At 42.6% G+C, this 70,344-nt stretch overlaps 5 protein-coding genes and 1 pseudogene across 9 annotated transcripts in view; 4 read left to right on the top strand and 2 right to left on the bottom strand.

Moving 5' to 3' along the window:
- Positions 1-9,233: 9,233 nt before the first annotated feature.
- LOC101353063 (transmembrane domain-containing protein TMIGD3) lies at positions 9,234-26,704 on the top strand. The gene is given in 7 exon segments (XM_023734932.1): positions 9,234-9,931; positions 18,298-18,326; positions 18,329-18,403; positions 19,973-20,320; positions 22,807-22,873; positions 23,591-23,694; positions 25,809-26,704. Coding segments are annotated over 7 exon segments (1,044 nt in total). The 5' UTR covers positions 9,234-9,581; the 3' UTR covers positions 25,880-26,704.
- Positions 11,619-12,723, top strand: LOC111821252 (adenosine receptor A3-like). Its single transcript, XM_023734931.1, has one exon. It carries the CDS (start codon positions 11,641-11,643, stop codon positions 12,343-12,345), a length of 705 nt encoding a protein of 234 aa, XP_023590699.1. The 5' UTR covers positions 11,619-11,640; the 3' UTR covers positions 12,346-12,723.
- Positions 26,705-31,241: 4,537 nt separating the features above from the next.
- On the bottom strand, positions 31,242-38,281 carry CUNH1orf162 (chromosome unknown C1orf162 homolog). 3 transcript variants are annotated; one of them, XM_023734829.1, is made up of 7 exons: positions 38,162-38,281; positions 35,367-35,492; positions 34,378-34,425; positions 33,492-33,561; positions 32,719-32,819; positions 32,162-32,211; positions 31,242-31,921 (listed from the first exon to the last, which is right to left on the bottom strand). In XM_023734829.1, exons 3-7 carry the CDS (start codon positions 34,412-34,414, stop codon positions 31,781-31,783), a joined length of 399 nt encoding a protein of 132 aa, XP_023590597.1. In that variant the 5' UTR covers positions 34,415-34,425; positions 35,367-35,492; positions 38,162-38,281; the 3' UTR covers positions 31,242-31,780. The 3 variants fall into 3 exon arrangements, with proteins under 3 accessions (XP_023590597.1, XP_023590598.1, XP_012412108.1); XM_023734830.1 differs by lacking the exon at positions 38,162-38,281 and having other exon boundaries at positions 35,367-35,534; XM_012556654.2 differs by lacking the exons at positions 35,367-35,492; positions 38,162-38,281 and having other exon boundaries at positions 34,378-34,569.
- A 3,674-nt stretch (positions 38,282-41,955) lies between these two features.
- Positions 41,956-44,034, top strand: LOC101342767 (TATA-binding protein-associated factor 2N pseudogene; annotated as a pseudogene).
- Positions 44,035-52,084: 8,050 nt separating this feature from the next.
- Positions 52,085-65,054, bottom strand: ATP5PB (ATP synthase peripheral stalk-membrane subunit b). Its single transcript, XM_004380410.2, has 7 exons — positions 64,920-65,054; positions 64,605-64,641; positions 61,820-61,965; positions 60,011-60,174; positions 59,328-59,453; positions 53,534-53,713; positions 52,085-52,328 (listed from the first exon to the last, which is right to left on the bottom strand). Exons 1-7 carry the CDS (start codon positions 64,957-64,959, stop codon positions 52,251-52,253), a joined length of 771 nt encoding a protein of 256 aa, XP_004380467.1. The 5' UTR covers positions 64,960-65,054; the 3' UTR covers positions 52,085-52,250.
- Positions 65,055-65,140: 86 nt separating this feature from the next.
- WDR77 (WD repeat domain 77) overlaps positions 65,141-70,344 on the top strand; it is a 19,308-nt gene continuing 14,104 nt past the window's right edge. For all 3 annotated transcript variants that reach the window (XM_004380411.2, XM_023734934.1, XM_023734933.1), the window contains exons 1-4: positions 65,141-65,420; positions 65,675-65,860; positions 66,848-66,989; positions 67,495-67,544. In XM_004380411.2, coding sequence (XP_004380468.1) covers positions 65,306-65,420; positions 65,675-65,860; positions 66,848-66,989; positions 67,495-67,544 — 493 coding nt within the window. In that variant the 5' untranslated portion in view covers positions 65,141-65,305. The remainder of the gene's footprint in view (positions 65,421-65,674; positions 65,861-66,847; positions 66,990-67,494; positions 67,545-70,344) is intronic.

Below are 70,344 nucleotides of genomic sequence, written 5' to 3' on the forward strand. Positions count from 1 at the left end.
CATTCTTGCAAGGTGAGGAGAAGACAGACATGGCAACAATGCATTATACATTCTACTAGAATTGATTGTAAGTCTCCTAGGCGCCAGTTACTATTTTAGGCTCTCGGTGCTTTGAGGAGGAGGGGAGTGGGAGAGGAGATACAAAGATGCATAAGGCATAATTTCTTCACTCAGGGAGTTTAATACTAGCTAGTCTGGGAAGCAGCCATGTAAATAAATAACTACAAAATAGTGCAATAAGCGCTCAAGTAGAAGAATGTGTAAGCTGATGTGGGAGTACAGAGGATGAAGCTATTAACTCAGCCTGAGAGTAACTTCAGTCCTCTGTGGAAGGAGGTGGGGTGTACATAAATAAAAATAAATTCTACCAGGGGGAATCATAATATTATGCTCTAGACAGCACCATTCCTAAGGGAGTGTTTACTAGATATTGCTGGGTATCGATGCCCCACATGTTGTACTGAAAGCTTTCCCTGAACGATTCCCTTAAACTCAGGGGACATTGTCAGTTTCATCGTTTCTTTCTTCTTTTTTCCTTTTGCCCAAACTGATACTCCAAGATATGATTGTGGGCCGCCTATGGGGGAAAAATCCTCATCCCCAAATCATAAGAGAATTGACAGGACTCCCTGTATAATAGACTGGAATCGTCAAGCTGCAGACATACCTTCGAGATGAATGCTAATGCTCCTTCTAATGTTATTCTAGGAGTCCTTGGGTGGCGCATACGTTTAAGCACTCGACTACTAGCAGAAAGGTTAGTGGTTCAAGCCCACCCAGAGGCACCTCAGAAGACAGGCCTGATGACCTGCTTCCAAAAGGACTCAGCCTTGAAAACCCTATGGAGCACAGTTCTATTCTGCACACATGGGGTCGCCGTAAGTCGGAATAGACTGGATGGCAACAAACAGCAATAATAACAACAATGCTGTTCTATGGATTTGTTATTTATACCTTGCCTACTTTCAAAAAAGATTTGAAGCAACCCATAACAAAAGAGCAGGGCGTGATAAAATGATTAAAACACCGAGAGCTGAGGGATGATATGGGGGCATATAGAAGTCCTGGATAACTGAAGCAAAACATGATTACTGGGACTGAACACCAGCCCTGAGCCTCCCGGCTGCCCACACAAAATGCATTACAGAGCTACCACTAACCCGTTCAACAAAGCAGACAAGTTTTATTAAGTAAAGCAACCTCTTTTGGAGCACTGAACTCTTCAGGGCAATTTATCCCATGGAATTTATTTAAGGGACACAGCAGCGGCACATAGTGCCTTCAATCATGGTGAAAGACTGAAACATACTTCATATGACAGTTTTCTATATTAACCTTTAATAAAAAACAGAGGGAACAAGGTTATCTGGGACAACATTATTGTTATCTACCTTATTGTCCCAGATAACCTTATTATTTAGCGGAGAACTAAAGTAATATAGTTTCACAAAGTCTTTCTCTGCTCTTCAGTTAGATTCAGGAGTAGCAGGTAGAGAAGGTGGAGGAAGGGGTGACAGGCAGGTCTCTACCACCCGCAGTGCTGTTCTTAGCTGAGTTTTGAGAGGAGCTGGAGAGCAGGCAATTGACACAAAATGCACTGCCCTATGAAGCAAGTCTTACTCATTAGGATACCAAAGAATTTCTGCCCAGAATGACAATTTGGGTCTTGGTAGGGCTTTGAAGCCAAGACAGACTTGGGTTTAGGCCCCAGCTCTGCCATTTATTAGCTGTGATGCTCAGAGTAAGTCACTGAATTCTCATCAAGCCTTAGTTTCCTCATCTGTGAAATGACTCTAATAATACTTACTTGCAAGGTTGCTGTAAGAATTGTAAATAATGTATGTGGCAAAGTCCTGGCACATGTTAATTGGCATTTTATCAATGGCAGCTCTTATAATAATTACGAAAATTCCTTTTGGAGAAGGAGGGGAAGACACTCTTTGTAGAGAAGGATAGGAAGACACACATGTCATCAAAATGAGGACAAGGGGGAGGGTTTAGTTATCTTTTGCTATAGCAGGAGAGTTTGCATCCAATTCATTAGAGAGTTTTATCCCATTTGTTGGGTAGAAGATTTAAAAAAAAGGGGGCCAGGATATGGTCCTGTTGTAAGCATTAGGACTGGAAGTTGCTCTGTCTAGATTTCATTTCTCCACCTTCTGAGGTTTAGCTAAAGGACGTGGGAGATCTACATTGGGATCCGCAGTTGGTCCATGTCAAATCAGTGGGTGAAGCCCGATCGTTGTGAGGATTGGGAAGAAACAGCAATACCTAACAGTGGTGGGGGACACCGAGCACTAGTGATTAGAAGCCTCGGGCTATGATAAAGAGGAGGCTGGGTTATGAAGAAATTCAAAGGCGTTTAGAGAAATCATGGGCCCCCCAAAACATGAAGATCCTCAGCAAAGGCCAGGAAAACTCACGAGTGGGCCCTTGTGCCCACAGAAGTGCGGGGATAGGTCAGGAGCCTGGCAGGTGCCAAGGAAAGGCCCAGTTATGTACATTTGGTAGTAAGCAGCCATCCCAGTGAGGCTCTCATACTGGCAAACCCCTACCCTGGTACTTCTGTGTCCTTACCTTAAGTGAGGAGACCAGGGACTGGGTTCACGTCCTGGCACTGCCTTTTACCCGTTGTACCATCTCACTCAACCTCTTTACCTCAGTTTCCTCCTTTGTGAATGAACTTAATAATGTCTGCCTTGTGGGGTGATTGTGTTAATTTAATGAGTGAAGTGTGTGAGGAGCTTTGCACACTATAAGGCAAAACACAATATTGTTTTCATTGGAACACTCAAAGGTTTGAGAGGAGAAGGTGCTTCTACTCAAACTTCTTGAGTCAAGAGGATTGCATTTGGTATCGCTCAGGAACATTCTATGGAATTGATTAGGCTGTTGGCTATTTATCTTTCTCTGCTTTGCCCTTAATTCTTACTTCTTTTATTTTCTGTGCCACTTGAGGTCACTGGCTGTGTTAAGTTCCTTGGGCTGCTGTAACAAAGAGCCACAAACCATGTGATGTAAAACAACAGAAACTATTGCCTCGCAGTTCTGGAGGCTAGAAATCTGAAATTAAGGTGTGAGCAGGGCTCTAGGGGAAGATCTGGAGCCGTGGTGGCACAGTGGTTAGGAGCTACAGTGAGCTGCGACTGCTAACCAAAAGGTCAGCAGTTCAAATTGGCCAGCCACTCCTTGGTAAACCCTATGGGACAGTTCTACTCTGTCCTATAGGGTCTCTATGAGTCAGAAGTGACTTGGGAAGATCTACCCTGGCCTCTTCCTAGCTTCTTGTGATTTCCAGCAATCTTGGGTGTTCCTTGGCTTGTCGGTGTATCACTTGAGTCTCTGCCTCTGTTGTCACATGGCCATTTCCCCTCTTTGTCTCTCTTTCGCTGTGTCTCTTCTTTAGAATAACACCAGTCATATTGGATCAGGGCCCAGGCTATGTGCCTTCATACTAACTTAACTGATAACATCTTCAGAGAGTCTATTTCCAAACAAGGTCATCTTCATAGGTACCTGGGTTTAGACTTCAACGTATCTTTTTGAGGGACACAATTCAACTCATAACATTGGCTAAGCCATGCTCCAGGGGTGTATCATGAAGTTAGGATTCATTTTCTCTCTCAGGAGCAACCTGGGTCCTGAGTGGCAGTGGAAATGTGCTGCCATCTGGTGGCCAGTGCTGGGACACAGGAATAACCCTTTCAGACGTTTGAAACTGATGCTGTGAGGCTTCTCCCAACCCAAAACTCAGGCAGTTTAAAGACTTCCTCACTTTTTGGTGCCTAGAACCTGGAACAAATTTAGAGTCAGCTGAGTCCTTCTCTAGATGCTCCACTTGGCCCTGGAGACTTCCAACACACTTAGAGTGGGTGGAGGTCGGGTGTGTAGGGTGTGGGCACCCTGAACAGTTCCCTTTCTGTGGGGCAGGATGTCCTGTTAGTTAGAACTAAGGAACCTTGACCTCCCTTTCCAGGCCTCTCCGAAGCCCTGCACTAGCTCCACGCGGCGCTCATCCCCAAGAGCACGAATCACCATGCACTTAGACTAGAAGCCTTGGGAGTCACTAGCTCCTTGGCCACAGCTGGAGTAGCCCCTGATCTGTTCCTAGAGGAAGCATAGCCAAAGTGCCTAGCCTCGGGGTGAGGGCAGAGGCCACAGCCCCTGCCATCCCTGACCCTCTTCCCTCTCGCCTGAGAAGCAGAGAGAGGCGGGGCTGGTGGAGGGGAGCATAAGAGTGAGTGGGGTTACTATCATCTGTACTGTGGGTTTGCAAGCATAATGCTCTGTAAAAACATAAGGCTTTGGGGAAGTGGCAATGAGGCCAAGAGGAAGTGAGCAAACTCATTTTGTGCAACTCTGCAGGCAGGAGTGAAGTTGGTGAGAGAGAGTCCTGGGCAGAACACACCAGCTCCTGTCAGTTGTTGTTGTTAGGTGCCCTCGAGTCAATTTCAACTCACAGTGACCCCATGTGACAGAGGAGATCTGCCCCATAGGGTTTTCTAGACTGTTATCTTTACAGGAGCAGATCGCCAGGTGTTTTCTCCCATGGAGCCGCTTGGTGGGTTCAAAGCTCCCTTTCCCTGGGCTCCTGCTAACTGCATCTTGCTTTGATTGTGTTGGCTGCTGGGGATCTTCTAGGGTTTTCTGACAAGCTGCAAAGATACCAGTGAACCATCTCTCTGGCCAGCCTCTTAGGATGTTAAACTGTGTCCTAGAAAGAAATTCTGTAGAAAGAATCTGCCCAAAGGGCAAGGTTGCAGACTTGTGGTTGAGCTGGGCCCAGTTGCATCAGACCCAGTTGCGCTAGGCCAGGGTCTGGGACAGGCGAGGTCTTTCCCCAGGACTCCAGGTGTTTTTCCTGCTATTCAGACCAGTGCTTCCTCCCAGATCCTTCCCTCCTCCATGGAGTTCAGTTTGTTTTAGGAGACCCTTCTTTTAGATGGGAAAATTCCCTGAACCACGTTTCACTTGTAATTTATTTTATGATTTAAAAAAAATTTCTGCACCCTGGTCTGATGGATGGTTCTTTCTGTCCTAGGGCCCTCCTGGGAGCACCAGTCACACCAGTGGCCTGTCCTTGCAGTCGTCTCTCTGCTTCCTCCATTTCTTCAAAACTCAGAGCAGGCTCTGAGCCTACATTATACTTGTGTTCTGTCCCCATAGTCTTGGCTGCAACTTTCTTTTCCAGATCTGAGGTCAGAAACTCCTACCGATAACATAGCAACATCAACCCCAGGGGCTTCTTGTACTTGTGAAAGTGTCCCATGATCACATGCTCATTCACTCAAACCTTGTAGCCTGGTGGCTCAGAACCTGGGCTTCTGAAGCCAGGAGCCTGGATTTGAATGCCAGCTCTGCCACTTGCTAGCTGTGCAACCTTGGGCAGTTTACTTAACTCTTCTGAGCTTCAGCTTTCTCACCAGTGATGGTAGCATCTTTTTCATCAGATAGCATGAGAGGGTGCAGAATGAGATCATGCATGTAAAATAGTTAACCATGGGAGCTGGTGTAATGGAAAGTGCTTAGTAGGTCCTAGCTGATTTATTGCTCTTGTTGTATATCCAGGGCCAAATTTATGCCAGCTGGTTCACTGGGACACTTTCCTATTCATTCATTTATCAAAAATGTATTGAGTGCCTACTACGTGTCAGGCATTGTGGGAAGGGTTAGGAATGCAGAAATAAAAAGTCATGGTCTCTACCCTCCACGAGGTTAGAGGAGAGCGTCTATAAACACAGTACAGTGGGGTCTAGGAGGGGAAGCTGTGTGGGAAGTCTGCAAGGTCCTGTTTGAGAACAGTGTTGGAGGAAAAGTGAGCCATAGTGGACAAGGAGAAAGGCCTTCCAAACCAGGGAGGCAGAATGTGCAAATGGAAGAGGAAGCCAAAGCGAATGCCTCTTTGGGGAGCCACAAGCTGCTCAGCAAAGTTGGAGCATAATTCCTGTGGGGAAACCAGGAGACTGCAAAGCCTGGGAGATCTCATTGCAGAGGGTCTGGTAAACCATTCCAAGGAGTCTGGACTTGAACCTGCGGACAACATGGGGGACTTCAGAGGTTTCTAAGCAGGGGAGTGGCGTGCTCAGGTTTGAGTTTGAGCACGACCATTCTGGCCCTCGAGACAGCGAGAGACTCACGCTAGGAGGCCGAGATGGTCATTCTGCGAGAGGTGAAGAGGTGGCGGAACCCAGAGTGACTGAGGGCTGCGCAGGTGGGGGCGTGGGTCACCGAGGTGACCATCACCCTGGCCGATCTGTCCTCTTTCCAAGATTACCTTTTGGTTTCCATTTACAGCGAAAACGACACTCAGAGCCAGTCGTAGGCCAAAATGTCAAGCGATTGCGAAGCTTTCCCTCTTAACTCTCAAATAACCCCTCCTGAGCAGTGAGGGATGCTGCCTACTCAGAAAAGGAGGGAAGGGCTTCCCTTGTTCACAGAAAAGAAGACCTCAAGGCATGGGCAGAAGAGGATTCTGGAGAGAGTGGCCTCAAGTGTATCCCTTTTCCAGTGGGTCATTCCCTCACGGATTATCCTATCCCTATATCCAAAAACTACTGTTGCTAACCGAAAGGTCGGCAGTTCAAATACACCAGCTGCTCCTTGGAAACCCTATTAGGCAGTTCTGCTCTGTTCTATAGGGTCACTGTGGGTGGGAATGGACTCCAGGCAACAGGTTTGGTTTTTGGTTATCTCCACCACACTGCTCTCAGACTTGTGCTTGACCACAAACCTCTTTCTTTGTTTTCCCTAACTCACCTCAGACAGCTGCTTCCAAAAGAGCCCCCTTGTGTACTAGAGGAGAACCAAAGGGTCAAGAATTTGAAAATACAAACTAGTCAGGTTTCCAAATACAAGTGTCAAATCTGTCTCTAACCAAGTCAATACCTTTCCCGTGGGCTGGAAACACATCGCAGGCACTTTTCCTGGCCTCTGCCCCCTTTTCCTTTCTTCAGCTCTCAGTTCCTAGTCACCCTTGGATCACTGTCTTTTTCTTTCCAAGTGTAGGAGCTGCTCAGTGGCCTGACCAGCTCTCTCAAACAAAGAGCAAATGTCTGTGCTCCTGGTCTGCCACAAGACCACTCTGTCCCCCTCAACCTCCACAGATTAGGCTGCGATGGTGCAACTGGGGCTGCCAAACCCTCCAGGAAACCACACCTAAGCTTTACAATCGCCACGACATCCACGCAAGGCGGCTTGCCCACATGCAGGAGGGTCTTTCTCTCACATGAGGTTACTCGGTGCCACTGGTTGTCTGGAAAAGGTGTAGGTGGGGGGAAAAGGTGAATTTTTTCTATCGAGTCACCAAGATTATAAGGACTGCTTTATAGTGGAAAGGCTTTTTTTTTTTTTTCAGTAGCATGCAGCCTTTTGGAAATCAGACTCTGTAAATTCCTCCTCCAAAGCATGGATAAAGAAAGCAGTTGCAGTAGAAACATTTGTGAGAGCCTGCGTTGGAGGCTGCAAACCTTCAGAAGTTCCAGCAGTGCATGGATGCAGGCTGCAGCTAACACACCTGAAAAACACAAGAGCAGTGGACGCGCAGTGGGAGAGGACTGCCGCCTACAATTGGGACAATCCCTAAGGGAGAAATGGCAAGTCCAGCAGGGTTGGTCAGACTTGGACTAACTTGGGATATATCAGGGGGATCCGTGGATGATGTAGAAGCAGAACAACTAAAGAAGAGGACCGAGACAGGACCTGTGCCAAGGCAACTTTTTAGTACCCTATAGAGAAGTGGTTGCTAGTAAACACCAGAACAACACTGTTGTTATCCTTGAATTTTATTTTTGACTGTACATATGTTGATGCTTAAGGAAAATATTATAAACCCCTTAACCCACAGTGTGGGCTTAGGTTCCAACTATTCCTTCTTGCCATCTCTGTAACATGTCTGGTTAAAATAAACCTTTGGGAAAATGCCGAGAAGCACTTGAACTAGATGGCCCCCAAATAACAATTGCATTCAAGTGGGTGGTGCCCAGAAGGTGCTGACCAGGGAGTGCTGTTCCTAGAGCAGCGGTCTGATTCCCCAACAGAGGCCATGGTTCCTGTAGGTGAAGGGGATATGCCACGTGATTATGTGCATTTGTTACCTTTTCCCTCCTTTCTGCATGACTGGTCATCCAGTTGTCCTGTTGCTCTTCAAACAGATTTGACATATGCTGGCTAGAGCCCTGGTGGCACAGTGGTTAAGAGCTATGGCTGCTAACCAAAATGTCAGCAGTTCAAATCCATCAGCCACTCCTTGGAAACCCTATGGGGCAGTTCTACTCTGTCCTATAGGGTCACTCTGAGTTGGAATCAACTCGACGGCAACGGGTTTTTGGTTTAGTTTTTGGGCCAGAAGAACAAACAAATCAATCTTAGAAGAAATACAACCAGAATGCTTCTTAGAAGCAAGGATGGGAAGACTCCGGCTTGCTCACTTTGGATATGTCATCAGTAAAGATAATTGCTAGAAAAAGGCATCATGGTTGGTAAAGTGTCAATGAAAATGAGGGAAACCCTCCATGAGATGGATTGACAGAGTGGCTGAAACAATGGACCCAGACATAGCAATGATCATGAACATGGTGCAGGACTGGGCAATGTTTTGTTCTGTTATACAAAAGATCGCCATGAGTCTGAGCAGACTCAACAGCAACTTAATAACTAGTGTGAGACTTTGTTGGGCACATGGGCTGGGAATGGGAGCTAGAAGGTCAGCAGATGTGATGCTTGTGGGAAGCGGGGAGGTTTTTGCTGTTCTGAGCAGGGACCCCTAGCTTGTCCCTTTGGCAGAGGATCTTTGGTGCACTGGCTGGGTATCAGCTGTCCTCAGCAAAGAGTCTACTCGTGCTGTCCAATTTTCAGGAGTTACTGGTATGCTAAGGAGGAATAACTTCTGGCTTAGATTAGGGGTCTGCAACCCAAGTCCCTTTCTTGTTCCTCCTCTTCTCGCATTTGCATCCTTCTCACGGAATCTTTCTGCTAAGCTAGCACAAAATCAGAATATTCTGTAGTCAGTACTTTCAGCTCCTTTCTCATCCAGTGCTATACTTTCATCTGGTTCCTGAATGGAAGATCTCATGATAAACCTCCTCCCCCATGCCACTCACACCACCCCCTCCTCTGCTCTTTCCATCCTCTTGTTGAGCTTTCCTGCCTGGCTCTGAACTTCCTCTTAGCCCATCTCACTTCCTGAAACACCCCTGAAGAGGGGGGCTTATCTTGATGGAGACTGAGAAGCCCTCCGAGGCAGCATAGGCAGAGGCCTTTAGTGTGTCTGTCTGGGGAGCTAAGAACAGCGGCGCTTTCAGATTCAACCTACACAGAACTGTCCTCCAGGCTTCCAGGAACCCAGGGATGTGTGGCCCCCAGCAGGGCTGGAAGTGATTGCCCTGTGCTGGGCACTGTCTAAGGAGAGGGGAGATCTCCAAAAGAGCACCCCACCGGAGAAGACAAGGAATGGATGAGCTGTGAGTTTTAGACAGTTGCTGCACTTGACCTCTAGGAAGATGTCTGACAAGAGATAGGTTCACTGGGCCACACGGATTCTGCTGGCACAACTGTCACCTGGGAGGCTCCTCTGGGAAAGCAAGATGTCTGTCAACAGCACGGCCCTGACGTTGCCCAGCATCACCTACATCACCGCAGAAATTCTCATCGGGCTCTGTGCCATAGTAGGCAACATGCTGGTCATCTGGGTGGTCAAGCTGAACCCCAGCCTGCAGACCACCACCTTCTATTTCATTGTTTCCTTAGCCCTGGCTGACATTGCTGTTGGGGTGCTGGTCATGCCTTTGGCCATTGTCATCAGCCTGGACATCATGATCCATTTCTATAGCTGCCTTTTCATGACCTGCCTGCTGCTGATCTTCACCCATGCCTCCATCATGTCCTTGCTGGCCATTGCTGTGGATCGATACCTACGAGTCAAGCTCACTGTCAGGTAACCTGTTCGAAGAGGGGTGCAGTAGGGGCAGTGATAAAAGTTCCTGGGAAATGGGGCTACAAAGTTCAGATGGCATACTTTTTGAGTGAAAAAGAACCTGAATTGGCCCCCGAGCTTGAAAAGGGGCAATATATATATATTTCCACTATCTGGTCTGTGAGGAGTTTAAGAATGTGAGCCAAGGCTCAGAAACTTGCAACAGAGGAATGCTCTAATCCATCTCCATTGATTAATGGGTGTCTGCTTGATTCCTTAGGGTAGCTAAAGATGATGACAGCTTAATGCATTTTTAATTAGTAAAATGTTCTCGAGTTTTAAAAATGATGGAAACCTTCTAGATAAGCCGGCAGATAAGAAGATAAGAAGTAATAGGCTGATGGTTTTGTTGTTTCACAAATGTAGGCGATTGTTTTAACTTTGCTTCCTATTCTGTGCCCACCCCCATCTTGAGAAAGGGCTCTTTAGAATGAATATATATATACATATATATGTATGTATATATATATATATAATGTGGGTATTTCTTCTTCTGTTCCTTTTTCTTCTCTCTTATTTCCCAAAATAGTTGTCTGTTGCGAAAGTAGTACCAACCTTTGTGTGAGCAAGTGAAGAGAACAGACTGCCCAGTGGAGAAATCCATTTCCCCAGGTGTCCTGAACTTGTCAGTCTTACGGAAAGACCATGATGAGGGAACTACAAACAAGCTTTAGATACAAACAAGTCTGGGTTCAAATCTCAGAATCTTGAGATCCGACGGGCAAGTTATTTAAGTTTCTCTGCCTCAGTTTCCTCATCACAGTTAAGATGCTTTGAACTCAGACTTATTTGATTTCAATTTTAGCTCCACCACTTCTAGCTTGTACAAGTTACTTAACTTGTCTGTATTTCATATTTTTTCACCTCTAAAATGGAGATGATAGTTGCACCTTCCTCATAGAATTAAATGAGTTAACACATGCAAAGCTCTTAGAAAAATGCCTCCCACATAGTGTATGCTCAATAAGTGACAGCTATAACTACTGTTGTTTTCATCATTATCATCAATAAAATGAAGATTAGCATAAAAATATCTCCAGTTTGTTGTGAGATTTAATTGAGATAAAGTCTACAAAGTACTTAGTAGAAACTCGAAAATATTAGTTTCCTTCTTGAAGTCTGTAGAGGATCTTGTCAGGAAGGACCGTTTAAGGAGAAATGGTGACTCACTGGGTGAGCCTTTCAAGGTCCTTGACACACTTTAACACAACCTTTGCATCTCCACTGACTCATTTAACAGCACTTGGAGCAGGAGCAGGCACAGGTAGAGGAAAAGTGTGGGAGAAGCATCTTATAGTTTATGAGCATCAGCACAACAGTCAAACAAAACAATGTATAGCACAGCAGGCAACTATGATTTGAGAAGACCATTTCTCACCAGGTAGACAATTCAGGAGACTTAGATAAATCTTACCTCCCAGGAATCAAAGAATTCTTGGGCTGGAAATGGAGCTACGAGTTGGTTTTGCAAGCACCTGACTCAAGGTAACATATTCCTAATCCATTCTAGATAGGACTTCTTTAGAAAAGTCCCCAGAGAAGTTGGCTGGGTTTTTTTCTAATCATTGTGTTTTCATCTTGTCTTCATATTGAGTAGAGTTTAGCTGTAGTCACCATAGAATATCAATGCGCTTCTCTCGGAACAGCAGATTGGGTAATTAAGAAAGTGCATGCTTATCTCACAATCTCGCTCTTTTACTAGTTCCGTTTCCCTCAGTCCTTTAGCAATTCCTGCCATGAACTCATTGGCTCTTTTCCCTTCAAACAGATACAGGAGGGTCACCACTCAAAGAAGAATATGGTTGGCACTGGGCCTTTGCTGGCTGGTGTCATTCCTGGTGGGATTGACACCCATGTTTGGCTGGAACATGAAAATGACCCCAGGGTACAACAGAAATGTCACCTACTTTCCATGCCAATTCCGTTCCGTTATGAAGATGGACTACATGGTCTACCTCAGCTTCTTCACCTGGATTTTGATCCCCCTGATTGTCATGTGTGCTATCTACCTTGACATCTTCTGTGTCATCAGGAACAAACTTAATCAGAAGTTTTCTAGTTCCAAAGAGATGAGCACATTTTATGGACGGGAATTTAAGACAGCTAGGTCCCTGTTTCTGGTTCTCTTCTTGTTTGCTTTGTCCTGGCTGCCTTTATCCATTGTCAACTGTATTACCTACTTTGGTGGTGAGGTACCACAAATTCTGCTACACTTGGGCATCCTGCTGTCCCATGCTAACTCTATGATGAACCCTATCATCTATGCTTGTAAAATAAAGAAGTTCAAGGAGACCTACCTCTTGATCTTCAAAGCCTGTGTGATTTGCCGGTCCTCTGATTCCTTGGACACAAGCAGTGAGCAGACTTCTGAGTAGTTATCCATGGAAGATTACCTTCGTATTCAGATTGACCTTCAGATTCAACAAACACTTGAGGGCCTATTCATCTGGGCCAGGGGATTTTACATTCCTTGATTCCTTCCACTGAGATGGGGAGCATTTGGCTGGTTGCCCCTAATGGTACCTCCCCTACCCTCTTCCTCTAATGCAATTTTCTAGAGGCCTGACTTGAAGACAGTGCACTATTGTTGCTACTGCTTACTGTGTTCTTCCTTCCCGTACAGAAGGAGAAGTCATGGAGTGTGAAGGATGCCTCCTTGACTTACCTGCTGGCTGGACATGTAGTCAGTTCCACTCCATTGCAGCTTCTGGGAACCCTGCTCTCAGCAGATGTCCAGGAGATGTTGGGAGCTCAGTGTAAGGAGGACTTAAACTGATAAATCACCTGTGAATGTATTTGAGTGAATAAAAAATTATAGCTAACTGTTGCGTGTAGCTGTTTGCTGGGCGTCAGGACCACTCGGGGCTTGGAGACCCAGCTGGCTGCTCCTGGCACTCAGCCTGCTCACTACCTAGAGCCACGTTGGGTGTTCATCTGTGTGAATTATGGGCTTCTTGTCCTTCCCCAGAACACCATGCCCCTTATTCCTGAGCTGACCAGAACATTTGCCAACTTTATGAGCCATTCATCTATTGTTAGAGAAAGAATGATCCTGTCTCTGGAGCTGAGTCCTAATCATTTGTCCTGGTGATTCATTTTAATGGGAGCAGTGGGGGTAGGGCAAAAAGGGACAATGGCTCACTATTATTTACTGAGTACTTTCAATGCACTTAGCACTTTGCATGCATTATCTCTTTTTGTCCTGACCATCTGGGAGGTAGGAGCCACTATTATTCTCATCTCCATTTTGTAAGAGAAAAAACTAAGCACGGAGAAGTTAAGTAACTTTTTCATAGTCACATAATTAATAAGTAGTAGAACCAGGATTTTGGAGCCCTGGTGGCCCAGTGGTTAACTCTTGGCTGCTAACCAAAAGATCGGCAGTCAAACCAGGATTTAAACAAACCTTTGCCTTATGTGAGAACCCTCGCTTGTTGCCATCTGTTCTCAGACATGAAAAGGAACGTGTAACTTCTCCAGAGTCCAAATTATCAAGCTCACGTTATGTATAATTAGCAGCTAGATTGGTATAAACTATAGTTGGTACACTTGAGCTGCCGGTTTTTTGCCTTAGCTATACTCTTAGGAGGGACCAGTCCCTGGAGAAGGACATCATGCTTGATAAAGTAGAGGGTCAGCATAAAAGAGGAAGACACTCAATGAGGTGGACTGACACAGTGGCTACAACAATGGGCTCAAGCATAACAACGATTGTGAGGATGGCGCAGGACGGGACAATGTTTCATTCTGTTGTACGTAGGGTTGCTATGAGTCGGAGCTGACTCGACGGCACCTAACAACAACAACAATACTATCTAAGTAATCAGGATACCAGACAGTTACAGAGTGCCAGTCACATCATTCGAGTGTCCAGTGTGGTTCTGGAGATTCAAGGTGACATCTCTGGTTTGGTCTACCCAAATTTGCAATTGTGGATTTTTACTCCCAGGACAAAATATTAACTTGGCAAGACCAACAAGATGGAGATTTCAATTAAACAGTGTTAAAGAGGATAAGTGTATTTGAAAATGTTTTTCATTTAATTCTTAGCCATTTCTGCAAGTTTTTCCTAACTCCAGTAACTTAGGCCAAAGCCCGATAATCATATTTAGCTTGTTAAAATTTTTTTTCAGCAAAGGGTCTTTATTCCTCTTCCTGGTGGCCCCAGGAAGAATCAACACTATCTGGGAAGTTTAAAAACTTTGAATCTACTTTCTTACTAATGCCAAACAGGGTTCATCACCCGCTCCTCCGCCTCCCACCCCTAGTAATAATATTCTTAAGAACAGAGGATTTGAACACAACTCCTCCGTCCCTCCTGGTACCTGGAAGTGGGAAATTAGTCTTGACAATTTTTCCCTTAACATTTTAGATGATTTATTTGTTATTTTTTTTAACATTTCTGTTGGGGTAGCAGGAAACCCTGGTGGCGTAGTGGTTAAGAACATGGCTGCTAACCAAAAGGTTGGCAGTTTGCAACTACTAGGCCCTCCTTGGAAACCCTATGGGGCAGTTCTACTCTGTCCTATAGGGTCACTAGGAGTCAGAATCGACTCAAGGGCAACGAGTTTTTGGTTTATTGGTGCAGCAGCATTTTAAAATTTTATTATAATTTTTAAAATTTACTTTATTAATATATTTTTATTAAATAAAATAAATCTTTATTTAAAATTTATTAATATATTTTTAAATACAAGCCAATTAATTTTTTTTTCTTAATGGTGTTTCCTTGTTTGACTCAAACATTTTTCCCAACAATTTTTTCTTAAGTTAAAATGCCCCCACAGGAGGACACACTGGGTTTATTTTGGGACTTTGGGTGACCCTGGCACACTGCTCAGCCCTAGCAGCAACATTTCCCCAGTTGGAGAATTAAGGGGAAGTGCTCTTCAGCCCTCAGGCTCAGGATAACCTTCCCACAAAACCTCTTCATTTACTAACAACCAGGTTGCCTTAGCGATGTTTAGAACCTGCCCTTTCTGGAAACTTGATATAAAGTGATCACTTCCTTCAGAACAAAGCAGCAGTCTTTCCTGAGGGAAGAGACATTATTGGTGCCATTAGACAAGCAATAGCGTCTGAGTTTCAGAAAAACATCTTTCCCTTTCCCTTCTCCCTCTCTCTCTTTTCCTTCTTTATTGCCACTGTTTAGCAAATCCACTGACGGTTTGCAGGAAGATTTTTTTTTTTCCTTTTCTGTCAGCTGGGAGTTTCAGCTGGGAGATAGTGTATTTTACTCGCCCAGAAGCAGCCCGAAAAGTGAAAATGTATTTCTAGTTGGAATCAAAAAAGATGAAGCAAGAATCACTGGTGAGGAGCTTGGCTAGAAGTGGTGAGATCCCCCGCTGGTTTCAGGTTTAGAGATTAGTGTCACCGGAATCTCTCCACAAGCCTCTCTCCTGCCAACGCCCTTTCAGCTCAACAGTAAAGGGGTAACAGTTTGACTTTTATTCCAAAGGAATAAGGTGAGAGACCACCCAGACAAAACCCAGATTTGCTTTCTCCTCCTCCACAAAATTAACTGGAACAAAAGTATATGTTGAGTTTATTCACTGTTTTTTTTTTCCATCAAGTCAACTAAATGCCCGCTCGTTTTCTAGAGAAACTGTCCTTACACATACTACAGCTGGTTATGATGGGAATAGAGGACTTGAGCAGCATCTTGTCCCAACTACTCAAAAGAGAGTGGTGTGTGTGAGTGAAGTCTTTGTAAACTCTACAGTATGCTACAGTTTTACAGTATTATTACTATCGAGGAGCTCTGGTGGTGCAGTCCTTAAGAGCTCGGCTGCTAACCAGAAAGTGGGCAGTTTGAATCTACCACCTGCTCCTTGGAACCCCCATGGGGCAGTTCTACTCTATCCTATAGGGTCGCTATGAATCGGAATCCACTGGACGGCAATGGGTTTGGTTTTGGATATTGCTGTTGAGGAAGCAGCATAGTGTGATACAGTGGCTTTGCTGTGTGAAGTTGGGCAAGTTACTTAAATTGTCCTCATTTATAAAACATGACTAATAATACCGGGTCAAAGTTGTTTCTGTTTGTTTTTTTACTTTTTATTGTGGAGAATTTCAAACATACAAAAGTGGAGAGACTAGAATAATGAACCTTCATATATCTGTCATCCTGCTTTAATAATTATCAACTTCTGGCCAATCTTGTTTCATTTAGACTGCCATCCCCTTGCCCTACCCTGATTATTTGGAATTCTGGATATCAAATTATTCCGTATGTAAACATTTCAGTATTTATTTCTAAAAATATTTTAAAATTACATTTAGTTTTTTGTCATTACCCATTTACCTTCTTATTTATGCATCTAAATAGAGTGAAAAGTAACTGTACCCTTAGGAGGGAGCAACAGAACCAATAACATCAAGTACTAGTCAAGGTGCTAATAGATACAACCATTTATTCTCTGTAACTCTGGGCCTTTCATTTGCTTAAAAAAAAAAAAAAATTGCCATTAAGTCATTTGCTTTAGAATGCTACTTTTTCATGTCTTGTGCTTTTCTACTGGCATGTATCTGCGCACAGTCCATTTCTCTTTCTGCTGGTATTTTCTTTGGTTTCATGGGTGCCATCTCCAAGCAATTCTAAAGTGTGTTTGTTTTGCACGCTTCATTCTCAGAGATGAGTGCTTTAAAAAACTATAACCATACATCTATACTAATTATCTACTGATATGAAACAAATTGCCCCAAAACTTAGAGGCTTAAAACAATAATCGTTTATTATCTTGTGTGGTTCCTCTGGGTCAGAAATTTAGGAGCATCTTGGTTTGATGGTTCTTGCTTTGGGTTTCTTCTGAGGTAGCTGGATCTGCAGTCATCTGAAGGCTTGCTTGGGGCTGGAGGGTCTACTCTCAATATGGCTCTCTCATATGTCTGGCAAGCTGATGTTGACAACTTGGTTCTTTTTCCGCAATGGGCCTCTCCACCGGTCTGCTTGGGAGTCCTTACAACATGGCAGCTGACTTCTCCAAGAGGGAGCAATGCAAGAGACTGAAATGAAAATTGGAGGTCTTTTATGGCCTAGCTTCAGAAGTCATATACCATCAATTCTGCCATATTTTATTGGTCACACAGGGCAGCCCTGATTCAGTTTGGGACGGGACTATGCAAAGTGCATGAATACTAGGATCCATCTTTGAGGCTGGGTATCACAATACCATTATCACATCTGAAAAAAAGTACAATAATTTTCGAATATTTTTAATATTATCAGTGCTCAAATTTTCCCAATTACTTCTTGAATCAGAATTCAAATAAGTTCCATATTTTGCAATTTGTCAATCTCTCTCTTAAGTCCCCAAATCTATAGGTTTCTCTTTCTTTCTTTCTTTTTCATTGTAATTTATTTGTCGAACTCTTAGAGGTTTTTGATGAGGATTAAATGAGGTAATATTGTTAAAACGCTGACCACGATGTAGGCTTGCCATCAGGCTGGCTGCTGGCTCATATGCTGACTTTGTATGAATTAGAGGAAGGCACCCCTTCCTGTAGCAAGGATATTATTGCACAACCTGGACAATTCACTTCTGGCTCCTAGTGTAAAGTACTAGCTCTGGAGTGTGAGGGGTAGTTCCATAATTCAAACTTAAAATCAGTGGTCAGAGCATGTGAGTCCCATAAAGTGTCAGGAGAAGCTGCTGTGCTTGGACACATCTCCCTGATTTGGCCTAGCTCTGTCCTAGAAAGCTTTCAGGAAGTCTGGAGACCATAGACCTGGCTGCTGACACCCATACCTGCCCACTCACATGTTCCAGATGCGAGACACATATTCTACCAGTGGTGTGCATGCTTCATCCCTTGACTCCCACTCCCCAGGTGAGGCTTCAGTGTCCACTTAGGAGTCAGTTAGTTAGGAACCTCCTTACTGAGCGTCCTCTCAGCTGAATAGGAATTGAGCCTGCACAAGTGGTAGATGGACAAGGGGAGTGGCCTCTGGTAATACCTGGGCCAGCGGTGGGACAGAGCACAGATGCACACACAAATGTGCACCAGTGATGGTGTGTGTACATGTGCTCTTCTGAGTGTGTGCAAGGCCTTGTGTGCTGGTGTGGATTTATACAGGAGGGAGATCTCCACTGCTGTTTTGGGCTTCACCAGGAAGTCCGGTATTGTCTCAGTTGCCCCATTCTATTATATAAGTAAGTTTATGTCCACAAATGGCCCCCCAGATTAGGTACCTTGTGCAGTACACAACCTAGGTAACTGTATGTGGCAGTCCTGCTTGCATTCACTGGTTGTTCCATCCTTTCACTGGTCTCTCCAAACAGGATAAAACCATCTTAAGCTCAAACGAATCTATTTCCCTTAAACAGATTCAGGATTCCTGAGATCCCTGAGTACATTCAACTTTCCTGTTGAAGGTTTGCTTCCTTCCGATCATGGTGCTCTTCATTCTACTTTCCTTGGCCATCTTTTCAGGTAAGAGTTGGGTAGGAGCATCTCTAGCCCTCCAATCTATGGTCTTCTTGATGTTGTTCGTTGCCATTGAGTGGATTCCAACTCCTAATGACCCCATGTGTGCAGACTAGAACCGTCCTCCATAGGGTTTTCAAGGCTGTGACTTTCTGGAAGCAGATCACCAGGCCTGTCTTCCAAGGCACCTCTGGGTGGGTTTGAACCACCAACATTTCAGCTAGCAGTTGCACCATCCAGGGACTCATGGTCTTCCTAGAGACCTTGAATTTCCTTCTCCTCTCCTACCTTGAATCTCTGCTTGTTAGCTCTAACTAACAAAGAGAAGATAAAAGGAGGTGAAAATAGATCTTGTCCATGTTAGTTCTTGGTCTTAGTTCTGGTAAGAGGGTGTGTAGGGAATTTGAAACCCTTGGTTAAATTAAGGGCTTCGTATTCTCTCTTTCAGTTTAGCTAAGTTCCCCTTCCCGTCCCCCTTCTCCCTCAAAAATGCCTGTGCAGATATGTGAGCACAGGTCTTACCCCTTTCTGTCCCTACCTGGTCCCAAAGATGAGACTCAGAAGACTGAGCTTAGGGCCCGCTCTGCCGCCTCCAGCTCTGTGACCTTTGAGAGTTACTGCACCCTTCTGCATCAGTTCCTGTGCCTGTAAACTGAGGATTACATCATCTTCCTTGTGGGGTGGTTAGGAGAATAACATGACATCAAGGATGTGAGCCTGCTTGATAGCATGGTCCCAGCCACTCTGAGGCACAGTTAAGGCAGCATTTGAAGGGTCCCCAGGACACATCTGGAAGACCGAGAGGTGGATGGGCTCTCCTGAGTCAGACATTTCCCCAGCCACAGTCAAGCTGGACATGGTGTGCATGATTTCCTTATTATGCAATATACTGTGATGTTAGAAGTGCCCCACACTGGTCTGGTACAGAGGAAATATGGTGTTTCTAGCCTCTAAAGACAGAAACTAACTTCCTTTGTTGTCAGCCCTGTGGAGCCAGCAGAAGGAAATAATCTTCAACCCTTCTCCTTTCTTTTTGAGGTGCCGTGGCGGGGTGGGGGATAGAGGCAGAGGATCTACTTAAAAGTAAACCTCAGGCTTTTCAAGTGTCCCTGCCAAGCAATGGTGAGAGGCCTTCTACATTCTTGAAGTGAAGGGACCCATTCTTTACCCACACTTAGGCTAGGGAAGAAGTCCCTGGGAGGAGCAAATGGTTAACATCCTCGGCTGCTAACTGAAAGGCTGGAGGTTCGAGTCCACACAGAGGTGCCTCAGAAGAAAGGCCTGGTGATCTACTTCTGAAAGATCAGCCACTGAAAACCCTATGGAGCACAGTACTACTCTGACACACATGGGGTTGCCATGAATTGGAGTCGACTTAACAGCAACTGTTTTTTGTTTGTTTTGTTTTTTAGTTTAGGGAAAGGGACCAACCCAAAACAGACAAAACTTTGTTTCCAGTGTTTTTATTAATTACCCCCCAGGAGGGCAGGAGCTACAATGTGCTTGAAAGAATGATGATGAGTGTGTGTGTGTGTGTGTGTGTGTGTGAGTGTGCATGTGTATGTATTTTCACAGATGCCATGGTCATGGATGAAAAGGTCAAGGAGAGCTTTGTGCTGGACACAGCTTCTGCCATTTGCAACTATGATGCTCACTATAAGGACTACCCCAAATACTGGTGTCGAGGCTATTTCCGGGACTACTGCAACATCATCGCCTTCACACCCAACAGCACCGGCCGTGTGGCCCTGAGGGACACGGGAAACCAGCTCATTGTCACCGTGTCCTGCCTGACCAAGGAGGACACGGGCTGGTACTGGTGTGGCATCCAGCGGGACTTTGCCAGGGATGACATGGATTTTACAGAGTTGGTTGTGACTGACAACAGAGGAGCTCTCACCGATGATTTTTCATCTGAGAAAGGTAAGGAGACTTTCAGGAGTCTAGTTGAGGGCAGCCCACAGTAGTGGATGCTTGTTGGTGGGATAAATATTCACCGAAGCAAGTGAACACCAACTCAGGCCCTCTGAAGGTTCTCTGGGGGGAAACCTAGATCTCTCCCTGCCTCCACGACAGGGTGATTGTTGATGGTGCTGGAGATTAACTTGGAGTTTGGGGAAGAGAAATGTATCTGGGCCCTGGGGAGCTCCTGGAAATTTCTTCCCCTCATGGTGGTCTGGTTCCTGGAACTTGGAAGATGCTCACGGGATCAAACAGATGTGCAATTTCTCTATTGATGAAAAAATGAGCTAAGGTCAGAGAAGGTTTTGAGTTTGCTCTTAAATCTCTGTGCTCTGTGGTTTAGTGTTAGCTTTGAAGCTCTAGAATCTTAAAGATTAGTTTCTTGAGAGGTGGCTGATGCTGCCAAAAGTGACCCAGGCACCTGAAGGAGCACTCTCAAAAATTGTCCATTTAGAACCTCAACTACCACAGCCTCCACCAGAATGAGTCCAGCACAACTAGATGGTGCCCAGCTACCACTACCCACCGACTGCTCTGACAGGGATCACAACTGAGGGTCCTGGACAGAGCTGGAGAAAAATATAGAACAAAATTCTAACTCACAAAAAAAAAAAAAAAAAAAAAAACAAGACTTACTGGCCTGACAGAGACCGGAGAAATCCCAAAAGTATGGCCCCCGGACACACTTTTAACTCAGTACTAAAGTCACTCCTGAGGTTCACTCTTCAGCCAAAGATTAGACAGGCCCATAAAACCAAATGAGATTAATGGGACACACCAGCCCAGGGGCAAGGACAAGAAGGCAGGAGGGGACAGGAAAGCTGGTAATAGGAAACCCAAGGTTGAGAAGGGGACAGTGTTGACATGTCATGGAGTTGGCAACCAATGTCACAAAACAATATGTGTATTCATTTTTTAATGAGAAACTAATTTGCTCTGTAAACCTTCATCTAAAGTACAATAAAAAATAAATAAATAAAGTAAGCATACCAATGTAATACAGGTCAAATAAATATGTTACCAGAGCCATATGGTACACCTTAAAACAAACAAAAACTTAGGAAGTAATTTGAGACTCCTTGTGACATGCATTAAAATATCTAAAATGAAACAAAACAGTCTGTTTAAATAGTTTAATAATTTACGGTGAGGAATATCGTTGTCTAACTGGTCCATGCCCTCTTACTTTTAAGGAGTGCAGTTTACACTAGGAGGCCCTGGGAGGGTGTGGGTAGAACTGGAGCCTATAGGGAGGAATCTGTCCAAGCCAATCAATTGCAATTCTCGGTCAGGGCTGCAGATGCTCACCACATTTCTTCTTTTGAATGCTGAAAAACCTCTTTTTACACCAGAAAACCTCTGCTCTCAGGCAGAGAGCTTCTGGAAGGCACTAGCCTTTTTCTCTTTTTCTCCTATAGATTCTTATTGTTTCCATTTCTAGAAGGGATGTCTTTCTATCACAGTCTAGAGGACAATGCCGGTAGAGCAGACCTAGGAACACAAACCAGAAGAACTTAAGGGAGGTGGTAGGAAGCCTTTGTTCATGTTAGAAAGAGAGCCTTGCTCACACCGGACCCACTGGTAACTCATTCATCCAGCAAGCATTCCTACTGGATGGGCAGTGTCCTTCACACCTAGTGTTTCTACTCTGGTGTGGTTCTGTGTTTACTTAACTGTCTAGCTTGTCCTGAGTTTTAGGTTCCTGATAAGAGAAGTCCCACCTCAATGCCCTCTGTAGTCCAAATGAAGCACAGACTCCTCCTGGGTCTTATCAGAGGAGCAGTGTGGGTGGCCTTGGTGGGACTTCTCCCATTGGGTTTGGGTGGTTGTGAGAAGGATGTGGCAATTACTTCACTTATTGATTGTCCTTAAGGATAGGGACTGGCCCTCTGGTGCCTCTGGTGTTCCTTCCCATGCCCCCCAGCCTGGAACGCTCTGACCGCAGACTACTTCTAGTCCATACAGTGCCTTGGAGTCCTCCAGGTGCGTGGAGTCCAGTGCCAGGGTGCATGGCTTGGCAAGCAGAATATGGGATGGATTGCCACAGCTACTTGTCCCCTCTCCACGTCCCTGGGTAGTGCAAACAGTTAATGGGCTCAACTGCTAACTGAAAGGATGGAGGTTCGAGTCCAGCCAGAGGCACCTCAAAAGAAAGGCCTGGTGATCTACTTCTGAAAAATCAGCCATTGGAAACCCTATGGAACACAGCTCTACTCTGACACACATGGGGTCACCAGGGGTCAGAACCAACTTGATGGCAACTGGTTGTGCCCTAAGCAGGGCACAATTATACAACTGGACTTGGTGCCTCTGCTCTGCCCGGAAGTCAATCAAGGCACCCACTCTCTGGGGATTGAAACAGGGACAGGTAGAGACGCAGCTGGAAGGCAAAGGAAGGGCTTAGGTGTGGGTCTTGCTTGATTCTCAACAAATCCTTTCTGATTCAGACCTTCTAGGCAACAAGAACAGAAGCTGCAGGGCTTCAAAAGTTGTCCAGAAGGCAGATCGCTCCAGGTGAGCTGTGACCTTAGGAGACAAATGGACGCGGACTGTCGTGGGGGTAGGAGAGGGAGGCAACAACAACGTGACATGACAACTGATTTGCACCTGCTACTTTTCAGCTATGTATCGTTTCTCCACCTGAACTATTTATCCTCAGTGTGGTCATTTGGTTTTCCTCGAAGAAGTATGGTTTAGGGCTCTTGGTTGTAAGCATCAAAAATGCCCTCTAATTAAAATGGAAAGGAGTTCATCTTAAGGAGAAAGCAGTGTCTTATGAAATGCACGGGCAGAGATGTGGCCACCCTCAGAAATTGTCGGGAGTGTCATCAGGAATTTATCTCTGTCTCTAATTTGCTACTGTTACATGTGTTTGTTTCCTTTTCTCTCCAGACGGCCTTTTTTTTCTTGTCATGGGAGAAGATATTCATTTGTAAGATATGAGTTTATATCTCCCCCCTTCAAGAAACTCACCAGTCTGAGACTGGATTCTCCTACTCCCAGGCCCAAATTAGTTCCTAAGGAAGGGGGCTTGTTGGCCCAGCTCGATCAGGGGCTCACCCCAGGTCCAATCAAGTGTGGCCTGGGCCCAGGGTCACTCAGCAGGAATGTAGTTGCCAGGAGCTACTGTAACTGGGTGGAGAGAACAGATCCAGAACAGGGACTCTTGAGCAGAGAACAAAAAGGTGGCTTCTTCTAAGAGACGTGAAATTTGTCTGTGATTCCTCCCAGGATGTCCATTCTCATCATCTGCACACTGATCACGGCCTTGGGGATCATCTCTATAGTCAGTCATTATTTGACCAAAAGAAGGAGAAGTCAAAGGAATAGAAGGGGTAAGTAGCAGTTTGGGGTCAGGAATTAGAGAAAACTAAAGGCGATAGGAGCAGCTTTCAAACAAGTGAGTGTCTCCCCCCCCACTCCCCACCTAGTGCCTGGTCCCTTGGAGACCAAAGCAGCCAGTCCATGGGCTGGGGAACATATCTGCTTTAATGGTGACAAAGGCATCCTGAGTGATGACAGAAGGGCACTGTAGTCTTCTTCAGTGAAGATGTGTGTAGAGCAGGGAGGAAGGAGGCCCTGAGACAGCTATACCTGATATCTGGAGGGCCACAGGCCTCTCCAGCACACAAACTTTGAGACGCAGCCTTACTCTTTGACTGAAGGAAACTTTGTACATCTGAAATCAACTAGGAGCCAAGGTCCCCTGAGAGAGGTCAGAAGTAGAGGAGGACAGGCCCAAGGACCTCGGTCCTAGTCTTGAGCCAAGGAGAGGCCCTTCAGCTTTGTGTCTCCTTTTGCCCTTGGGCGATTACAGGTAAAGTCCTAACTAGAAGCTCGAAAAACAGCCAAGCTTCTTCTGTGATTCCCACACCCTTGGTAAGTTTCCTCCTGGGTGATTTTGTCCTGAGCCTTGTGGCCCACAGCTGCCCCGTTCCTATTTAGAGAATAGGTACTCTGTTCAGAGGAGCTGTGTGAATTTGTCTCCTTTTCCCTTTGGGACAGCATCAGAGACACAGGGGCTGGTCTCTCTGTCCAGCAGATCTTCTAGGCCACCATGTGGTGATTCTGATAACTTCCGAAGTAGACACAGAGTGGGAAGAAGGTCAGACACGGACCTCTGTTGGGTCTGTAGATTTTGTTTCTTTTTGTTTTTTCTTTCTTCCTCTTCTTCTTTTTTTAAAAATATGCTCAGAAATCACAAAAACACATTGGGGCAATGAAGAGACTGTAGGCATAACTACAAAACAGTTTGATTCCAATCTCTCTGGAGATAAAATGTAGAAAAACAATGTTTCAGAGAAAGAGCAAAACAAATAACACCTGTTGGGGAAGTACAGAAGAATTTGAAATCTAAAGCCTTGATTGTGAGGTCTGGTATTTCCAAGTGATGCTTTGGCCCTATTGGCCAGAGCAGGAGCCCTAAGAAAGTATTGGCTCCCACAGCATTCCCTGCCTTTTGCCCTTTAGATCCTTTGGAACTGTGGAAGATGTGGACATACCAACCCCTTTCTCAGTTTTGCCCAAGACAGCTCCCTATGGGACACAATTATAGTCTAGATTTTTGCAAAGACCATTGTCACTTCTTTAAGGCGTGGCCTTGGACAACTTTTTACTTCTTGGGGCCTATTTTCTTCTCTATAAATTGAGGACCCCATTCTCATACTCCCCATGAATTTTCATTCATTCATTTATTTATTCAATCAACAAACAAGGCCATGCTAGATGCTGGGGATATAAAGATGAGCAAAAGAAACAACATCTGCCTTCATGGAACTTCTCATGTAGTATGGGAGAAAGATAGACTATTGCATACATACACACACACGTAAAACTGTCAACTAGAATAAGTACTTTGAAGGAGAGACACGTGGTGCCATGAAAGTTGAGGCAATGGAACCCAACTGTATTCCTTCTTAGCAAGGAGTTGTACAACCTGTTTTAGCCATGGCCTGCTTCCTCGCACTCAGGCAATTGAAACATGGCAGCCCAAATCAAGAATTTGGTCCCTTCTAGCTTTGACATACTTGGGTTCTGAAAGAGTACAATTGCATTTATATCACAAAAGCTTGGTGAGAGGTGAATGCAAGCCCTGACCCAAACCAAACCCGCTGCTGGTGAGTCAATTCCGACTCATAGCGACCCTATAGGACAGAGTAGAACTGCCCCACAGGGCTTCCAAGGAGCAGCTGGTGAATTCGAACTGCTGACCTTTTGGTTAGCAGCTCAGCTCTTAACCGCTGTGCCACCAGGGCTCCAGTGCAAGGCCAGTGTACCCAATTTTCCTTTTGACTGATCAGTAATGACATCTGATTTCAGCCCTAAAAACAAACTTTGGTGTTTAGTTCCCACGAAGCCCTGGTGACAGAGTATGCAACTTTTGCTGCAGAAACACTAAGCAGAGGTAGTAGATTTCAACTCAATTGTCCGTTTCTATTCCTCAACAAAGTAGACAACCCTTTGAAGCTCTTCTCAAGTGTCCTGACTCCAAAGGAAATGGCTCATCCTGAACAGATGTGACTGAAGATTTCTTTTATTTCATTTATAAATAAAGTGATGCTACCGTTGGATCACCGTGGCAACTGGTCCACATCTCTGGAACTGATTCTGACCTCGCAGGCATTCTGAAGGTTCTATGCAACCTTGCTGGCAATCATTTGCAGTTAGGTAACAAGAACCGTGTTAGCCAGAACAGCTATAATGGCTACAATCAGGTAGCATCTCAAGATCTTAGTTCTCATGCATTTAATTAGCCAGAAGTGAGAAGAGGTGTAGAATCTGGGTCAGGGGACAAGAGATCGCTTGTACTTTATTTGTTAGCCAATAAATTCCTGACCAGTATTGAATGAACTCCAGGGTATGACTGACTTCTCCTGGCATATCATGGGAAAAGTATTTCTGGAAAAAGTTTCTTTAAAAGTGTAATATTCCAACTCAGTTGTGAATAGGTATCAAGTGCTGTCCTAACCAAAGAAATGAAGATAGATCAAAACAATGGTTCTCAGGCTCTCTTGGTGAAAAGACCATGGACCGTTAATCATGTCCTTTATGGGTAAATGCCACCAGACTGAATAGAGGCTGATTTTGATCAATGAGGAGGAGTGATAACGTAAATGAGATATTCATACAAATCTGGAAACAGAAATCAAAACAGAGATATTTGCAGCCTTTGGGTGCAAGTGAGGTTCTATCATCATTAATGTCATTAATGACCATAGCTCTTAGCCTCCACCTACATGTCTGCACCCTCTCTCCCCATATGGTGTTTCTCCTGCTGTTCCTGGGAGTCCAAGAGTGTTACCACTACTGCCTCTACTCCCTTCATAAGAACCCTGCTCTTCTCGGTGCCATGGTCTCTTCTAATGGGGTGCTGGCCAGCCTCAGCCCTCAGAACACTCAAGGAGCCCTGTGGTCTGAAGCAGGGCTGGCACAGGTAGATTGGCTGTGGACACAATTCTGCATGTGCGCTGCACACTTACCTCCAGTCTCACAAAGCGTTTCATGAACACAGTTCCTTCAGCTTCCACTGTAACCCTCTCTCCACAGGTAGGGAACTCAATGCTACTCAGCAGCCTGATGGGAAGGGATATGGGTGTGGACACCATTCGTTTCCTCCCATCCTTCATGTTTCCACATTGCCCCCTCTTAGAGTCGCAGATCAAACAACATTAAAGCTGCTCTCATTCCCAAAGCCACAAATCAACTCCCAACCCCTCCCCCGTGGACATATAATGAACGCACATAAAGGGGTCGCTAGCTGACCAGTTCTGCCAGTAGAAATCCAACAGAGGCTGTGTTAGGACATCCTACTACACAAGGCAAGATGGCAGACATCAATCTTACACAACGGATGAAGACATCTATAGATGTCTTAGAAGATTTACACTCACCCTATCTGGATAACTATTTCTCCTGAGTATCCTACAGGTTTGTTCTGATTCCATGATCCAGGATTTAAGAGCCTGTTTTCTCCTCTTAATGTGCAAAGATCTTTTGAATCCATGGTCAGTTTTTGTTCGCATTATCCTCCAGCAAGGCTGGTTGCACACCAGTTCTCATGATAGGGAAATAAAAAGCCAGACTTTGTCTAGGGCTGTGCTGTTAAAAATGGGAAGCTTCAAGAACATGGAGGGAAGAGCAATTAATTTGATGTTCCGTTTACAAGTGGATTACCGTAGGACAGTGCTTAATCTTGCTCTTGCAGCTATGTTTATAAGGCACTGGCTCTGAACTGGAAAGCCGATGTAGCTTCTAGGTTCAGGGCTGGCAGAATTGTTTGAAGTCAGGCCAGAGGCTGGGAACCTGGGAAGACCTCCCTGTGTGCTTCCTATAGTTAGCTAATGGGAGAAGACCATGCCTTGGTCTCTGCTGCCCCCGTAGGGCTGGCTGCTCTATAGGACAGACCATTTCTCTAAGCAGTCGTTTCTCTTAGACCCTTTCATGCCCGCAGAAGTCCTACTGCTTTATCAAACCCTGAGTCCACAGTCTTCTCCCTCAAAAGCTAACAGCCAGGAGCAGCTGCTCTCTCTCCAGAATGACCAATCTCTTTTGATCATGTCACCTGACTTTACCTTCCTGGTCTCACTGCCACTACTTGTTGTATGCCGTTGAGTCAATTCCGACTCATAGCGACCCTAAAGGACAGAGTAAAACTGCCCCATAGGGTTTCCAAGGCTGTAATCTTTATGGAAGCAGATAGCCACATCTTTCTTCTGTGGAGCAGCTGGTGGGTTTGAACCACAGACCTCTCAGTTAGCAGCCAAGGGCTTAACCACCGTGCCACCAGGGCTCCTACTTATTGCTACTTATCTATAAAATAAGAATAATAATAATTGTAACTCATAGTGTTTTGTGAGGATTTACTGCAGTAATACATGCCAAGCACTTAGAAAAGCACCTAGGTTATAATAAACCTCAGTTAGTGCTATGTGGCATTGTGGTGTGGCACCAAGATGCAAGGAATTTGAAGTCAGAGGACTCGATTTAAGTTTCAGTTCTGCCACTTGCTAGCTGAGTGACATTGGGTAAGTTATCTCATCTCCTTGAACTTCAGTTTCCTTGTATTAATTTTGTAAATTATTATTTAATGTATTTTTAAAGGAGATTTGTGGAGCCTGCTTCCCTCCCACTTCATTCCTTGTGGTCGGAGCTCCATTAGGATTGCTCTCCTCAATGGCTCCCCATGGGAGGTGGAGTTATCTGTCAGCTATGTGGGTCTGGGAGGAGGAACTGGACATGCATACTCTGCCACTTCCTCTTCCTTTTTTTCTTGATTGGGTGTGAGCAGTTTTCAAAGAGCGTATGATCTTTTCCGCAACTCCTGGGTGCAGGCTGAGCTACTGAATTGGATGTGGGTGGTGCTGGGGCTTTCCCTGGTCCGACTCTGTCAATTGTGGAGTTCAATATTCTGAAGCCCACTTCTCTGCAGCTACACTATACACCATATTCTCCAGTGTCGACTACATTAGTAATAAAGATGATATTTTGGTCTCTACCTGCTGAGCCCTTTGTCTTGTTTCTCCGTTGATTCAGAAGTCAGATGGGGAAGAGGAGCCCCCTTGAAGAGCCTCACCGTGGTAAATGAACAACTTCAAAAGATATCAAAAGGGTTTTTAAGGAAGAGCATGCCTCCTTCCCATCCCTGTCCCTCAGTTACCAAGTTCTTCTCCCCGGGGCAAGCACTATGACCAGCTTGCTCGTATTTTCTTCCAGAGAGATAATAAATATACAGAAGTGTGTGGATATATACTCTACGTGATTGAAGCAAATTCAAAACTCTGTTCATCAGCTTGCACTTGCACTTCTCATTCAACAGTATACCTTGGAGATCTTTCCTTATTAGAACAGAGAGAGCTGCCTCATTCTTTCTAACAACTGCATTGTACTCTGTTCACCAGTGCCCTCTCATGAGTGTTGAGGGTTTTTTCAGTCTTTCACTGTTGCAGAGAGTAGAGCCTAATGGATAAGTGCAAACTCTGGAGCCAGCCTACCTGAGTTTGAGCAGTGCAAATTTGGGCAAGTTACTGAACCTGTTTGTGCCTCCATTTCCATGTCTATAAAACGCAAATAATAATAATTGTAACCTCATAGTGTTCTGTGGGGATTTAATGCAGCAATATGTACCAAGCACTTAGAATAATGCCTAGATTATAATAAGCTGCAGTAAGTGCTAGCCAGTTTGATTCATGCTGGAATTAAAATTACAGTTGATTTTCCACATCTTAAGTAGGATAAATTCTTAGAAATAGACTTTAAAATGTTGTTAGTGATTGCCAAATTGCTTTCCACGGTAGTTGTATCAGCTTACTCTCTCACCAGAAGTGTATGTGTGTCTTGGCTCCCCACAATCTGGCCCACATAGTATGTTGGCAAATGTTTTGAACTTTGCTAATCTTATTGATATTGATGAAAAAATATTATCTAATTGTGGTTCGAATTGGTATTTCTCTTATTAGAAGTGATTTTGGGTATCTTTTTATATGTTTGGAGCCCTGGTGGCACAGTGGTTAAGCGTTTGACTGCTAACCAAAAGGCTGGCAGTTCAAATCCACCAGCCATTCCTTGGAAATCCTATGAGGCAGTTCTACTCTGTGCTGTAGGGTTGCTATGAGTTGAAATCGACTTGATGGCAATGGTTTTTTTTGAGTTTTTCATATGTTTAAGAGCCATTTGTATTTCCTTTTCTATTAATTGCTCGACTTTATAATTTGTCCTTTTTTCCTACTGGCAGTTGATTTTTTTTTCCTATTGATTTATGGGGGCTCTTTATATATTAAGAGAGTTAGCCCTTTTTCCATGAGATGTTTTGCAAACGTTTTCGAAGCTTATAATTTGTCTTTTGATTTTTTAAATGGTATTTTATAAGTCAAGTTAATCTTTTCTGGAGTCTGGGCTTTGTGTCATACATTCAAAGGCCTGATCCACTCTGAGATTATTTTTTAAATTCTCCCATTTTTACAAAAGTACTTGTTTGTTTTTTACTTTGATATAAAAAGTAATATATAGGGATTTTATTTTATTTTTATCTACCTGGCTACCTGTTTTTCACAATATCATTTATTGAATAAACCATTTCCCCCCAAATGATGTGATATGCCATCTTCAACATACTCTAAATTTCCTTATGCATTTTGGTCTATTTTTTAAAAATTCTATTCCATTGATGTATTTATTCATGTACTATTACTATATAGTTTTAATTAGTCATACCCAATAAAACAGTACTTTTAGTTAGCTGTCAGGGCTAGCTGTCCCATATGATTTCTTTTTTTTTTTTAAGAATTTGCCTGGATTTTCTTTCTCGTTTATTGTTTACATAACAACTTCAGACTAAGTTTATCTAGTTAAAAATAATCTTATTGGGATTGTCTATGGGGATTTTTTGGGATTAACATTTAAATTAATCTTAGTTCCCACATAATGTTGTTATGCGTATCTCTTATGCTGTAGCAAGGAGGTGGAAATGTACATTTGAACAGTGCTTTATGCAATACCAACCAGTTGCTGTTGAGTCAGCACTGACTCACGGCTGACCCCTGTGTGTCATTAGGATTACATACCTCAAAGAGTAGAACTGTACTCCATAGGGCTTCAGTGGCTGATTTTTTTGGAACTAGATAGCCAGTCTTTTTCTCTGAGGCACCTGCGGGTGAACTCAACCCTCCAACCTTTTGGTTAGCAGCCAAGCACGTTAACCATTCATACCACCCCGGGAATAGGAACCTCATATTTATATAGAACTCTGGGATGTATAGAGTGCTTATGCATACAGTGTCTCATTTAAGCCTCACACTAACTTTAAGATAAAAGTGTTATTAGCTCTGTTTTCAAGGTGAAGGTAATGAGGCTTATAAAGTTTAACAAACTTGCCCAAATTAATGCAGCCAGTTAGTGGCCGAGTTTGAAACCTGTACCCTAATCGATCCTGAGCTTGTTCTAGGGCACCATCACCTGTCTATTATGATAGTCTTTTATGATTTCTGGAGAAGACAGACAAATGAAGAAGAAGGAGCCAACATTGCAGAAGGTTTGGTGAGATCCTTGAACTCGTTATTTGAGATCCTTGATAGACGGCTCGCTTGGCTGGCTCCTCAAAGTAGATCAGTAACTCGAGTGAATACTCTGTGCACTGAGCTCTGTACCACACACCTGGAAGGATACAAGGGAGGCAGTCTTGGCCCTCAAGTGTTCAACAGGCTGTAGGTCCAAGTGGGAGGGCCAGTAATCTTTTCTCCGGCCTGGAAAAACATTGACCACTGGTCTTCCAAATTGCTGAATGTAATACCACCAGATCATACCCAGACAACCATGACTGCAGTTCCACTCAGGTTGTGGTCTAAAATTTTTAATAAGGGAAAGCAACATACAGAGATGGCACTGAGATGAGAGGAACTGGATGCCTGCCTCACTGGAAAGGCAGGGCTAGTTTGTCACTTTAATTTGAGCATAGACAATGGGGTCCGAGTCTGCAGAGTGGTTTTCAGTCAAGTGATTGCTCTTTGCTTCTGAGGTTTTGAAAGTCATGCTGGCATGGGTAAGTGACTCTCCTGGGATGTCCAATAGCTGCATAGGAAGAAAAGGGAGGAATGAGTGAGTTGAGTTTGGAGCAAGGTCTTGAGATCCACTTTAGAAGCAACCTGAGATTTGGAAAGCTCTGGTCTAGAGGGTCAGAGGAAACCCAAAGAGTCACTTGCCCAGGGTCCAGAAAGCAATGCCACTACCGTAATCAATAATTTGAAGCACAGAGGGAAATTCCAATGGCAGCAGGCCTCCAGTATCCTGGAAACAGCGTGGTCACCTTACCTTAGCTGGAGAATCTGAGTGAGGATCCAGGGCCTGGGGACTGGAGTGACCTGCCACAGGGCCAGGAAGAAGAGTCTTATCAGTGGGGTCTGGAGGGATCAGAAGCCTGTCCCCTCAATCTTGGGTGCAAGGGGTGGGGCAGGGAGGAGGTGTTTGAGGTGGGAAAGGTAGAGGGTGAGGTGAAGGGATTCGAGGTCTCGGTCTGAAGAGAAGGTGGGCTAAGCAGGTTTTATAGTGCCCACTCCCCATCCCTGCCTCTTATTCATGCATAGCCAAAACCAGTTGCCATTGCATTAACTCAGTTCCAACTCATGGTGACCCCAAGTGTGTCAGAGTAGAACTGTGCTCCATAGGGTTTTCAATGGCTGATTTTTCATAAGTAAATCACCAGGCCTTTCTTCTGAGGCACCCTCTGGGTGGACTTGAACTTCCAACCTTTTGGTTAGCAGCCAAGTATGTTAACTATTTGCACCACCCAGGGACTCCTATTCACTCATAGTTAACTGCTTTTAACGGCAGAGAAAGAAAGTCTGTCCCATCTCTTGGAGACCACTTACACTTTTTGTAGCTCTTTATGATGAGGAAGACAAAGGCCATTAGCAGCAGTGTCAGTAGAACCCCAGCAAAAAAGGCCAAAATCAAATGAAGAAGCTCTTTGCTGTTTTGGGAAAGAAAGGGAGCAGATGAACTGCTGAGCTTTTTGAAGGCCTTTCCTAAAGGCCAGAGTGGAACTTCTCCCACCTGTGGGTAAACCCCTGAAATGGCTTTTACTCTGACTAGTTGACTTTCACGCCCACTCACGGTTTTCAACATTTTGTTTTCGAGTTCTGGATCCATTTGAGAATTCAGTGAAAGCTGTGGACTCTCTTCTCCCCCAAAATATTCATAGTTACACACACATAGCACATTTAGGGGAATCATGGATCTCCTAAAGCTCTAACCAAACCTATTGCTATTGAGTCAGTTTCAACTCATTGCAACCCTGTGTGTTACAGAGTAGAACTGCTCCACAGGGTTTTCTTGGCTGTAATCTTTACTGAAGCAGATCACCAGGCCTTTCTTCCATGGAGCCTCTGGGTGGGTACGAACTGCTAACTTTTAGGTTTGTGGTTGAGTGCAAACCACTTGTGTAACCCAGGCACTTCCTAAAGCTCAGGGAACCGCAAGTTAAGAACCACAACCCTAAGGTCAAAAACCTAATTTAGTTCTTTTACTATTTCTAGTCTATTCTCCATATACCTCCCACCCCAAGTTCCCAAGCGAAAGTTCTCAACACAAAATCAAATGCCATGTGGTACAAGATGAAATGGATGGGAGAGTGCTCATTTACTTGGGGCTGGCATCAGGGAAAGGTGGAGAGCTAGTCACTGGGGCTGTGGTGGAGGGGGTGTCTTGGTGGCCTGCAAGAGAACATGAAAGGCATCAGTGTGTCTGCCACTTCTCATGGAATACTTCCAGTCTAACTGCCCCCAGATGCCTCATCCTACCCAAGCAAACAGTGACGATTAAGGATGGGGCTGCCACTCTAAATAAGGGAGAATACTATTTCTTAGCTCCTGGATCCTTTAAAATAAAAATTTGCACTGGGACTTAAAAAAAGAAATCAGCTACACAAATGAAAACAGTAAGAGCCTAGTGTTTGGTAGCCATATGTCCTTTTGATAAACATAAACACTTCATGTCTCTCCCTCCTCAAAGATTTTTATGGGAACCCTCAAGAGATATGCCCACTCTGACCTAAGCAGAGAATCACAAGCTTGGGTGTAGAGAACCAAATGTCAAATCTAGAACTAGTGGTTCCCAAAGTCAATTTGACCATAGAAATTGCTGCCTTTTTGCTGTTTGCTTGCTTGTTGGCAGGGCAGCTATTAAATTGCCTGGCCAAAGGCAGCCATGGTGAGTTTTCCAAATGCCTACACCACAACCAGGGCGGCAGCAAGGGGAATGAATTTGATTCTCCTAACCTGTTCATCTGGCATACTATCAAGCACTGAAGGAGTCCTTTACTCAAGCTTGGAGGTCCAAGTGTTTCTCTTTGGCTCCTCTTTTCACTCCTCCTCGCATTAGATTCTACATCATAGTAAAATCTAATTCTCCAACTTCAGAAATGCACTAGCTAGTGTTGCCCCATTACAGCCCTTTCACATCATTTCTGGTTATTCTAGTTCATTTCAAGTCAGCAGTGAGGCAGGTAGTGGTTCCTCTCACGAACTCACCATGGTTGGGTTCAGATTTGGGGAAACTTTGTCCCATGCTGTCTTCCCCTGAGAATAAAAAAGATATCTCTTAGAAAACTCGGTCTGGGGACCATGGTTTCAAGGGACATCTAGGTCAATCGGTATAACAAAGTTTATTAAGAAAATGTTCTGCATCCCACTTTTGTGAGTGGCGTCTGGGGTCTTAAAAGCTAGCAAGTGGCCATCTAAGATGCATCAATTGGTCCCAACCCACCTGGAGTAAAGGAGAATGAAGAACACCAAAGACACAAGGAAAGTATTAGCCCAAGAGACAGAAAGGGCCACATAAACCAGAGACTTGATCAGCCTGAGACCAGAAGAACTAGATGGTGCCCAGCTACCACCAATGACCACCCTGACAGGGAACACAACAGAGAGTCCATGACAGAGCAGGAGAAAAGTGAGGTGCAGAACTAAAATTCTAGTAAAAAGACCAGACTTAACGGTTTGATTGATACTGGAGGGATCCCGGAAGACACGGCCCCCCGACTCTCTGTTAGCCCAAAACTAAAACCATTCCAAGGCCAACTCTTCAGACAAAGATTAGACTGGCCTATGGGACATAAAATGATACTCGTGAAGACTGTGCTTCTTAGCTCAAGTAGTACATGAGACGAAATGAGCAGCTTCTGTCCAGAGGCTAGATGAGAAGGCAGAGAGGGTCAGGAGCTGGTTGAATGGACACGGGAAATCCAGGGTGGAAAGGAGGAGTGTGTGGTCACAGTATAGGGATAGCAACTAGGGTCACATAACAATGTATATATAAATTTTTGTATGAGAGACTAACTTGAATTGTAAACTTTCACTTAAAGCACAAACAGTAAAAAAAAAAAAAAAAAGAGAGAAAAAGAAAACTTGGAAAAGAGAGGCATGCAAGGCCAAATCTGAGACTGTGATATTAGTATAAGAAGAGTAACAATTAGTGTTCTAAGGAGGCCAGCGGTCACAGACTTTACAGGCATTGTTACCGCCACTTAGCAGATGGTCGTCAGCTTCGCAGTTTCAAAAATTTGAACTTGTACAGCACCACGAATGGATCGATCTGTCTAGAACTGATTCCCACCAACCAGACTCACGGGAGATTAGTGTATAAACTGGAATGACATAAGAAACATATTATAACCAGTGTATTCTAGCTATCAAAACACCTATAGGAAAGCCAAATAATAGCCATAATTTTGCTTGGTAAGCATTGAATTAAGTACGTACAAGAAGAGACAAATGGATGATTTTATTGTTAGTTGCTGTCCAGTTAATTCCAACTCATTGGGACACCATATGTTATAGACTATAACTGTTCCGTAGGGTTTTCTTGCCTGTAATCTTAATAGAAGCAGGACTCCAGGCCTTTTCTTCCATGGTACCCTGGGTGGGTTTGAACCTCCAACATTTAGGTTAGCAGTCGAGCACAGACCATTTGCACCACCTAGCAGAGGCATTGCTAGAGGGTGCAGTGTTTCAGCAGAAATTTTTTATTTTTTATAAAAATATCTTTGTAGTTACTTACAACAACAAAAAATTTTTGTAAGCGCAGCTTACATGTATTAATATATCTACAAGGTTAAAACTCTATGCTAATTTACTTTTTGAATCTTTTAATTCACTCTTGTCAGAGGTGTCATTATCACCCAATTACAATGATGCTTTGAATCACGTGATTTCGTCTGCACAAGCTACAAGCATGCACTGTTGCTTTTGTTGCTGCTAATGTTTTTATAGTCACTGATTTTGTCAGATTTTCTGGTGTTTTAGCTACAATATTTGGTAATATTTGGTAATTAGCATGGAGGTGACATCGTGACTTACTGCACTGAGTGACGCCAACCCTAGTGACACCACTGCCACCTAGGGACTTTGAATGGATGGTTTTAATATTGAGTGTCTCACCTCCCTCTTCCCTGGCAGTGCTGGGCATACTTTGACAAACTTCCTCCAAGCTCCATCAGATGCCCCTTTTCTATTCATGTTTTGTCTTTTCAAGTATGCCAATATCCTTGTTCAGGCTATGGTTTTATTGATTTTGCTAAGCCTTCTATATTTCTCCTTTTGATTTTTTCTTGGTACCAAAAGTATAAAGAAGCAGATAAGTATAATCATCCAAACTCCCACTATCCATTGTTAACATTTTGGTAAATTTCCTTTTAGTTGTATTTTCATTCTTTTTTTTTTTTAACCTACTTGAGGTTATATCCTCCTTTTTTTTAAGTAAACTTTTTGTTATAAGCATTCTTCTATGCCACTAAAAGCTTTTGATAAACATTGTTAATGGTGATAGATCTTTTTGTTACATCTAGATAACTTGTTTTACCAATTTCCTGCTTGTTGATATAAATTGTTCCCAATTTTAATTTAGATAAATAAAAATGAAGGGAAGTATTTAAAATTTATTTTGTGTTTTAATTTTTTTTTATTGTACTTTAGATGAAGGTTTACAGAACAAATAGTTTCTCATTAAACAGTCAGTACACATACTGTTTTATGACATTGGTTAACAACTCCACGACGTGTCAACACACTCCCTTCTCAACCTTGGAGGAACTTTTTTATTTTTTTTGATGAAAATATACATAGCCAAAGATACACCATTTCAAAAATTTCTACATATACAATTCAGTGACATTGATTATGTTCTTCCAGTTGTGCTGCTATTTTCACTATCCTTTTCCAAATTATTCCATCACCATTATCTTCAACTCACTGTCCCCTAGTGAGGGGAACATTTTTGTGTAAAATTTTGTATGTATCCCTGATTATTTCTTAAGAGGCCACAATTTTAGTTCGTATTCAGGTAAACTCATAATAAAAATTTTAGGTTCTGCAATTTCTGCTGCATTTTAAGGTAATTTATTTAGAAAACCGATGTCATCGATTGTTTATGTGTTTTAATTGTTCGGCTCTCAAAAATCAATCAATTTCCAAGCCCATGGACATGGAGTGGGTTGGGACAAGGACATCTCATTGTCACATACTAATTATAGCAGCAGCAACAGCAACATTATCAAGTACCTTACATTTGACAAAACATTTTTAGATCACAGAATATAAGAGAACAAGAAAGATGCCAATAGGGAAGTTTCATGAGTAGTTCGATCTATGAGAAAAGGAAGCATGCAGACCACAACAGAACAAAAAGTGTTAGGGATTTTTCAACACTTTTTTTGTTCCTTTTCTAATCTGTAAGTCAAAAGTGCTCTTTTCAGGGCACCATAAAGTATTGATATAGCATCTTTTGAATGACAAAATATGTTTGTACTAACTGAGTACTAACTTACCCTAGACCCTACAATTGGGAAGATGGGAGAGAGGAGGACCATAGGTTTCTGTAGAATCCTGCCTTCACATGAGTGGCTCTGAATTTACACCATCCCAAAGAAATTTTACTTTAAAATAAGTTAGGCCACCCCACCCAGAATGACAAAACCATCCCACAATGCCACAGGGAAATAGGTACTTACAAAACCAGGTCAAGAAAAGCAGAAAACACATTTCCTTTTGAAAACAACAATCCAAAACATTTGACAGAGGCCTAAATTAAAATAGAAACAGTGCTATATATACTTTTTCATGCTCTGTCCAGCAATGGAGAATTTCTGAGTGCCATAAAATCTGCTAACTAAATCCAGCCATTCAAATACAACCCTCACCCACCCCCCCCCAAAAAAAAAAAAAGAAAAAAAGATGAAACCACCAAAAATTGGATGGCATTTTGTTTTGGGGAATGACTATTTCATCCAGATTAAAAGCATATAGTAAATACATTTACCTTTCAAGAAAAAGTCCAGTCACAAGATGCAGTTGTCTAAGACAGAACTTTTCACTTGCACCGTTACTACTTTTATTTTTCAGAAATGACAAATAAAAATTACTGTCACTGCCCCCATCCAGCTGTGTGTTGCAAAGACTTGTCTAAGCTCAAGGGTAAAGTTCCTCTTGGAGGCCAACAAAATTTTTTTTTAAATCTCATAACCAGATTTTTGTTTGTATCTTTGGACACGTGATTGCTGGTACATAAAGGGAGAAACCAAATTTCTTTCTTTCTTTTCTTTTTTTTTTAAACATTTTATTACGCTTTAGGTGAAAGTTTACATAGTAAATTAATTTTCCAGTCAATGATTCATACACAAATCATTTCACGACATTGGTTGCAATCCCTGCAATGTGTCAGCACTCTCCTCATTTCCTTCCTGGGTTCCCCATTTCTGTTAGTACGGCTACCCTGTCTCCTCATCTTTGGTTTCGGGCAAATGTTGCCCTTTTGGTCTCATACAGTCGATTGTTCTAAGGAGTATAGTCTTCATGGATGTTGATGTTTATTTTATAGTCCCGTCTATTATTTGGCTGAAACGTGGCTTCTGGGAGTGTTTATAGTTTCAAGTTAGAAGGTTGTCTTAGGGCAGTAGTCTCGGGGATTCCCCCAGTCTCTTCCAGACCAGTTAAGTTTGGTCTTTTTTTTTTTTTTGTCTTTATTTGATTTGGATATTGTTCTACATTTTTTACCTATTCCCTTGTGATCCTGGTCAGAGTACTCAGTAGTGGTAGCCGGGCACCATCTTGTGCTTCTGGTCTCAGGTTAGAGGAGGCTGTGGTTCATGTGGACCGTTAGTCCTTTGGACTAATTACTTCATTGTGTCTTGGGTTTTCTTTGTTCTCCTTTGTTCCAGGTGGGAAGAGACCAATAGTTGCTTCTTAGATGGCCGCTTGCAAACTTTTAAGACCCCAGACGCTACTCACCGGCTAGATTGTAGAACGTTATCTTACGAACTGTGTTTTGCCAATTGACCTAGATTTCCCCTGAGACTATGGTTCTTAGCCTTCATGTCCAGTAGTCCAGTTCGGATATCTAAATATTTATTTATTTACTTTAAGCAACCTGCCAGACATTGTGGGGGTCACGGCAGTATGACGTAGTCATTGCCATCCAGAGTCTTACGATCTCATCTATTCTAACCAGGGATATGAGACTGATAAAGAAAAACGAAGAGCAAACAGTGCAAGCGTTAAGTGCTGGCTGTGCAGACTTGTGTGTTAAGAGTGTTAAGTTCCCTTCAAGGGCAATGTGAATCATGTATTTATAAATAAGCATTTATTCATAAAATAATACTAGCAGATATATAAGTTAAATAAATGTTATAGACCAGACGGTGTCCTTGGCAATCTGGATATTTCAAACAGAAAGGCAGAAATGTTTCTTGTCTAAAGTGTCTAATTGAGGAGAGAAATAATAAAGAGTAAACAATAGATTTATTATAATTGTGTAAAAGGTCCTGAAAGAAAGAAACAGAGTGCTCTGTTTGAGAGTAAACAATGGGAGAATGAGTCCCTGGATGGTGCAAATGGTTAATGTGCTCAGCTGTTAACTGAAAGGTTGGCGGTTCGAGTCCACCCAGGGGAGCCTTGGAAGAAAGGCCTGATGATCTACTTCCAAAAAAATCAGCCATTGTAAACCTTTGGAGCACAGTTCTACTCTGACACACACGTGGTTGCCATGAGTCAGGGTCACTATGAGGTGAGGTCGGCTGGATGGCAATTGCTCTCTCTCTCTCTCTCTCTGTATATATATATGTAGGTCTTTAGATAAGAAGGATGATTGGATAAGACCTCAAGGAGCTGAGAACTAAAGGAGGAGAAGGAACTAGCCAGGCAGAGAGCCAGAGGAAGAGTGTTGCAGACAGAAGGAAGAGTAGGCTTATAGACCTGCAGAAGGGAGAGAGCTGGAAGAGCTGGAGAAGTCAGGCAAGGCTGCATGTGGTAAACTTTGAGCTGGGGCCCAAAGCGTGGATAGAGGGAGAAGAAAGGGACTGTGTGAGGCTTATCCCAGGCCAAGGGATTTGTTGCTGGGATTCAGGTGATATCTTTCTGGGATATCAGCATGGTTCAAGAACGGGGCATTTGGATTAGAGCCAGATTGTGGAAGTCTTTAAATCCAAGCAAAAAAGATAAAGTATTAAGAAAACAAGGAACCTTTGAAGGTTTTTGAGTTGGGATATGACATGATAAGCATGGGCTTTGAGGAAAATTATACTATATCATATGAGATAAATTGTAGATAGTGAAAGAGACAATAAAATAAGGATATGTGAATGTTCTACGTATATTTAGCAAGGGTTGCGGACAGCAGAAAGGAGAGGAAAACACAGGTGTAATAAGATTGGAGAACAAATTAATATGACTTGGGACCTGAATATGGGGAATAAAATAGCAGAATGCATCACTGATTACTTCAAGTTTTTTTTTTTTACTTTTGAAGCATCCTTTTTTATTGAGAACCTATTATGTTCAGGGCACTGTGCTAGAATGATACATGATAAACATAAAGATACTATTTCTCTCCTTGAAGAATTATACCCTAGTTCACACACACACACATACACACAGCACATAATCATTAGATTAATGAGTGATGCTAGCTGCAACCCTAATGGGAGTTTCTTAGAGAGCCTAAGCCAGGGAGATTCCAGTAAGAAGATAAAATTTGGTCAGAAGTGCTTAGTATCTTCACAGGTGGAGGGGAGAGGGGAGAGATATGGGTGTGAACTAATTTTTTTTTTAAGTTTTAGACACTAGTTTTGCTGTTCACACCAATGGTTCTCAGCCTTAGCTGTGCGTCGGCTGAGGCAGACTTCATATTCATTAGACCAGAGCTTCTAGGGGCAAGGCCTGAGCATTTCTGTTTTTTAAAATTCCCCAATACAGAACCAGGGTTCATCGCTACTGAACCACACAAATAAATGAACCCAGTCAGTGTGAGATTCCCACTTGACTTTGAGGTAGTTGTGGTTAGCTGCTGTCGAGTCAGCCCCTGACTGGCAACACCATCCACAATGAGATTAGACCATTGTGATTCTTAGGTCTTTCATTGGCTGATTTTCTTGGAGGCCTTTCTTCCCAGTCTGTCTTGGTCTGGAAGCTCTGCCAAAATCTGTTCAGCATCATAGCAACATGCAAGGCTCCACTGACAGATGGGGGTTGGCTGTGCATGAGGTACATTGGCCAGGAATCGAACCCAGGTCTTTCACATGGAAGGCAGGAATTCTACCACTGAACCACCACCGTCCCCTGTTTGAGGTAGAGGTCCCACAGTATGATTACTTCAAATTTTTGAATCTCAGCAGTTGAGAGAATTCATTTGTTCACTCACTTCAAAAATATTTACTTAACATTTACTAGGTGCCATGTACTATTCTAAGTGCTGAGGATGTAACAGTGAGCAAAACAGCCTTCTCCTGCCTTCACGCAACTTTCGGACTGGTAAAAGGGGTCCTTACCACACAAAGAGATGGTAAATTATAAAGGAAAGGTACCCTGTGCCATTATTCCTATGAGGTAGGGAATCAGGGAAGGCTTCCTGGAGGAAAACACTTCGGCTGAAATCTGAAGAGTGAGTTGGAGTTCTAGCAGGCCAAGAGGGGAAGAAAGATCAGAGGGAACAGCATGTTCAAAGCCTTGTGCCAGACAAGAGGGTAGGGAGTCTAAGGATAAAAACAAAAACAAAAACAAAAACAACTAGTGTGAAAACAGCTGAAGGAGCAAGGACGCGTGTGGGTGAAGCTGGGGGGGATGTGGAGCATGGTGAGGGATAAAATTGGAGAGGCAGGAAAGGGCTAGTTCACTCAGAGTTGTGGATCATAGTAAGGAAGGAACTTTGTCTTAATTTGAAGGGAAACCCACACTAAACCCAAAGGTATTTTAGCAGGGGTGACATGATCAGATTTGCATTCTGAAACCATCACTAAAACTAGGGTGGAGGGAACAGATTGGAAGGCAGTCAGAACAAATATGTATAGATTGGTAAACAGATTACTGTACAGATCCAAGTGTAGGTGGGGGCAAGGGGCAGAGGCATATGAATGGATGTGAGAGATACTTAGGAGAGTGGTAACAGAAACCAAGCCCAAACCAAACCTGTTACCATCAAGTCAGTTCCGACTCATGGCGACCCCATGTGTTACAAAGTAGAACTGCTCCATAGGGTGTTTTTTTTTTTTGGCTGCAATATTTATGGAAGCAGATCACCAGGCCTTTCTCCCAAGGACCCACTGGGTAAGTTCAAAGCACCAATCTTTAGGTTAGCAGCTGAGCGCAAATTGCTTGCACCACCCAGGGACTTTGTAGCAAAAACAGGAGGATAAAAAGTCAAAGACATGCCACCTGACTCTCGTATTCCCTGTTCTCGGCGGGCTTTCAGGGCTTCTCGCCGTGGCCATTAGTCAGGTTGGATTCTGGAAGTAACGGTCAGTCTGGGGGTGAGAAGCAAAGTTATTCTTCCTATGGAAATCAAGGCAACCAAGGCTATGGACAAGCACCACAAAGCTATTCCGGCTGTGGGCAAATGACTGATTGCTCATATGGACAGAGCTATGGCATCTACTCCAGTTATGGACGAAGCCAGTCAGGTTATTCACAGTCCTACCGTGGTTATAAGAATCAAAAGTAGAGCTCTTATGGCCAGCAATCTTATAATAACAAGGGACAGCAAAACACGGAATCATCAGGAGGCCAAGGTGGAAGAGTGCCTTCATATGACCAATTAGACTATCGTCAACAAGATTCATATGACCAGCAGTCAGGCTATGATCAACATCAAGGCTCATATGACAAGTAGTCAAATTATGATCAGCAGCATGATTCATAGAAACAAAACCAGCAGTCCTGTCATCCTCAAAGGGAAAATTACAGCCACCACAGACAAGATGACCGTCGTGATATGAATAGGTATGGAGAAGATAACAGAGGATATGACGGGTCACAGGGAAGAAGTAGAGGGTGTGGGGGATGTGACAAGGATGGAAGAGGTCTTATGACAGGATCAAGTGGTGGTGACCATGGTAGCTTCAAAAATGTTGGTGGTCACAGGGATTATGGACCCAGACCAGATGCTGACTCAGAATCTGATAATTCAAATAACAATACAATCTTTGTGCAAGGACTTGGGGAGGGTATGTCTACTGATCAAGTGGGGAAGTTCTTTAGGCAAATAGCAATTATCAAGACAAACAAAAAGACTGGAAAACCAATGATAAATCTTTACACAGGCAAGGACACGGGAAAGCCAAAAGGGGAGGCAACAGTGTCATTTGATGACCCCCTTCAGCTAAAACAGCCACTGACTAGTTTCATGGAAAAGAATTCCATGGCAACATCAGACCAGAGGACTGTCATCCTTCAGGAGGAGATTTCCGGGGGAGAGGCTATGGTAAGAGAGGGGCCACAGAGGTCATAGTGGCAGAGGTGGAGACCGAGGCAGCTATGGTGGAGACAGAAGTGGAGCCGGATATGGTGGAGACAGAAGTGGCGGCGGTGGCTACAGAGAAGATAGAAGTGGGGGTGGCTACAGTGGGGACAGAGGAGGTGGCTATGGTGGGGACAGAGGAGGTGGCTATGGTGGGGACAGAGGAGGTGGCTATGGTGGGGACAGAGGAGGTGGCTATGGTGGGGACAGAGGAGGTGGTTATGGTGGAGATCGAGGAGGTGGTTATGGTGGAGACCTAATGGGGAGAAAGGTATGAAGGAGACCGTGGTGGTGGCTGCAGAGGAGACAGAAGTGGTGGCCGCTATGGAGGAGACAAACGTGGCTATAGAGGCAAAATGGGAGGAAGAAAGGACTACAGAAATGATCAGAGCAACCGATCATACTGATAATTCTTTTGAATGTTCCTTTTTTTCTGACATGATCTATAGAGAAATTGCCAGAGTTTTGCCTGCTGTTTCCTCGTGGCTTCTTCTTGTGAAGTAAAATTAAGTGACATTTAGATTTTTATTTGGGTGGGAGGGAAGGGACAGTATTTCTTTTAGAAATGTCTGTTGAAATGTTCCCTTTTAGCTTTAAAGCTTCTCCTTCCCAACCCTGGAAGCTGAGTGCATTGTAAAATATTGCCAAAATGGAAAGTGTTTTGCAATACTGCAATAAAGCCTGCTTGTTTTGTTGGGGGGGAGGTGGGAGGGGGAGTCAAAGACCCTGATAAAGTCTTCATCAAAGGTGAGAAGGAGGAAGAAAAGCCAGAGAAGAAAACAGAGGCAGTTCAAGACTCAGAGACAGAATTAGTTAAACAGACATTTATTGAGCAGCTACTATGTCCCAAACACTACTGCTAAGTTTCAGGGAGACAATAATGAGTAAGACAGACCTTGATTTTAGGGATTTTGGAGTCTGGTAGAGAGGCATCTTCATTCATCTGTAAAACTATGTTCCAGCCTGGCTAAGCACATACATAAGTGTAACGAAATGTTGTAGATGCTATGTTAGACATCTGTATAGGATGGAGTGGGGCATAAAAGAGTAAGGGGTCAGTTTACACAGTAAGAAGTGAGAGTGAGCATCAAGAAAAGTGTCATATCGGATATGACATCTGGGTTGAGTGTTGAAAGATGACTCAAGTTTTCTAGGCAGACAGAGAGAGGAAGAGTATTTATGGCAGAGGGACTGCATGAGTAAAGGCATGCTTTGTCATGCTTGTCACATTCCAGGAACTTCAAGTATTTCGCCATAACTAGCGCTAAGGGAGGAGTCCTGGTGGTGCAGTGGTTAAGAGCTCAGCTGCTAACCAAAAGGTCGGCAGTCCTAATCCACCAGCCGCTCCTTGGAAACCCTATGGGGCAGTTATACTCTGTCCTATTGATTTGACTGCAAGGGGTTGGTTTAGTGCTAAGGGAAGGAGCCCTGACGGCAAAATGGTTAAGAGCTCAGCTGCTTAACTGAAAGATTGGCAGTTCAAACCTGCCCAGCTGCTCCTAGGGAGAAAAACATGCTGATCTGTTTCTGTAAAGATTACAGCCTAGGAAACCCTATGGGGCAGTTCTACTCTGTCCTATAGGGTCTGCACACAACAACCCTGCTAAGTGGGGTGGGAGAGGGGAATGCATGAGGACAGGATAGAGAGGAAGGATAAGACCATACAATGGAGCACCCTAAACAAACTTTGACTTCACTATTTCAAGATTTCACCATTAAGTATGATGTCAGCTGAAGATTTATCAAATTAAGGACGTTCCTAGTTTGCTAAGAGTTTTATCGTGTAAGTTTTGAAATTTATAATCTACTGAGACAAACATATGACTTTTCTTCTTTATTCTGTTTATGTAGCGAATTACACTGATTGGTCTCAAACGTTAAACCAATCTTGCCTTCCTGGAATAATCCCCACTTAGACATATTATACATTTTATATATGCTGGATTTGATTAGACACTATCTTTCTTAGGATTTTTGCCTCACTTCTTTTGCTTCAAATTCTGCTTTCTGAGAGGATTTCACTTCTTCACTGATTTTGAGGGCAAGTCCTTAGCTAAGCTGAAATACAGTCCACTTTTAGGTGAGAGCAGCATATCATGTGGAATCAACTGCGAATCAGATCTCCCTGTTTTGTTCCTCAGCCTACTAGTTATAAGCAGCTCCCTGTGTGGCCACAGGGATGGGCTGAGGGAGTAGTGCCAATGCAGCAGTAACAGGCACCACAGGAGTTTGAATCGTTTCTGCATACAACTTACTTTTGCCTTCAGAACCTGCTTAAGCCCATTCACAAATCATGTCACTTTCACTTGACAGTGGATGCTGCTGTACGCCCACTTTATGGCTTCGTAGATCAGACTTCATCCAGTTCGTGACGGGTAGGTCAGGTTGCGTAGTCACTTCGAGTCCCACGGTCAGATGTTCCATTTTTACCAGGGCTTAGTAAGAAGCCAGGAGCTAATTTTTAAGAGGAGAATCTGTGGAAGAGGTCATAGCATTGCTCTAAAGTCCTTGGGGGTTTGTGCTGTGATTCTCCCATCGAGGTTTGCTAGAGGCTCCGTATATCATCTCTATCAGTCCCAGACACTGAGTACCATTAGATTTGCTGGTTATTAATTTCCCCAACAATTACCACCAACTGGATAGCTTAAAACAAGTGAAATTTATTCTCTCACAGTTCTGGAGGTTAGAAGTCAAAAAGCAAGGTGTTGGCAGGGTTGGTGCCTTCTGGAGGTTCTGAGAAAGAACCTGTCCGATGCCCCTCTCCTAGCTTCTGGTGGTTGCCAGCAATCCTTGGCGTTCCTTAGCTTGTGCAGCATCCTCACGTGGTCTTCTTCCCAATGTCTGTGTCTCTGTGTGCAAATTTCCCTCTTCTCATAAGGACGTCAGTCATGTTAGATATAGGTCCCACCTTAATTCAGTATGATCTCATCTTAACTTGAGGTTAAATAGGATCTGAAAAGATCCTATTTCCAAATAAGATCGCATACACAGGTTCTGAGTGGACATGAATTTTTGTGCGACACTATTCAACCCAGTGAGGAGAACTTCAGCAAAATTTTACTGATTGTGAGGATGGCGCAGGACCGGGCAGTGGTTCCTTCTGTTACACTCGGGGTTGCTGAGTCGGAACCCACTGAACGGCACCTAACAATAAGGAGCCCTGGTGGCGCAGTAGTTAAGCACTCGGCTGCTAACTGAAAGGTCAGCGGTTCGAACCCACCAGCTGCTCCGCAGGAGAAAGAGGTTGCAGTTTGCTTCTGTAAAGATTACAGCCTTGGAAACCCTAGGGGGAAGCTCTACTCTGTCCTATAGGGTCTCTATAGTTGGAATCGACTCCATAGCAATGGGTTTTGGTTTATTCAACCCAGTACAGCTGGTTAATAAGGTCCAAGTATTAGAGCAGTTTGCACTATAGTCTAAATTAGTTTTAGATCTTATTCTTGTTCTAGGATTTACCCAAAACTGGTAGCCTTGCAGGCTGGTTATTCAGTAAATGGGTCAGATCAGCGTATTTAGATGTAGTATATATGTTGCCTCCAAAATATAAAGAGGCCCACTAAATACCAGGCTGCTTTCTTAAGGTAGGTGGTGCAAAGTGAAGCAACTTGTCTTTCACATGCTCCAGATTACCCGAAACATCTCTGAAGTGCCAGCCCTCTGAAATTTCAGAGGTTCTCTTCCAACCAGTGATGCCTAGATCTTAATAAGGCATCTGGATAGTATCTGCTACTTTCTTCTTATCAGGTCCAGTCATTACGATATCTTCAGTGTAGTGGACCAGCATGATGTCCTGGGTGATAGCAAGATGATCAAAGTTTCCAGAAACTGGATTATAACAGAGAATCAGAGAGATGATACAGATCTGAAATGAGGGAATGAAGGCGATGTGCTGCACTTGATAGGTGAAAGCATGGTCTTTGCTTATTTGGGTATAGCAAAAGCATTTGCTAAAATAGCTGCATACAAGACAAATATTTTGACTTGTAGAATCCACATGTAGAACAACAGCTGTAATTGGAGTTACCACCTGATTCGTAATGATTAATCGTCAACCTCCACAATCCATCTCTGTTTTGCATGGTCTGGCCCTTCCTCATCAGTGTCCCTTGCCTGCTTGATCTCCTTCATCTACTCAGTCTGAGACATCCTTCTCTTCTCACGTCATGCTATTTTCCTAGGTTATTTCTTCCACTGCCAGGCCCTAACTTACTATCTATATGCTACTGATGCCTTAATTTGTATTTCTAGACCTATCTTTTATCAGAATTTAAGCTAATTTCCTACATGTCTTCACATGAACATCTGTAAATTCTAGTCAATAATAAAACTGAACTCAGTACCTTCTTCCTTGAAACCTGCTTCTCATCTATTGTCTACCTCAATTAACAGCATCACCACAAAGCCAGATACCTGGGAGGCAACTTACATACTTCCCTCAACAGAATACCCCCCTCCACACCTAGCTAAAAAGCAAATTTGTCAATTCAAACTCTAAAACGTATGTCAAATCTACTTCTTTTTCTTATTATCACCATCCTTGCCCAAGCCACCATCAGCTTCCACCTGTTGTTGGTGTTGTTAGGTGCTGCCAAGTCGGTTATGAGTCATAGTGACCCTGTAGGACAGAGTAGAACTGCCCCATGGGGTTTCCAGGGAGTGGCTGGTGGATTCAAACTGCCGACCTTTTTGGTTAGCAGCTGTAGCTCTTAACCACTGCATCAATAACTTCCTGACTGGTCTCTCCACCCACTCTTCCTGTCTTCTGGGGGCCAAAGTGTTGTAAAAATAAACACAGATGAATTTATGGGATGGAGACTACATGTGGCCTACAGAATCTAAATTATTACTACCTACCTCATTAGAGAAAAAGTTTGCCAACCCCTGTTCTAACCCATTATCCAAACTTTCCTCTGCTTAAAACCTTTTTTATTGGCTTCCCATTTTTTAAAAGAATATGAAATTCTTTAATATAGCTAAAGAGAATAAACCTGCATAATATGGACCATCTACTTCTCCAGTGTTATCTCCTGCCACTCTCCCCTTCTCTTTCTATGCTCCAGTCATACTGTTGTTGTTAGATGCCATTGAGTCAATTTTTCGACTCAGAGTGACCCCATGTGACAGAATAGAACTGCCCCTTCATTGGGTTTTTTGGCTGTAATCTTTATGGAAGCAGATTGCCAGGTCTTTCTCCCGCAGAGCCACTGGGTGGGTGTGAACTGCGAACCTTTTGGTTAGTAGCTGAACGCTTAACCATTGCACCACCAGGGCTCCTTCCAGTCATACTGGAGTTCTATTTTTCAAGATGTCAGGCTCTTTCCTCCTCAGGGTCTGAACACAAGCTGTTTCCTCTGTCTGCTGGTCTCCCTATCCTTCGGGTATCGGTTTAAATGTAATTTGTTCCAGAAGGCTTTTCATGATCCCCAATATCAGAGTAAGTTCACTCCTAGAACCCTAATGGAGCCCTGGTGGTGCAGTGGTGAAGCACTCAGCTCCTAACTGAAAGGTCAGAGGGTTCAACCTACCAGCCACTCTGTGGAGGAAAAGATCTTGCGATCTGCTACCATAAAGATTTCAGCCTAGGAAAGTCTATGAGGCAGTTCTACTGTCCTATAGAGTCCCTGTAAGTCAGAATCGACTCAGTGGCACACAACAGCACCCCATACTGTTTTAACATTAGGATCACATATTGTTCAATGTTTAGATTGTAAGACTGTAAACTCTGTGGACAGATACCATTTTGTCTTTCTCGCCCGAGTGCCTAGCAGTGTCTAACAGGTGGTATGATTTGTATAAATAATTGTTAAGTGAACTTCCTGTACCCCTGTTGAAAATCTTCATTTTATTTCAAGGTCCATCCTTACCTTTCCAGTTTCAGTGGGAGTTTTCCTCTGCTGAAGGCTAATTCCTCCACCTGTTATCTGAATAGCATTCTCCCACGTAAGGATTTTGCTACATTATTCCTGTTATCTTTTCATCCTCTTCTTCCTTCTAGTGGCTTTTTCTTCACAGCTGTTATTTGTCCAAGTCTCTCTCATTTTAAAACAATACTCACCTGTGCCAACTTTTGCCTCCCTTTAGTTACCATCCCACATTTACTGGGATGAATAGTCTGCAAAGTATTCTATTTAAGGTCTATTTCCTCACTTACCTTTCAATCCTTTACCCTATAGCAATCTGTCTTCTGTCCCTGCCATTCAACCCAAACTACTCTAACAAAGGCCACCAGAGACCTTCAGACTACTACCTCTAACGGACACTTTCACTCCTTCTCTTAATCTTCCTGAAAAATTTGTTACTTTTGACTCTTCCTACATAAAACCTGCCACTCTTGATTTCTATGACACTATTCTCTCCTCGTTTTCTTCCAATGATTCGCCAGTCCCTCTTTTGCAGAATCCTTTCTCTCTCTGCTGTTCCTCAGACATCGATGCTCTTTTCATGGCTCTACACTTAGCCCTATTCTCTTTCTGTACACTCTGCAGGATTGTCACATCTACTTCAACAGCTTTAGTTACCACCTCAACACTAGTGTCTCCTAAGTTTAAGCCTCTTCTAAGCTCCAGACCCAATGCACCTAATTGTGCATCTCCAGCGGCATGTCAGTCAAGTACTTTCAATTCAATATACCCCAATTAAATTCCCTTTATCCTGAAATATATACTTCCTTCTGCATTTCAAATCATAGTGGATAGTATCTTCCCCTCCATACTCTTGCAAACAGGACAGCTGTGACTCAACTTGATTCTTCACTTCTTCCACATTCTCCCCACTGAAGTCCTACTAATGTAGCCCATTGTATTTCTCAACTTCTTCCTTTCCATCTATGCTGCCAATGTCTTTGAGGCCTTTAATGCCTCCTATAGGGTCGCTATGAGTTGGAATCAACTTGATGGCAATGGGTTTTGTTATGCCTCTTTGCTAGAATGATCACACAGCCTAACTGGCCTTGCCTCTCTGCAAACCATCCTCTGTATTGTTGCAGTGATTTTTCTAAAACAATAATCTAATCATCATTTCTCTCCTTTAAAAACCTTTAAGTGGCTGCCCTGTCCTCAGAACAAAATCCAGTTTATAAGCATGGCATTTACTCTTAACTTCTTGAGAAGACTTTAGTGAGTCACAATCTCCTACAGAAACCTCTCTACAATCACAAACGCTGCTCCATCTCCCTGGATTCTGATCCCACACTCTTGGCTAACTTCCAGCTCAGATATCATTTCTCTTCTGATCTGTCACCTTTCTACTCACTCAGTTTCTTTGGGTGTTTTCATTAATTTCCTGGGATTGGAAACATTGGAAACCATACTGTGCTGGTTTATAATGTGTCAAATTGGCTAGGCTAAACTACATTTTCCAGAATTCTCTTCCCTGAATGCTTTTGGTTAGGGTGAGCCACAAGAGATTCTTATGTAAGATTTGAAGGGTGGATGAGAAGCAGCAGCTTTTGTAGTTCAAACCTGTTGTTGATGATCTGTTGGCTCAACTTGTTGATGTGACGCAGCAGCAGAGCCTGCCACTTCTCAGTCTTTCCCTGGATGTTTTTTCAGCTTCTCTAACTTCTGGACCAGGTATATGTGATGATTGGCCCAGTTTATGCAGGACTACCACATCATCAAAATCAGACATAATAAAAATGGCACAGGTTTTAGTCTGTGCTTGTGGCTTCCAGCTCATTCCTGCTTTCTCCCACTTAACATTTGCCTTCCCTTCTCAACTGTCTGCCCTGTGGACTTCAAGCTCCTAGCATCAAAACAGAGACAACATCCTCTGAGACTGCTTAACCAGTTTCCATAAAAAGCCTTTAGAAACGCTTTCATATACAAACATGTATCTTAGTGGTTCTGCTTCTCTGATTAAGCCCTGACTGATACAATGAAAATAGTAAACCCATATGGTACATATTTTCAAATATTTCATTTGTGAAAAGTTGTTCATTTGTGGACAAGTAAATCCTTATATAAATATGGCAAATTAAATGCAGACAAACCACAGAAGGGCAGAATTTTCTGATTTATCTGCTGGATATTTAAGAATGATTTTATGATACATTGGGTCCATATTTTCTATAGACATACTACTAAAAATAAAGCCAATGATATGATATGATACATATTTTAATTAGGAGTACTAAAAAACTTTAAATTTCTCGTAACCCATCAGTTGGCCACAGACAGCTCACCACTGGTCACTTAAACCAGACATTCATTCAATGATACTTTTGTACCCATGTAACAAATATAATTGAAGTAATATTTCAGAAAATTATGCAATTTGAAAAACCTTGTTTCAGTTGTCACTTTATTGCAAGATGGTAGAGTTATTTACAAATTTAAACTACAACTTGATAATCTTTAGTCAGGCACCAAACTTCACTAAAAACAAACTGCCTATTCAAAGCGATCATGGAGTAACTCAAAATGCGGAACAAGAATAATGAGAAACACCTTACTGGCCAATGATCGTATTTTATTCTCTCAATATATCAAACTCAAACTTCATTTTTAGTTAAAGAAAACTGTTTAACTTCAGTAGACAGCAACATACAAAGAATGATTTTGTCACATAGACTGTTTTCCATTTAGTCAACTATTTCTAGCTGTCTCAATTGGGACAGATACATTTACATAACTGGCTGTGCCTGAGCCTTCTTTGCCAGCAGCTTTAGCTCTTCAATGCACTTGGCAATTGTCTCCTTTTCCTATGGCCAAGGAAAGAGAAACCTGGTTAGACCTCACCAAAGTATGAAAGGGTATAGACAGACACAGCACTTCTAATGGACATGTCCTATAAGATCAGAATCTCAGGATAAATTCCTGATTTAATATGATAAACTACTAGAAGGTTTAGAAGCAAAATTAATAATTTAATACAGGAGAGAGACAATCTATTTTAAACAATTCAGGGGATTAGTTAAAATGCTCTGGCTGATAGCTTTTAAAAGTGAAATCTGTATAGTTTGAGAGCAGATATTTCTGGCACCATTTGCCACTGATGCTGGCTTGCACAGCTAACATCTACTTGAAAAAGACGAAACCAACACCAGCAAAATAGAAATGTTAGAAAGAATGAAGTTTTAGTGTTTTCTCTATACTTTTTATATTTTCCAACTTTCTTAAATAAGCACATACATATTTTTAATGTAAAAGACAGTTTATTTTTAAAAAGTAAATAAAAACAATCCATCAAACTTTGGCAGACCCAGTGTTTCCAGTCCTGCATGATTATGGGAGCCCTGGTGGCGTAGTGGTTAAAAGCTCAGCTGCTAACCAAAAGGTCGGCAGTTTGAATTCACCAGCAGCTCCTTGGAAACCCTATGGGGCAGTTCTATTCTATCCTGTAGGGTTGCTATGAGTCATAACCAACAAGGCAATGGGTTTGGTTTTTGGTATGATTATGCGGAAAATGATCAGAAATGCTGAAGTATTCTATGTATGTGGGAGGGAAGAAATCGGGCCATACAAGTAAGTACAATAACAGAAAATATTTCTTTTTTGTTCAAGACAGATGAATTAAGTGGCTGGGAAGGGGAAATGGGATGGAAATCATGGAATTAGGAAACAGAAAGAGCTTAGAAATAGCTCTGTCCAGTCTGTATGTTTTACAGAGAAATTAAATATGTTGGCTAATGTCACCCACATACTGGAACCTGAACACAAGTCTTCCACAACCAATGTTCTCAATGATCTTTCCACTGTTTTTGACCTGTGAGGTGAGAGTACCTTTGTAACCAAACTTGGAGGAAGGAGAAAAGCCACCATGGTAGTTCTGCAGCATCTGCTAGGTTACCATGTTCCAGAAAAAATGAACAACAGGGTCACCCACCGTTTCTAGGCTAAAGCCTCCTTGCCAGAGGCTTCTTAGAGAAGTATCAGTACAACCCCAGAACTTATACACTTCATGTACCTGCTGTGTAGAGATACTCTTCATCACGTTCTTCTCCACCCAGTTTATCATGTGCTCTTGTTCCTTTCGACGCATCATATTCTGCACAGAGATATGATAATCCAGGCGATTCTTTACCTCCTTGTATACTCTGTGCAGCCGTTCCCGGTAAGTAACCTCCAAGGCCATTGCGATATTATTCTGGGGCAAAATTAAGGAAGGATCATGGATATTGTTTGCATATTTGAAGGATCACTTTTGCCAGTTAGAATGTCCCACCACTCTCTTGTATTTTACGCAAAATTATTTTATTTACTAGGAATACGTAATACATATATGGGTAAAAAGAATTATAACAGCATGTGATAAAAACTATATGTAAAAGTCTATGCAGTGAACGGTAAGTTTCCCCTAGGCCCTTAGAGGCTACATTATTACTATCTTTCTGTATTTCTTGTCTTTCCTCCAGAAATATTTAATGAACAAGATATAGGCATATGTACACACATCCATCACTCTTATTTTATTTTTGATTATTACAAATAGATCCACCTGTACTTTTAAAGTTACACTCGATTCCACTACATTAATATTCCAAAATTTAACCAAGCTCTAGATTAGCTTGCCTCTCATTTATTTTAACTACAAGTAATGCTGCAACGCATCACTGTAGATATCTTTGCACTCATGCATGAATACTTGCTGAGTGAAATAATAACATCTGTCGAGTACCTATTATTTCTAAACTCTGTGATTATGTCAATTTAATTAAATTTTACACCACCACCATAGGATAATTACTATTATTATACCTATTTTACAGTAAGGGAACTAAAGCAGAGAAGTTAAGGAACTTGACCAAGGTTCCGAGCTAATAAATTGTGAAGCCAGATCTCAATGCAGGCACTCAGGCTACAGTCCACGCTCTTAAAGATCAAAAGGACATATACATTTTAAATTGTGATAAACATTGCCAAGTTCCAGAGAAGTAACACAACTTAACATGATAGTAACATGAATACCTGTTACTCCAAACCCTTGCTAATCAGATAAGTGAAAAAAACAATCTCATCAATTTTGTCATGATAATCTAAGGAGAAAATTTACATATTTAAAAGAAAGTTGTAGTTACTTTTTTCTCTATGAACTGCCCATTTCTTTTGCCTATTTTTCTACTGGGATGCTGGTTGCTCCTACTGATTTGTAAAATCTCTTTTTACATTAAGTTAACTACCCCTTTGTGTCACATGGAATGCATGAATTCTTCCCAGTATGTCATTTGTCTTTTAACTCTGTTTATGGTATTTTTTACATGTAGAAATTTTAAATTTATATGAGATCAATTTAACAATTTTTCCTCTTAAAGATTCTGGACTTTGTTGTTTTTATCCGAAAGGCTTTCCCAACTCCCAAGAATATTAAAAAAATTTTAATTGTTCTCTTTTTCTTTTATGGTTTCATCTTTTTATGTAAAGCTCTTTAATTCAGCTAAAACTTACTTTGAGATGAAGTGAAAGCTAGGAAATCAATTTTATATCCACAGATCTACCCATTTGTCTCTATAAAACCCCCATTGCTATCTAGTCGATTCTGACTCATAGCAACCCTATAGAACAGGGTAAAACTGCCCCCTAGGGTTTCCAAGGAGCGGCTGGTGGATACAAACTACCAACCTTTTGGTTAGCAGCTGAGCTCTTAATCACTGCACCCCCAGGGCTCCATTTATCTATACTATTATTAAATAGTCCATCTTTCCCCATTTAAGATGAAAATTCCATCTATCTAAAAAAATTCTCTTGTGGTACAGACGGTTAATACACTTGGTTACTAACAGAAAGGTTGGCGGTTCAAGTCTAGCCAGAGGCACCTGGAGATCTACTTCTGAAAAATCAGCCATTGGAAATCCTATGGGGCATAGTTCTACTCTGACACACATGGGGTCACCATGTGTCATAATGGACTTGACAGCAACTGTTTCTTGTTTGTTTTTAAATGATTTAGGTCTATCTCCAGACCCTTTCATTTGTTCTGCCAACCTGACTTATATGCTGTATCATGCTATTTTAAGTTCCTTTTAATTTGTCCAGAGCCCTGGTGGCACAGTGGTCAAGAGACTGGCTGCTAATCAAGAAGTCGGCAGTTTGAATCTACCAGCTGCTCCTTGGAAACCCTATGGGGCAGTTCTACTCTGTCCTATTGGGTCATTATGAGTCAGAATCGACTCAATGGCAATAGGTTTTGTGTTTAATTTGTCCAAGATCTGCTAGACCCCCTCCCCATTCCTATTAGTATCTTTTTCGATGAACATGTTAAATTTAGAAATGAAAGTAGAGAGAAGTGACATCTTCACAATATTAAGTCTTCCAATTAAGAACAAGGGTCTTAGAACTTTGCACCTCATAAGCATTTTACATTTTTCAAAATACAGAGACTGTGTATCTTCAGTTAGGTTTATACCTCAGCATCGTTTCTTAAATGTATGTCTTCTTCCAGTACATCTTCTAACTGACTGCTGTTTGTATTCTAGTAATACAGTATACTATTTGTATACTACTTATACAGTAAACTGTTTGCATACTACTATTTGTATATAAAAATCTACTGATTTTGTTCATTACATATTAATTTTGTACATAGACCCTACTGAATTCGCTTCTTGTGTTAAGAGTTATATTGATTCCTTTAGGTTTTCCAGGTATACAATCAGGTAATCTGTAAATAAGGATAACTTCACCTTTTCTTTTCTAGTTTTTATACCTTTTTCTTTCTCTTCTCTAACTACATTAGCTATTACCTTCAGAATGATATTAAATTAATGATGGTGACAGGGCTATTGTTATGTTCTTGTCTGTAATGAGAATGCTTATGAGTCTGCCCATTAAATATGATGGCTTGAGATATTAATCTCAAGCAGGCCCTTAGTGCTGCTCAGTACATTTTAGTCCACTCATTCTTTCACTCTTCCAGATGATTACTTCACTTTCTCCTCAAACCTCTAAGATCTTGACTACTTTCACTCTCAGTCAATGACCTTGCTTCCTATTTCACTGAGAAAAAGTAAGCAATAAGAACCACCACATGAACCAATCTACCTGAATTCGTACCCGTATACTTTGCCTTTCTGCAACCATAGCTGAACCATCTATGCTTCTGAAGCCAACCTTTCCACCTGTGCATTAGATTCCAGGCCCTATGGTCTATTCAAGGACATCACTCCAGCATTTTTTTCCCTTCTTTGCTACATAATTTTTTCTTTTTTCTACTACCGTCTATCAGATGTTAATATGTCGTTGTATTTTTCATCTTTAAAAAAATCTCAATTCCTATATTCTCCCCTTCTTAGCTACTGGCTAATTTCTCTGCTCACCATTACAGTAAAACTCCTTGATAGTGTTGTCTATTAAAAAAAAAAACCAAAAAAAAACCCACTGCTGTTGAGTTGATTCAGACTCATAGCGATCCTATAGGACAGAGGAGAACTGCCCCATAGGGTTTCCAAGGAGCGGCAGGCAGATTCAAATTGCCATCCTTTTGGTCAGCAGCCGTAGCTCTTAACGACTGTGCCACTGGGGCTATACTGACTCCAATATCTTCCCTCTTATTCTGTTTTCAACGTACTCTGATCACGTCACTAAAATGGCCCTTACCAAGGTCATGAAGAACCTCCATGTTACTAAATCCTACAGGAAACTCTTAGGCCCTTTATTACTCAACCATTAGTAGGGCAATCATAAATGGAAATAGTCCTGGCTTTTGCCTGTTTTCCTGGCATTCCAGTCTCATGGCTTTTATGTGCAAACTGTAAGCTCATGATTCCAAAATTACTACCTCCAACTTGGAATTCCCCCCATCAACTCCAGAGTTATTATCCAATGGCCTATTCAGTACCTCTACTTGGACTACAGATAGCCACCTCAAACTGACGCCTACAAAACTGAAAGCTAATCTCAACAAGACGATCCTTCAAGAGATCATCTCACTCCTCTGCTTAAAAGCCTCCAATGACTATCCCCCTGTCATGGATTGAATCATGTTCCCCCAAAAATGTGTGTATCAATTTGGCTGGGTCATGATTCCCAGTATTGTATGATTGTGTACCATTCTATAATCTGATGTGATTTCCTTATGTGTTATAAACTCAGTATGATGCAATAAGATGGATTAGTGGCAGTTATACTGATGAGGTCTACAAGATTGGATAGTATCTTAAGCCAATCTCTTCTGAGATATAAAAGAGAGAAGTGAGCAAAGACACAAGGAACCTCATACCACCAAGAAAGCAGTGCCGGGAGCAGAGCGCATCCTTTGGACCTGGGGTTCCTGTGCAGAGAAGCTCCCAGATCAAGAGAAGACGGATGACATGGACCTTCCTCCAGAGCTGACAGAGAAAGCATTCCCCTGGAGTTGATGCCCGAATTTGGACTTGCAGCCTACTGGACTGTGAGAGAATAAACTTCTCTTTGTTAAAGCCATCCACTTGTGGTATTTCTGTTAGAGCAGCACTAGATGACTAAGACACCCCCTCACTCAGTATCATTCAAAGTCCTTACAGAAGCCAATTAAGACCTTACATGATCTGCACCATGGGAACTCCTCTACCTCTCTTCCTTTTATTCTCCCCCTCTTCCTTTTATTCTCCCCCTCACCCAGACCACTTCAGCTACGATGGCCTCCTTACTTCTCCTTGAATATACCAAGTAAGCTCTCAGGTGTACAGCCCTTACAATTGTTCCTCTCTCTGCCTGGAACACTATTTCCCCAAAAATCCACATAGCTTGCTCTATCACTTCTTTCTAGTCTCTGCTCAAATATCACAAATATCCTAACTATCCTACAAAAACAGTAATTCCTTTCTTCAGCAATCTTTTCCTTTAACACTAATTTATTGTTCTGTGTAGCATTTATTACCATCTGACATATACATTTGCTCATTTATCTATTTTCTGTCCTCTTTATCTAGAAAGTAGGCCCAGTGTGGTGGGGACTGTTTCTGCTGTATTCCCAGGACCCTGCGTTGATGAGAGTCTGACACACAAGAAGAAGCTCAATAAATATCTTAAATAAATATTTCCTAAATAAATAAAAACTTAAATGACTATCATTTGATGTTTATGAAAAAGCTACATCTTCTAATTTGGTTAAAAAAAGATAGGCCAGAACGTGTGTGTATTGTTCTCCAGTCATAACTTGACTAAATATGTACTGAAAGAGGTTATTAGTCTGAAGAATTTCAAACTCATGCATTTAAGAACCTTTAAGGATCCTGTTAAAAAAATAATAGATCCTTGGATAGCTCCCCATCAAAGGCTCTGAGTCCAAAAGTCTTGGCATGGGTCCAAAAACTGTACCCAAGTTGATTCTGATGCAAATGTTACAGTGACCACATTGAGAAAGACCCTGGTTGCACAGTGGCTAAAAGCTTGGCTGCTAACCAAAAGGTTGGCAGTTCAAATACACCAGGTGCCCCCGTGGAAACCCTATGAGGCAGTTCTACTCTGTCCTATAGGGTCACCATGAGTTGGAACCAACTCGATGGCAACAGGTTATGGGTTATGACTTATTACTTTCCTTTTGTGTGGACCTAAAAGGTGTTCACCTGTAACTTCTACTGTTTCTAATTTTAGATTAATAATTATTGATTTTCCCTTTGGCAGTTCTTAAATGTCTAAATAGCCAGCCCCCCACCCAAGTCTTATCTTTTCTAAATAAGATATGCTCAGTCTATTCAACCATTCCTCATAAGAGAGTCTAAATTTCTGTTTTAAATGTACATGAATGAGTAACTTCATTCTTTTCAGCAACTTCTGAAACCTACCCTCTGAACATCAAAAAGGTAATGGCGTTTCTCAACCAGTGCCTGCTGTGCCTTCTCGAAATCAATTGCATCTTGGATGTTTTTGATGGAAGCCTGCTTCACCTCTTCTAGTTTGGCAATTTTTTCCTGCAATTATGATATTTATAACAAGGATGAGTAAAAGCATCAAGAGTAATAAAGACATATTCATTTTCTACTCCCTCAAAATTTTATCCCTCATTTATAACAACACCCACAAAGAAGCATAAACACATCCAAGCAGAAACTCACAAATCCTGAAAAGGTCTCCCAGAGAGGCCAAAAAAAACAAAAAAAACCCCAAAAAAACCCAAGATTTAAAACCAAATAAGCCAGGCCTATAAGGAATTAAGGATTTGGGTAAAAAAAAATAGAAATTATGACCCTTAGGAACTGTCTCCCAGGTCCCTAATGGGCTTTCAGCCTAGTGTCTGGCCCATATTAGCTATATATCTTGTTGAATGGACAAAACTATGGAAAGGCTGAAGAAAGTTTGGCGCATTAAAAAAAAAAAAATTATCTCAATTAGTAGCTAACATTGACACTTATTATTTTAATAGTTAAATACTCTTTCCCTAACACTCATATCATAAATATCACTGATGGACTTGATGTTTTTGCTACAATCTAAAATGGGGGGGAGGGGGAGACTTTATGGTTCTTACCTCATTGAGTTTATCAGCAAATTTTCCAACAGAGGCACCATATTTTTTAATTCCATAGATGAGCAACCCTATTGTTGATATGGTAGTGATGGTTTCTGCGGTGATCACATATATTTCTTTGGACAGAAAATACAAGATAAGCCCAGTTCCAAGCATGTAGGGTCCTAAAAAAGAAAAAAAAAACTTATTTTATGAATGAATATACTATGCCTAAAAGGAGAAAATAGATACTGCTGCATTTGGTTAGTTAAAGGCAAAGTTAAGCAACAATTTAAAATAATCAGATTCAAAGACAAAACATTAAATTAAACAGTATCACAGAATTGAAAGAACAAGGGTCTGGACTCAGGAAAAATCACAGTTGTGACTCTGCAACTTATTAGGAATACAGCAATTTAAATAATCTCTGAGCTCAGTTTCTCATCTGTAAAATGGGAATAGTAGCTTCTTTAGGGGCTGATGAAATTGAGAATTAATGTAAGTAGAGTACCTGGTACAGTAGTCCAACAAACAGGAACTACTCTACAAAGATGTCAGGTTACTTTCTGAAGTAATATGCCCAACAAAATATACTATTTATTGAATGGGAACATTGTACAGGATAAAATCTATCCATCATAGTCTATTTTTATTTAATAGCAACCCAGCGCTGGAAATAAGTGAAAAAACCACCATGATGTAGTATATCTATAAAAATAAGAATTAAAGTGTCAGGATTCTCAACTTCTAACACTTAAATAGAAATGCTTCAAATATGGCTGTCTTTTCCTTTAACCATGCCATGAGTTCTGAAAGGACACAAACCATGATTTACATTTCTTTAGGATTTTCCTCTGTGCCTCACAAGATGTTACACAGGGACAGAACTGGCCTTTAGGGCAGCATTTTACAGTGTTTCTGGACAATACTAGTACCAAAGATGTTAGTATATATCAAGAAAATAAAAGTGTCTCAAATATATTTTACCCAGAGCTTCCCATATTAAGTTTCAACAGTTCTTCTCTTTTTTAAATTACCTTTCATGTATAAAATTAATAGATTTTATTTTTTAGAACAGTTTTAGGTTTACAGAAAAAATTGTGCAGTAAGTACAGAATTCCCATAAATAAGTTTTAAACGTGAATTTGCAAGAAGGGCCTGTTATATGCAACATTTTTTTAACCACCTATGGAGATCTGGGAACACTAATGTTCCTTGCAATTTCAGTTAGGGAAATGCTACTTTAGGGCATACCAGAGTTAAAAAAAATCATTGGTTTCCAATGGTCCATGGTCATATCAATATTTGGCTATAATAAGGCAACACGTATAGCAGAAAGAACCCTAAACTTAGTCAGAGGGCCTGGGTTTAAGTTCAGCCCAACCACTAAAGAGATAATATGATCTCAGTAAATTATTCTCCAGTTCTTTTGGGTAATAAAAATGTCTTCACAGGGCTATTGATATGATTAAATAACATAAGTGAAAATATATAGCATTATAAAACTGCAAGTTATCAGAAGAGTTTATGTCTATTAAGAGGGAAAAACTGATCAAAATATAGTAGACATTCAATAAATCTAACCAATTCATTCATAAACAAATGGAGACAATGTCATAAAACTAAGTTAAAATCCCAACCAAATTTACTCCAAAAACAAGTTAAAGCAATCAAATCAAGGGTTATGTTGAATCACCTCTACAATTTCCTTTTAAAAACCACGGACTTGATTTTTTGTGGTATCTGTGGAAGAGTTAAGAGGCTACTAAAAACCTAGGTTAATACAAACCATACCAACCAAACATGCTATCAGACTGGACAAATGCTCACCTGTGACACCGGTTTTAGGATAAAGGAACTGGAAGAATTCCTCAGGGATCAGCCCAAAGCGAACTTTTCCTCCATATTCAGGAAGAGGTGGTACAGGTGCAAGACTCGGCTGCCCTGTGTGAAAGATCCTTGTTGCCTGCAATACCCTATAGGTAGCAATTATACAAGTTAAAAGCCTATTCTTTGAAGAAAACTTAATGTTTTCTAAAAGGTTTCTAAAGGTTTAGCCAGCCACTATGCAATGTTTGAACAATTAGCAGAAACACTAAATGGGGATGAAGACTGAGGGAGTTTCTCAGTAATTGTTATAATGGAAAGAAAGGGACTAGAAAAGGGAACATTAGGGTCTGATAATTAGATGTGTGATAAGGCCAAATGACTTAATTACAGACACTTAAAGCCTTATGTAATCTTCCAGCCAATACTGGAATTCCTTCTATAAGCCTGAGAGGTCATCTGTCTAGCACTCTGTATGTCTATTATTAACAATGAAATATACAAGAACATAGACTCTGCACTTGACTTTGAGCAAGTAACTTAAGCTTTCATAACTCTAGAGAAAATAAAATGGGAATAAAGGTTATTACCTTACAGGGTTGTTATTAGGATACTGCTTGGCATATGGTAAACTCCTATGTAACTGGTTACCTATTACATGTCCTCTGTGATATAAGCTCCTAGATAGCAAGAACTTTGACCTTTTTGAATATTTCCTATATTAGGGTACTAACCACTATGCGAAATAGGCCTTTCCAGTGCTGGATAGTTCTAATTATGGTCATCTTTAAATCAAGCTGCTATGCACACCCTAGGAACTTCTACCCACTGGTTCTAATTTTGCTTTTCCATGGAAGATAATGCTCAGGGTATCGTGTTAAATATCTCAGTTCCCTGACAATACTGACTGTCCTCCATAAGGAGCTCTCTGGTTTTGTTTACAAAATGGGTATACAGTACTGAACATAATACTTTAAAAGTAGCTTGACCAGTTCATTCATCCTACAAAAATTTTTGAGAACTTGACATTGCCAGTACTGAGTTTGAGCTACTGTACTATTACCAACAGTGATTTGCAAACTATTCTTGTATTAAAGCCTAAGCTTGAATTTTTAGCAGTTATAGCATACTGGTGTCTCATATTAAGCTTCTGATCAAATAAAATCCCCTAGTCTTTTTCGTATTTGCTATCAAGCTTAGTCTCCTTGGCAGTTTTCAGAGGAACAGCAAAAGAGAATGGAAGGAGACAACATCAAAGAGGGAGGATGGAGGTCAATTCATGTTGGGCCTTCTGGGTTATGCTAAATAGTTTAGATTTTATTTCTAGTGGGATGGGGAGCGTTGGATGGTTTTAGGTGGGGGAGTGACATAACCCCTCTGGCTATTCCCTGGGTGGCTCACATGGTTAAGTGCTCAGCTACTAACTGAAAGGTTAGTGGTTTGGACCCACCCAGAAGCACCTCAAAGACAGGACGGAAGAGCTGCTTCTGAAAGGTCAAAGTCTTGAAAACCTTATGGAATGCCGTTATACTCTGCACACATGGGGTTGCCATGAGTCAGAATTGACTTGATGGCAACTTTTTTATTTTTTTAATTGTGAGAACTGGCTATAATGGGGGTAAGAATAGAGTCAAAAGGAGCCTAGTTAAGAGACTACTGAAATAGCCTAGGTGAAAGATGATAGTGGTTTTTACTACAGCAGAAATGGTGTTTGGAAGTGGTTAGAGTCAACATATAATCTGGAGGAAAAGCTTTGATAATGGATTAGATATGGAGCGTGAAAGAGAAATCAAGGATGCTTCCTTATGTTTCGTATATATAGTGAATATATTACAGAGTTATCACAATTATTTGTTTACATGTCTGGAGTCTTTTTTCTCTGGTAAATTGTGAAACTGGAAGCAGTAAATTAAAGCCTCATTTTATTCCATACACAAAATTAATTGCAGACAGATTAAAGCCACTTTTTCAAGCTACAGGAGAGTTGTTCTAGGACTAAGTTTTGAAGTCAAAAAAGAAATCTAAAAGAAAACTGACATGTTTTAAGAAATAATATTAATAGTAACAGCTAGATTTACTACGAACGTATTATGTACCAGGCACTGTTCTTAAGAGTTTCACAGGTCTTAAGTGTCTTAATTCTCACAAGCCCATAAGGTACTACTATCTCCATTTTGCAGATAGGAAACTTGCTGCTCCACAGCTAGTAAGTGGTGGAGCTAGGTGTACCCTGCTCTTCCATCCTTGAGCCCTCACTCTAAACCACTACTTTATAGCTGCCTCCCGTCCTAGAATGTGTGAGGTACTTAGCCTTATTTTTGTATCTTTTGTATGTGGGTGGCGAGTTAAATATTTACTTAATCAATTAACGATTTTTCTCAATCTTAAGATCTGGCAGTAAAAAGATAGAACGTGGGAGACAGACTGAAAGCTACGTGTTTCACTGGTCTATTTATTTAATAAAACTTGTTCTTGGGTATGTAATCTGGTAACCCTGATTCGGGCAGCAACCTGAAGGTCACAAGAGAGAGGGGCGGAGCTTAAAACACACCAAAATCAAGGTTTCTAGTTTAGTTAGAACACCTCACTTAACCTTTTTAAAATGTTTGCCATTAGGTGATAAGACGTTTCTGGTAGTTACAGGAACAAAAATGTCTGAATGAGCCTTTAAGCGTCCCAAGAGTTACCTGAAGGGTAACCTCTGGTCTAAGGCCAAGAGAGGAAATGGAAAAGTGAAACTAGGTGATAAAACAAGGACGAAGGGGAGTTTTACACTCCTCATTCTTACCCTGGACCTAGGACGGCTGCGTTCTTCAGAGAGGCGGCTGCAGATACACAAGGCGCAGGTCAGCAAAGTTAAGGTGGAATCAGGCTTCCCCTTCCTCGGTCCCCGCGAGACCCGATCATTACGGCCTCGCACCCTCTCTCCCGTCCCCTCAAATCCCGAGCTCTCTCCAGAGCAGCCCTGACCACTCTTAACTTAGACCCAAGTCTCGCTGAATCTTTCTTCACCCCTCTTTTTCTCCACCCCACTACCCGTGACCCCTACACCCGCCTCTTTCTAATCACCCTGGTGGCCCAGACCAGGGTTTACAACCCTCACCCGCTGTGGCAGCAGCAGAAAGCACCACCCGGGACAACATGATCAGGAAGGATCCCGGCGGTGGTCTTAGCGTCCCTCTGACCCCAACGGGAGAATCTGTCACTGACAGTAGCAAGATGGCCGCTCACAAGTATCGCGATAAGAGAACATTGCCCCCTCTTTTCCCTCCCCTTTCGTCCGGAGGTTCTTTCATCTCGCGAGAACCTGTTGTCGGAGGGCGGCGGCCTGAGAGTGAAAGCAATTATCGCGGATAATTGCGAGAAGTAGAGTTGCTGTAGCCTCGCGAGAGGGGCGGAGGCCCGCAGGTGCACCACGTGGGATTGCAGCGGTGCAGAATCTCCGGCAGGCGTCTAGTTTGGGTCTAGCTTGAAGTTGGAATCGTGGAGATGCGGAAGGAAACCCCGCCCCCCTTGGTGCCCTCGGCGGCCCGCGAGTGGAACCTTCCCCCTAATGCGCCCGCCTGTATGGAGCGGCAGTTGGAGGCTGCGCGGTACCGGTCCGGTGAGCCCTGATCTGGGCCTGGGAGCCCCCTCATCCCGGCCCAGGACGTCCCCTCCCCAGGACTGACCCTCGCAGTCCGTCCCCGCCCCGCATGCCATTCTGATCTCTTCCTCACATCTCTAAGCGTAGTCCCCAACCCCGCCTAGCGTTCTTGAGCTCAGATCCGGACCTAGCCGGCGCGTGCTGCTCTGCGCGGTCACCACGGAGACGAGCCCTTCCACCCCTCGAGTGCTGACAGTTTGTACCCCCCACAGATGGGGCACTCCTGCTTGGGGCCTCCAGCCTGAGTGGTCGCTGCTGGGCTGGCTCCCTCTGGCTTTTCAAGGACCCTTGTTCCGCCCCCAACGAAGGCTTCTGTTCCGCCGGAGTCCAGACAGAGGCTGGAGTAGCCGACCTCACTTGGGTTGGGGACAAAGGTATCCTTGTGGCTTCCGATTCGGGTGAGTTACTTTCCGTTCATTCCTACAGGTGGACTGGGAGCTCGGGGTACGGATCGGACTGAGCATGCTTTACTCATTGCTTGGGGGAGCCTGAGAGTGTTGGCTCCAACCGCAGACTCTTTTGCGGGAGAAATATCTTTCCCAAAATTCTAAATTACCTAGCGGGATTTCTTAGCAAAATCTATAACATATTTAAGAAATGGATTGACATAATTTTTTTCTATATAAAACCTACCCAACAAGGGCAACGTTCTTTGATTTTAAAGATATTGTTGAAGCCAGTCTGTGCTGTCACTTCCTATGTTTTTGTCTTAAATGCCTTCATTCTGCTCTGTTTCGAATGTCAGGCTCAGCAATGAAGGCTTTGGCATTTAAAAAAAAGAAGAATTCGGGAGTTGTCAGGCATTGCATGAAAGGATGAAAGTGGGGCATTAAAGACTGAACCGCTGACAGTTGAGTTTGAACACTGCATATTTAAAACAACTTTTTGGGATTTTCTGTGTTTAGCCAGCCACTATGCAAGATATTCAGTTATTCAACAAACATTTATTAAAATTTGGCAAGACAGTTATTCAAATACTTTAGCAAATGCTTATTAGTGTCTGTATAATTGGAAGGGTTTAACTTCACCAGACTGTGTAGTGCACAGTTGTGGATACCTCATTTGCGTCTCCTGGAAGCTGATTTTCCAGGGTCTTCTCACTGGAAGCAGAATAATAGATTTTACTAGCTAGCGCTTCCGTCTTTCCCTGACTTTTTCTAGAGGCTTTCTCCCTCTAGTTGTCTGGACTTTTAGTAGGAAAACAGTAATGCCAGCATAAAGCCAAGTAGCTTGGGAGTTAACTAAACCCTCTAATGATATGGGCTTTGCTTTTATAGGAGTACTGTAGTTAGTAACAATGGACTATGTGAGTTCTAGAAGTGAATTACTCTCTTGGTATAATCCAAGTCTCTGTTTTCCTCACCTCCCACCCCACCCCCAACCAGGTGCTGTTGAATTGTGGGAGCTGGATGAGAATGAGACACTCATTGTCAGCAAGTTCTGCAAGTATGAGCACGATGATATTGTGTCTACAGTCAGTGTCCTGAGCTCTGGCACGCAAGCTGTCAGTGGTAGCAAAGACTTCTGGTGGGTCCCTCTTCTCATCACTCCTCTCTGTAGGCCTCTTCTGTGTGTCCTTGCTATCTTACTGGTTTCATTAAGTATTGTTTCAAGGTCATTATAAGAACCTGGTGACTGATTCCCTAATGGTGCAGTGGTTAAAGTACTCGGCTGCTAACCAAAAGGTCAGCGGTTTGAACCCACCAGCCGCTCCGCAGGAGAAAGATGTAGCAGTCTGCTTCCATAAAGATTTACAGCCTTGGAAACCCTGTGGGGCAGTTCTGCTCTGTCCTGCAGGGTTACTATGAATTGGAATCTACTCAATGGCAGTGGGTTTTGGTTTGGGGTGATTGATTATGACATGTATGTCCTTCGAAATTTTGCAGTCCATTGTAATAGATCATAGCAGAAGTCCAGCAGATAAAGACAGAAAAATGGAACATTTTGGTTAAAGAAAATACTTGTTTGAACACATGTTTTTATGTAGCTAGTCCGGGTCAAGATTAAAGGTCTGTTTCCTTTTGCTTCTTAGCATCAAGGTTTGGGACCTTGTTCAGCAGATGGTACTGAACTCATACCGAGGTGAGTGAGCATCCTTCCCTTTCAGTCCTAAACTTAGCCATTTTGTTTTGATTCTCCCATTTGGGCTTTCTGACCTTGGCTTGGATGTCAGGGGCAGCAGTTCCTTGTTCTCCTGCTTGATAGTTTTTCTCCAAAACTAAAGTCAGGCCCCAACATCTACTCATTGCCCTTTCCTTAATTTCCCTATTTCTGTTGATGGCCTCACCATCTCCTTGGCCGCAGGCTCAAGCTTCCTGTTCTCTTCTGCTCTTCCTACTCCCCCCGCTATCTGTTGGTTACCAAGTTCTTTTTCCATTTGGTTTGTCATCTTTCTATCCATTTCTTATTTGTTCATTCACTTTCAGGCTTTACCTTGCATGAATGGTGGCACTTGGCTTTCCATCTATAATCTTTTGCTCTTCGATTGTTTTTTTTGTGACCTGTAGATTAAAATCCGACTTTCTTGTTATGACATTCAAGCCCTTTTATTATCACTTCCTCTTCAAATAATCTGCACTAGCTAAATCTAATCACAGGAAATTCTTGACATTCTCAAGAGATAAACCCTGAGACTTGCAAATCTCAAGCTTTGGAATATCACTTCTATAAAATTTTTGCTTTTCTGTTGTTGTTGTTAGGTGCCATCGAGTTGGTTCCGACTCATTAGTGACCCTATGTACAACAGAATGAAATGCTGTCTGGTCCTGCGCCATCCTCACAATCGTTATACTTGAGCCTGTTCAACTGTGTCAGTGCATCTCGTTGACTCTTTTCAGTGACCCTCTACCAAGCGTGATGTCCTTCTCCAGGGACTGATCCCTCCTGATAATGTGTCCAGAGTATGTGAGATACAGTCTCTCCGTCCTTGCTTCTAAGGAGCATTCTGGTTGTACTTCTTCCAAGACAGATTTGTTCGTTCCATTGGCAGTCCATGGTATATTTAATATTCTTTGCCAGCACTGTAGTTAAAAGGCATCAATTCTTCTTCGGTCTTCCTTATTCATTGTCCTTACTCATTTACGTGCATGTGAGGCGATTGAAAACACCATGGCTTGGGTCAGGTACACTGTAGTCTTCAAGGTGACATCTTTGCTTTTTAACACTTTAAAGAGGTCTTTTGCAGCAGATTTGCCCGATGCAGTGTGTCGTTTGATTTCTTGACTGTTGCTTCCATGGGTGTTGATCGTGGTCCAAGTAAAATGAAATCCTTGACAACTTCACGGTCTTTATCATGTTGCTTACTGGTTCACTTTTCTGTTAAGAGCCATCATTTTCTTCTAATATCCCTCTTTCTACTCACTTTCATTAACAGCACTGATAGTTTGCTTTATTTTGGGAGCCATTTTTTCATGAAAATAGTTTTTACAATGTGTAGTACATCTCTCACTCAGAGATTGAGATGCTGGTGATCACTGTGATTTACTCAGTGGCCAAGTGCCTTTCACTGCCAAAGTGCATGATTCAGATTTGTAACAAAGCAACATCACAAACTGATACATGTGTTGGACTTTCAGGGCACTTGCAAATACCCAAAACCAAACCTGTTGCTGTTGAGTTGATTCCGACTCATGGCAACCCTATAGGACAGAGTAAAACTGCCCCATAAGGTTTCAAAGGAGCGGCTGGTGGATTTGAACTGCCAGTCTTTTGGTTAGCGGCCGAGCTCTTAACCACTGTGCTACCAGGGCTCCCACTTAAGAATAGTCAAACAGTGATGTTGAAATGCCAATGCCTGAAGTCTGCCATACTTGGCTTTTACTTCTTAGATGTGTCCTGTGGTTTCCTGGTTATTGCTATCTCCTTTCTAACACCTTTTTCTTTAATTCTTTGTGTTATGTTTTTTTGAACATTTTATTGTGGTTTGGGTGAAAGTTTACAGAGCAAATTGGTTTCCTGTTCAACAATTTATACACGTTTTGTTTCGTGATATTAGTTGCAGTCACTTTGTCTTAGTTACCTAGTACTGCTATAACAGAAATACCACAAGTGGATGGCAAGGCTAGAAGTCTGAATTCAGGGTGCCAGCTCCAGGGAAAAGCTTACTTTCTCTTTTGCCTCCAGGGGAAGGTCCTTTTCATCAATCTTCTCCTGGGTCTAGGAGTTTCTCAGCACAGGGACACCAGATCCAAAGGATGTACTCTGCTCCCGCCTCTGCTTTCTTGGTGGTAGGAGATCCCATCTCCTGTCTGCTCACTTTTCTCTTTTACATCTCAAAAGACATTGACTGAAGATAACAGCCTAATCCTGTAGATTGAGCCCTCCCTCATTAACATAACTACCTCTAATCCTGCCTTATTAATGTCATAGAGATTAGGATTTACAACACATAGGATAATCACATCAGATCACAAAATGGTGGACAGACAGTACTGGGAATCATGGCCTAGCCAAGCTGACACACATTTTTGGGGAACACAGTTCAATCCATAACACTCCTCGATATGACAGTGCTCTACCCACTTGCTCCCTGGGTTCCCCGTTTCTGTTCCCCCAGCTTTCCAGCCCCTCCTGCCTTTTGAACTTTGTTTCTGGGAAAATGCTGCCCTTTTGGTCCTGTATGGTTGATTGTTCCAAGGAGCACATTCCTCATTGGTGTTATTGTTCACTTTATAGGCCTGTTGTTTGGCTGAAAGGTGATCTCTGAGAATGGGTGCAGTTCCAGATTTGAAGGATGTCTGAGGGCCATAGTCTCAGGTGTTCCACCAGTCTCTTATCAGACCAGTAAGTCTGGTCTTTTTTATGAATTTGAATTTTGTTCTACATTTTTCTCCTACTCTGTCCAGAACCTTGTTGTGATCCTAATCAGAGCGTTCGGTAGTGG

The sequence above is a fragment of the Trichechus manatus genome, unplaced genomic scaffold, assembly GCF_000243295.1.
Source record: "Trichechus manatus latirostris isolate Lorelei unplaced genomic scaffold, TriManLat1.0 scaffold00073, whole genome shotgun sequence".
Taxonomy (NCBI): Eukaryota; Metazoa; Chordata; class Mammalia; order Sirenia; family Trichechidae; genus Trichechus; species Trichechus manatus.

What these genes read in the sequence shown, in the direction of transcription:
- LOC111821252 (XM_023734931.1), top strand. Translation starts at nt 11,641, where the DNA reads ATGCTTATCTCACAATCTCGCTCTTTTACTAGTTCCGTTTCCCTCAGT.
- CUNH1orf162 (XM_023734829.1), bottom strand. Translation starts at nt 34,414, where the DNA reads ATGGGACAAAGTTTCCCCAAATCTGAACCCAACCATG. An exon ending in TTCCCTGATGCCAGCCCCAA is followed by an intron (nt 32,820 to 33,491) that starts GTAAATGAGCAC and finishes TTCCCAAAACAG; the next exon opens with CAAAGAGCTTCTTCATTTGA. An exon ending in ACTCAGATTCTCCAGCTAAG is followed by an intron (nt 31,922 to 32,161) that starts GTAAGGTGACCA and finishes CTTCCTATGCAG; the next exon opens with CTATTGGACATCCCAGGAGA.
- ATP5PB (XM_004380410.2), bottom strand. Translation starts at nt 64,959, where the DNA reads ATGTTGTCCCGGGTGGTGCTTTCTGCTGCTGCCACAGCGG. An exon ending in GCAGCCGTCCTAGGTCCAGG is followed by an intron (nt 61,966 to 64,604) that starts GTAAGAATGAGG and finishes TGCTACCTATAG; the next exon opens with GGTATTGCAGGCAACAAGGA. An exon ending in TTGCTGATAAACTCAATGAG is followed by an intron (nt 59,454 to 60,010) that starts GTAAGAACCATA and finishes TCATAATTGCAG; the next exon opens with GAAAAAATTGCCAAACTAGA.